At 37.6% G+C, this 72,082-nt stretch overlaps 3 protein-coding genes and 1 long non-coding RNA gene across 5 annotated transcripts; 2 read left to right on the top strand and 2 right to left on the bottom strand.

The window, feature by feature from the left end:
• Positions 1 to 25,831: 25,831 nt before the first annotated feature.
• LOC145037571 (inosine-5'-monophosphate dehydrogenase 2-like) lies at positions 25,832 to 29,265 on the top strand. The gene is made up of 4 exons (XM_078986257.1): positions 25,832 to 26,944; positions 28,418 to 28,597; positions 28,707 to 28,964; positions 29,085 to 29,265. Exons 1-4 carry the CDS (start codon positions 25,943 to 25,945, stop codon positions 29,154 to 29,156), a joined length of 1,512 nt encoding a protein of 503 aa, XP_078842383.1. The 5' UTR covers positions 25,832 to 25,942; the 3' UTR covers positions 29,157 to 29,265.
• A 3,974-nt stretch (positions 29,266 to 33,239) lies between these two features.
• Positions 33,240 to 38,783, bottom strand: FRS3 (FAR1-related sequence 3). Its single transcript, XM_078986255.1, has 6 exons — positions 38,511 to 38,783; positions 35,323 to 37,279; positions 35,078 to 35,167; positions 34,167 to 34,316; positions 33,732 to 33,848; positions 33,240 to 33,632 (listed from the first exon to the last, which is right to left on the bottom strand). Exons 2-6 carry the CDS (start codon positions 37,213 to 37,215, stop codon positions 33,588 to 33,590), a joined length of 2,295 nt encoding a protein of 764 aa, XP_078842381.1. The 5' UTR covers positions 37,216 to 37,279; positions 38,511 to 38,783; the 3' UTR covers positions 33,240 to 33,587.
• Positions 38,784 to 51,710: 12,927 nt separating this feature from the next.
• LOC145037569 (uncharacterized) lies at positions 51,711 to 54,626 on the bottom strand. Of its 2 annotated transcripts, XR_013678911.1 has the most exons (6): positions 54,291 to 54,626; positions 54,002 to 54,202; positions 52,665 to 52,745; positions 52,499 to 52,561; positions 52,241 to 52,392; positions 51,711 to 51,939 (listed from the first exon to the last, which is right to left on the bottom strand). It is a non-coding gene; the product is annotated as an uncharacterized LOC145037569 (long non-coding RNA). The 2 variants fall into 2 exon arrangements; XR_013678910.1 differs by lacking the exon at positions 52,241 to 52,392.
• A 2,324-nt stretch (positions 54,627 to 56,950) lies between these two features.
• LOC145036220 (uncharacterized) lies at positions 56,951 to 60,401 on the top strand. The gene is made up of 4 exons (XM_078984682.1): positions 56,951 to 57,484; positions 57,629 to 57,834; positions 57,907 to 59,942; positions 60,094 to 60,401. Exons 1-4 carry the CDS (start codon positions 56,951 to 56,953, stop codon positions 60,372 to 60,374), a joined length of 3,057 nt encoding a protein of 1,018 aa, XP_078840808.1. The 3' UTR covers positions 60,375 to 60,401.
• Positions 60,402 to 72,082: the final 11,681 nt, after the last annotated feature.

Here is a 72,082-nt window from a genome sequence, read left to right as displayed (position 1 = left end):
TAGCTCGTTGGACCCTCTAGTACAGTCTAGCTTGTTGGACCCTTCGGCCTGGTCTGATCGATGACCCTCTGGCCTTATGAGTCGTTGGACCGTCTGGTCCACTCTATATATCACATAGCATACATATAACGCATTTCACATAATCACAAACATAAACACACACATAAGACCCTCCGGTCTGCACATAGATACCACTATAGGTAGTGTTTAGTGAGAAGACTCACCTGACAAGCAAAAAGTAAAGACCTCGCTCCCGAATCTCGAACTAGCCTCCACCTAATCACAAGGGATGAATATTTCTAAGTGATACTCTAATCACCACTCTAAATACCGACAGCTATTATTCCTCTCTTAAACTCTTTGAAGTGGATAAAAGACCATTTTACCCCTCCATGCCCTCTACTACTCATGTTGACCAAATCCCCAAAGTCAACAGAAGTTAAACTCGAGTTAACAATCCATGTTTGACCCGACTCGCCGAGTACACTCCTACGACTCGTCGAGTCCACTTATTTTCCTTAGAAGTCTCGTGACAGTCCAGCTCAGCTCGTCGAGTTGACCCCCAACTCGTCGAGCTATCACATGATTCAGTTCTTCGGGACAAACCCCAACCAACTCGTCGAGTCGGCTCATTGACTTGGCGAGTTCATTCAGACAAAATGTTCATTCAGGAGATTTCAATCAGATATATCACTCCAAACAATAGATCTCTCATCCCAAGGCTCAATGATCACGTAAAGCTTTGATCTTTACGTTCATACTCGAGGTTATTGCTCCAAAATGCTAATATATGCCTTTCATGAAGGATTTAGATCATCAAGCCTCATTTGAACGACTAAAGTTGGGACATCTAGACTCTAAGGACCTTAGGAGGTCCAGATCTGAGGTTTCCAACCTCAAACCATGTCTCATTCAACTCATAGATTCAAAAGCATGGAAGCAAAGCCCTAAAACTCCCAAAATGAGATCTAGTACAAGGAATGAGCAAGATGAGTACTTTGTACCTTATTCTAGCAACTGAAAAACTCAATACCACATATCCACTGCCTTCCTTTGTTCCCCATCATGAAGCTCTTCATCCTTCTTTATAGAAATGCACCAAGATTGCCCAAAATGATCACACACTCACTTTACCACGGTTAGAACGATTTAAGGGTTTCTCTAAGGATCTCAAGGGAAAGTGTGGACGTAAATGAAGGCCATAAGGGACTTTAAATAGGTCACAAACCCGGACAATTAGGGTTTCTCTGCATAGTACCTACTCGGCGAGTCCCTCCTCTGACTCGTCGAGTCCACTCATTAAATCCACGCGATCAACACGACTCGACTTGGCGAGTTGGTCCCTCAGCTCTTCGAATCCCTCCTTCAATCTCAAGATTAACATACACAATAATGTCCCTGAAAATCCAGATGTTACAATTCTCCCCCACTTGAATTAGATTTTGCCCTCGAAATCGCTCCTCAATATCAAATGGATCTAATCCAATAACCGAACAGTACCATTGAAAGGATCAAATATCACACATCTATCTTCCTCTCTGGGCACCTGAATCCAAACAAGAGCTCCTCCATGGAAAAGGACAGACCCATTTGTCACTACGCTACCCCTTCTGACTCTCAAGAATCTAGGAACTCTAGTAGCCTGACACACAGCCAAACCGCCCTCTCAAGATATCACCACGTTATTCTCTCCTCGAATAACAAACCCCGATAACTCACCGTCCCTATGATTCTTTAGTGGGGACCGATAAAACAAGTCCAGATCATATACCAAGGAATGAAAATGATCACATCACATCAGGGACCCATCCACTATACTACAACCACAACCCTTCTGAACAGCGAACCCTCAGCACCCTGACCTCAGGCACGAAAAATGATCATGCTTGTTCAGAAGCGTTCCCCGACATCTAACAACATAAACTTAAGTTCCCTTCTCAATATCTCTTTCAAGTCTGAGCACTAAGTCATATCCCGACCCAGCAGTTGAACCTCCAAAGATTACCCATTGCATGTACCAAAACGTCTCACTGACTTCCTTATCAATACAACTATCGCGGTCCAGTGTGACACACAAGCCCCGAAGTTCACTTTACCTCAAGCGAATACGGAATTCGTCTCACCCTCGACCTTTGTCATCTACTACTCATTAGTTCCATGCGCCTTGCGAGTATTCTCATACCCACGAAACTGACCTGCTCCGGTTAAATAAATCAGATGAAGATCAAAATCCCTCAAAATGAGACCTATCTACAAAACCGAAATCTCATCTCGCCTACTCAACACACGAACGAATCCATACTCAAGCTCGAGAGTCTGATTCAACAACAGGCTTGGAACCACTCAATTCCAATCTGGTACTCAACTCATGACCCAAGATTTATGAATTTAAGCACGCGCCTTCTCCCCAATTCCTTTTGATTACGACAATCTCCACTCAACTTGGGATATATCAGTTCCCAACTACGGAGACCCCCGTCTCGCTCTTGGTTTGGCAATTAGTCTCCCTAAGACTCAAATGGTAAGGCTACCCAAGCCTAAGAACTCCCATGCGCCATACTCTGACTTAGAGAATACCACAGCTCCTCGTAACCTCACAACACCCATTCGTTGACTAGTGAGTACTACGGATCCCCGTAGCATCACAACACCATCTCGCTGACTAGTGAGTACTAAGACTCCCTGTAGCATCACAACACCCTCTCACTGATAGGTGAGTACTGCGGCTCCCCGTAGCATCACAACAGCCTCTCTCTAACTAGTGAATACTACAGCTCCTCGTAGCATCACATCACCCTCTCGTTGACTAGTAAGTACTACGGCTCCCCATAGCATCACATCACCCTCTTGCTAACTAGTGAGTACTACGGCTCCCCGTAGCATCACAACACCCTCTCTATGACTAGTGAGTACTACGGCTCCCCGTAGCATCACATCACCCTCTCGCTGACTAGTGAGTACTACGGCTCCTCGTAGCATCACAACACCCTGACTAGTGAGTATTACAGATCCCCGTAGCATCACAACATCCTCTCACTGACTAGTGAGTACTACGACTCCCTGTAGCATCATAACGCCCTCTCTCTCTCTCTCTGACTAGTGAGTACTACGGCTCCCCGTAGCATCACAACACCCTATCATACCAACTCATGGACGTTGTAGCTCCCTATAGCCTTACAGTACTTTCTCTTACCATCCCACAGTCTCATCCTCTAGTTGACCCCACTCACTACATCTATTAACCCATGCTCCATGACCCAACATAGATAGATGCACACACCATCCAAAAGTAAGTGGTGCTACTCCTGACGGCAATCGTCATGACCAAACTCCTTTTCTCACTGCAATTCTCATTCTTAAATAATCTCTTTTGACATCAATCAGTCGAAGAGCTCCCGCTATAACCATAGACACTTTCTACACTACTTGCCATCTCTTAACTCAAAACTCAAAATAATCTGGAATTAAGGACATCATAACCGGGTACCTCAGTACACTATCACAAAATCTCATGATGTTTTACCTAAACCACAAATCTCATACCTATGGCACCATACACGGAGACCACATTGCTCTTTCAGAATCTTACAACCCATCTTCCTCTCGCACCATTCGAATCTCAGAGTATTCAATCTCCCAATTGAAAACACAGAGGCATCATCAATGGCTCAGAACATGATGTCGAACATCCGAAACTCCCCCTCTACTGATCATTACTCACACAGAGCTACTCATATCGACCATGAAATTGGTTGACGAATCAACGGTTGCCCTTCAGGGGTATAGAATACAATCTATACCTTCACTTGAAAATCTCGGCTATTACATCCTCAATCTAGCGACCCAATCGCACTCGAACTAGACATAATTCTTCCATAACACACCATCCCTACTCATCCCTGAGTCTTGCGACTCCAGCTGGTATCTCACCAAAAATCCCTCAAAATAAAACTCATTCATCATTGCCCTCAGGCCCCATACTCTTTCACATATGTTCTCAGCCCAGAAAATCACCACAGAATAATCGATGAAACCAGAAGCACTAACTACCACATGTCGTGGCACTCAAACCATGACATCACCTCTCGATCTGCTACTTATCACGGTACTCGAACCATCACCTCTCGATCTGTTACTTATCATGGTACCCGAACCATGACATCACCTCTCGATCTGCTACTTAGATCCTTCAGAATACTCCCTGCATCGAGTATGGGTCCTCTGCTTTTAGTAGTACAGGCTCATACTACTTGCCACATCTACCCATACTCTCTACACGGACCATCCCAAATTCCCTAAGTAGCTGCTCAACCTCCTCAATCACCAATCCCAACATGCGAGCTCGCTCCCCAACGAAATGCTCTACTCTGACAGCGTACTTATCTGACTAAGGTCACTTCCTAGGCTCTTCCTAGGTTCTCACACTTCTCCGCCATCAGCTATTGAGAAACTCCTTATGATGCCAGTCATCCACCTCCTGAATATCGTCAAATTCACTTGGTAGCTGACTCCCATCATCAGAAATTTCACAAATCACAAAACAAGCAACATTTGGGCATCAAATAAACATGTAAAACCAACTCTAGGTGATAACTCCACTTGCTCTACTCATACTCAAAATATATCACCAAACTCTGCAACTCTACCCCTCGAGGGTATCTGACTACTCTCTTGATAGGCTCCACAAATTCTCATCTAGGTATCTCTCCTAGATTACTCCTCTACTCAAATCCCTCTCTAAAGGATTCATGTTGGATACTCTCACTCAGCACCTACTCGAAATCGCATCACAGATAGCAGCACTCCTAGGCTAAGGCATCACAAATCAGGCCACTCTAGTCCTAAATATGTATACCTAGCCTACTCTAGCATGCATAATATCTCATAACACATAACGTAAAGGTATTTTGGGCAATCACCGTTCGGGCTCTGGCTGATTGTACACACTACTCTTTTTCGTTTTCCCTTAGAAACTCTCGTTTGCTTTAGAAAAATCATTTCTTTGAAAACTTTTCTCAAATCCCCCATTTGAGTCCAGATTTACCCGAAGGTGCATCCGAATCCCTCAAACCAAGGCTCTGATACCAACTTGTAACGTCGTAAATTTTCAAACAAAATTTTCATTTAAAAATCGCATACTCATTATTTTATTTTGTCACACAACAACTATTACATCTACCCATGTTTTACCCAACACATTTTGTAGATATAAAATACATATAAAGTTTAAATCATTTAAAACATGTATAAAATTGTTCATCCAACATAGATAGCAAGTATACAGATAATATGCACACACAACACGTAATTTATATAAAATACTTCATATCTATGTGTAAGCTGAAAGTAACTATGCACTCACTTGAAAAGGTGGTGATTCCGAACTCAGATAGCGCTTCGCTTCTTAAAAATAATTTCATTCGACGAAACCTAGTATTATTATCACTAGAATTTAGTCTATTATTCGCCGAGACAAATTAATAGTCTAGCTATTATTACTATTATATAAGCATTAAACAATACTTATATAACCCATAATAATAGCCCAAATACTTATTATAAGTTCCTAATAACATTAATATAATTAAATAAAAGTTGTATTAAAAATAGCGTAGGCGTAGCTCACTTACAACGGGTTTTATAGAAAACCGGGCTTTACTTGGAGCAGCGTTCCTGAGCCGAAAATCTCTTCTTCTCGGAGACATCGAGCACTTCAGGGCTTCCGCCTCGTGCTAGGGAGGTTCCCTAGGCTTTTCGGGGGGTTTCGGGGCTAGAGAGAGGTTCTAGAGAGAGAGTAAAAAGAAGAAAGAATGGGAAAGGTATGAAGAAAATGAGGGTGGGAGAGGTTCTATTTATAGGGTGAAAATGGTTGAACTTGGTGCCACATGTCACCATCTAGTGGCAAGACTTGGGGAGAAAGCAATGACCAAGATTGTGTCACATCACCCGTTTTCGCACAACACACTTTCGACTTCTAAAATTCGTAACTTTCACATAAGAGATCTGTTTTTGATGTTCTTTATATCCATGTGTAGGTAAAAATAAGATCTACAACTTTCATTTTGACTATGTCGGCTAATTCTCGACCGATCTTAAATTTAACTGTACGAGAAGATTATAATGTTAAATGTCCGTGTAAAATTCATAACTTCTACATACGGATTCTGTTTTCGTCTGTATTTTTACCGTTGAGTTCCTATTAATGAGATCTTCAATTCTCATTTAGGTTGTGTAGGCCAGAAACCGCTCGATCTAAAATTCAAGTTTCGGATCGTGCACTGCTAAGCCAAATCTTAGAAAATTCATAACTTCCTCATACGAAGTTAGATTTGGGCGTTCTTTTTTGTATGTTCACGGTTTAACATATACTACAACTTTTTTTTAGATAAATAAGGTTAAAAAGTCCTCTATCGTTAATTCACTATTTATGTTTCCCGGTGTCCTGTCGGTTTTTTCATAAAATTTCGACAGACCATAACTTCTTCGTTATAACTCGGATTTCGCCATTCTTTATATCCCTGGAATCCTTGTTTTGACCACTACAACTTTATGTAACGATATAGGGCTTATCTCACACGTTAATTTTAACGCTTATTTTTATTCTTTATTTTTTACACATTTATAAATAAGTAATAAGCATATAAATTCACATAATATTCAAATAATTCATCTTTATTACTTCAAAAAGAGTTACAATAGTTGACCTAGACTATTACATCATCTAAAATGCTTAGCCCCGAAACACGGCCGTTACAATTCTCTCCCCCTTAGGATGATTTTGTCCCGGAATCATGCATCAACAAACAAATGTGGATAGTGACTCATCATGTCGCTCTCTGTTTCCCAGGTGAGATTCGGCCCATTCGAATGTTTCCATTGGACTAGCACTAAATCGACCATCTTGCGTTGTAACTTCTTAGTCTTACGGTTAACAATCTCCTCGGGCTCTTCGATTAGCCTCTTATTCTCATCCATTCTTAACTCTGAGATTGGAATTATGTCGGGAGCTTCTCCCGTGAATTTCCTCAAACAACACACATCGAAGGTGTTATGAATACCATATAGTTCTTCGAGTCATTCCAGCTTGTAAGCTTGGTTCCCAATCTTCTGAAGAACTTTGAATGGTCCAATAAACCTTGGACTCAACTTCCCTCATTTCCCGAATCTTATAAGTCCCTTCCACAATGAGACTATAAGCAAAACCGAATCCCCAACTTTGAAGGTCATCGATCGTCTTTTCTTGTCAACATAGCTCTTCTGACGATCCTGAGCTACTAACATCCTTTCCCTAATTATCTTTAGTTTCTCAACTGTCTCATGGACTATCTCGGGGCCCATAAAATGCTTCTCTCCGGCCTCAAGCCAACAAGACGGCATACGACACTTCTATCCATCAGGGGCGGATGCAGGATCTCTCGGTAGGGGGTGCACGGGAAAGTTAGGGGTTGCACGATAGTAGAAAAAATAAAAAATTTCAAAATTTTCAAAAAAATTTCCACTACGGCCGGAAAAGTTAGGGGTTGCCGGTGCCACCGGTGACACACCCTAAATCCGCCCTTACTGTCCATACAAGGCTTGATAGGGTGCCATCTTGATGCTCGAGTGGAATCTATTGTTGTAGGAAAACTCTACCAAAGGTAAGTGCTCATCCCAGTTACCTTGGAACTCAAGGGTACATGCTCTCAGCATATCTTCAAGCATTTGAATCGTTCTTTCGCTCTGACCATCAGTCTGCGGATGGTAAGTTGTACTCAAACACAATTTCGTACCCAATTCCTCTTGTAGGCTCCTCCAAAACCTTGATGTGAAATGGCTATCACAATCAGATACAATCATTAGAGGAACACCGTGAAGTCTTATTATTTCCTTCATGTAAGCGTTTGTGAGCTTATATACCACTTCTCGTTGGCTGCTATGAAGTGTTCACTCTTAGTGAAACGATCCACGACCACCCAAATCATATCGTGTCTGTTCTTCGTCCTGGGCAGTTTAGTCACAAAAGTCATGGTGATGTCTTCCCATTTACCCATAGGTATAGGTAAAGGTTCTAAATTCCATACGGTTTATGATGTTGTGCCTTAACTCTTGCACATGTCACACATTCGTCCACATACTTCACAACATCGAGTTTCATCGTCGGCCACCAGTAGTAGGGTTTTAGGTCCCTATACATTTTAGTACTACCGGGATGAATTGAGTACATGGACTTGTGCGCTTCTTCCATCAGAAGTTCTCTTATTCCTCCCATCTTAGGTACCCAAATCCGATCTTGGAATACCTTCAGTCCTTGACAGTTTGTACCGAAGACTAACGTCTTGCCCAATCGTTCTTCCTTTCGGTCATTCTTCTTTGAAGCTTCTTCTTGGGCTTTCCTGATACTTTCCACAATTGTCGAGACAACTTTCATTCTTAACGCTCTTGTCCTTTTCCTTTCAAGATTGACTTTTCTAATGAGAGCATCAGCAACAACATTTGCTTTACCGGGGTGGTAAAGTATCTCACAGTCATAGTCCTTGAGTAATTCTAGCCAACATCGTTGCCTTATATTCAATTCTTTCTGATTAAAGAGATACTGGAGAGTCTTATGATCCGTGAAAAGCTTGCACTTCATGCCATATAGGTAATGCCTCCATATCTTTAGAGCAAAAACTAATGCTGCCAACTCCAAATCGTGAATAGGGTAGTTCTTTTCATGCTCCTTCAATTGTCGAGACACGTATGCTATCACCTTTTCTCTTTGGGTTAGAACACACCCTAACCCGACTCCTAACTCATCGCTATACACGGCGAAATCTTCAACTCCATCGGGTAGAGTAAGAATTGGTGTTTCACATAATTTCTTCTTTAGCTTCTCGAATGCTTCTTCGTGATTCTCACACCACATATACGTAACTCCTTTATGGGTCAAAGCTGTCAATGGAGCAGCTATCGAAGAAAAGCCTTGGATAAACCTTCGGTAGTATCCAACTAATCCTAGAAAGCTTCAAATCTTTGTGGGACTCTTTGGATGTTCCCACTTCATTACAGCTTCAATTTTTGTTGGGTCAACCATTATTCCCTCCTGGTTAACTACGTGACCCAAGAATTGGACTTCTCGGATCCAAAAATACACTTGGAGAATTTTGCATACAACTTCTCCTTCTTCATCACTTCTAATACTTCTTGTAGATGCTTGCCATGCTCCTCCTGGCTTTTCGAGTAGATGAGAATGCCGTTTATGAACACTATCACGGATTTATCGAGGAATGGTTTACAAACCCTATTCATCAAATCTATGAATGCTGATGGAGCATTTGTTAGTCCAAATAACATAACCAAGAAATCGCAGTGTCCATATCTAGTTCTGAATGCAGTCTTCTCGATATCTTGCTCTCTCACCTTCAGTTGATGATATCCTGACCTAAGATCGATCTTTGAGAAATAGCTCGAACCTTGCTGCTGATCGAATAGGTCATTAATCCTTGGCAATGGATACTTGTTCTTCACCGTTGCCTTATTCAGCTCTCGGTAGTCTATGCACATTCTTATGCTTTCGTTCTTATTTTTCACGAATAACACCGGAGCTCCCCAGGGTGATGAACTAGGTCGAATGAAACCGATGTCCAACAGCTCCTAAAGTTGCATCATAAGCTCCTTCATCTCCGTCGGTGCTAATCGGTAAGGTGCCTTCGCTATTGGTGTCGTCCCTGGTAACAAGTCTATTCGAAATTATACTTGTCTATCAGGTGGTAATCCAGGAAGATCTTCGGGAAAGACTTACGGATAATCACACACAACCGATATATTTATGCACCTCTTTCTTTTCGTTCTTAGCATCAATTATGAATGCCAAGTATGATGCGCATCCCTTGGAAAAACATTTTCTGGCTTTCATCAGGGAAATGATTCCAGAATTTACTCGACATTTGTCCCCGCACACCATAAATGACTCTTTTCCAGGTGGGTTTACTCTTACTATCTTCTTTCGGCATTGAATCTTAGCATCGTTGGCGCTAAGCCAATCCATACCCAAAACGATGTTGAAACCATTTAATTCTATGGGTAATAGCTCTTCGTGGAATTCGTTTCCGTTTAAGTCGATGATGATGTTCCTAATACGATCACTAACAGGTACGAACTTGCCACTAACAACTTCCACAACTAAGGCATTATCAAGTTTTTCTACAGGCAATGCTAATTTCCCACCAAATTTATGCGACACAAAGGATTAGTTGGCTCCGGAATCAAATAGTATATTGGCAGGAAACCATTTACAAGAAAGGTACTTGAAGCGACATCTGTTGCCTCCTTTGCAGCCTCGAGCGTCATCTGGAAGGCTCTCACCCTGCGGATTTGGTGGAATGTTGGGCCTTCCCGCGTCTTTCTTCTTTGGGTAATCCTTAGCAATATGCCCTTCTTCACGACACTCATAGCACTCCCTCTTGTTGATGGTGCACTCATTGGAATAGTGCCCCGTTTTCCCACACTTGTAGCAGGTTACTTCTTCGTTACATTTTCCATAGTGCTTCTTCTTGCACTTCTCGCACCATTTTGCTTCGTTCCCTCCTCTTTCGAACTTCTTGGAACTGAACTTGCTCTTCTTTTTGTTAGGTTTAGCAGACCCTTCAAATTTTCTCTTATCGCCAACCTCAACCTTGTTGGCAGCTCTTCCCTTAATCATATCCTCCATAGACTTGGCAGCCCAGATGGTTGCCTTCAGAGTTGGTGCATGGCACACTAGCACCGCGTACTCCCATGGGAGTCCCTTAGCATACTTGTCGATCTTTGTCAGCTCATCTGGGACAAGACGCAAGGCAAACTCCATCTTCTCTGTGAAGGTGTTCGTGTACTCATTGATTGACATATTTCCCATTTTCAGGGTCAAGAATTGGTTCTCTAGCTCGAGCACGTTTTGAGTTGAGCAGTACTTTCATTTGAACTATACTAAAAACTCTACCCCTGTCAGTTGCAGGGGCTCATTGGGGCTCAGAGTCTTCCCCAGGGTATTCCACCAATGCACAACGCCTCCACGGCACTGTCGTACATCAAATGTGGTTTGTAGTTTGCTTGTGCAACCACACGTCATGAAAGCTAATACATCACCGAGATCCAATCCATGACTCCGATTGGATCTTCCTTTCCAGTGAAAGTCGATGGCTTGCAAGTCAGAAAATCCTTGTACTTGCATCCATTTCTCTTGACTACATCATCTTGGCCGTTTCTCCTATTAACTGGCGGATCAAATTGGCCCACTAACCTACTGTAGTTTCCTTCTTCCGATTGTTCGGGAATCAGCTCCTATTGCACAATGGGCACGGTAGCTTCGTCCATATTATCTTGCATCATTCGCCTCATTTCTTCCCTTTGTTCAGCTAACATAGCCCAAATCATGGCTTGTACTCCAGCCATGGTGATTGGCTCATGTGCAACTTCTACTACGACTGGTATTTGCTGTATCACTGGGGTTGATCTCGGTTCCCATTTGCATTTACGTTTCCGCTACGGGTCCTCGCCATCTTGATCTATACACCGAACAAGGTGAATTTAGATCTTTATTTAGGACTAACGTTCAGATCATCCTTATCACTTCGAAACATTTACATGTTAGTTCTAATATCATAGTCGTATGTTTAGAATCCTAAACACATCAGATTTCCGGATCCAGTCGGTAACAAACCATAGATCCGAACAAATAACAGCATACCAGGCACGCAACATTTAGCACGTAAAAGCATTTTAGGCATAATTCCTAAAATAAACTAGTGCTCAGATCTCACAATCATTGCTTAGCAATAGAAGTTTAAGTTTAGAAATCCTACAAATTCCTAGTTCGTTTAAACTAATGCTCTGATACCAACTATGACATCCCCATTTTCACGGCCAGAAAAGACCGATTTTGTTTATGCTTTGTTTGAAAATTAGAGTAACATTTTAAATAAAAGTGTTGTGGAATTTGTCCCAAAACAAAATATGATAAAGATTTATCAAAAGCATTTCCATAAAAATGTATTTCATTAAAAAGACTCAGGATGTCATGTTCGATACAAATCATAATCATAAACAATACAACATAGGCCTTACTACATTATTTCGTATTTACAGGCCTAAAATCCCTTAATCTCTCATCCCAAGACATCACATCTATGCTCATGCGCCACTACCTGTAATACAAGAAACTGAGTGGGTCAGGCTTGGGAGCCTGGTGAGCACATATGGTTTTCAACCCACAATAAATAAGTTTATTAATTTCATCAATCAACAATAACCTGATTACCTATTCCCGTTATCCTCTCATTACGTCCCTAAACATCTATCATAAGGGACCTAGCCTAAGGATCATCATCAGGATGGACACTACTGCTAAGGCGATTCCTCAGCATTAAATGTCCTTAAGGCAACCATGTGGGGAATGGAGCACACCTGGTGAGCACACAGTTCAAATAAACACCTACAGGTTGCGAGCCTGCTAGCGTTCCGTTGGACTGTCTAGAATAGTCTGTGGTCGTCATCTATACTCCACTAGATGACTGGATCATCAATAACATCTATAACGACGCCTCTCATTATTTTATTTTGTCACACAACAACTATTACATCTACCCATGTTTTACCCAACACATTTTGTAGATATAAAATACATATACAGTTTAAATCATTTAAAACATGTATAAAATTGTTCATACAACATAGATAGCAAGTATACAGATAATATGCACACACATCACATAATTTATATAAAATACTTCATATCTATGTGTAAGCTGAAAATAACTATGCACTCACTTGAAAAGGTGGTGATTCCGAACTCAAATAGCGCTTCGCTTCTTAAAAATAATTTCATTCGACGAAACCTAGTATTATTATCACTAGAGTTTAGTCTATTATTCGCCGAGACTAATTAATAGTCTAGCTATTATTACTATTATATAAGCGTTAAACAATACTTATATAAACCATAATAATAGCCCAAATACTTATTATAAGTTCCTAATAACGTTACTATAATTAAATAAAAGTTATATTAAAAATAGCGTAGGCGTAGCTCACTTACAATGGGTTTTATAGAAAACCGGGCTTTGCTTGGAGAAGCGTTACCAAGCCGAAAAGCTCTTCTTCTCAGAGCCGTCGAGCACTTCGGGGCTTCCGCCTCGTGCTAGGGAGGTTCCCTAGGCTTTTCGGGGGGTTTCGGGGCTAGAGAGAGGTTCTAGAGAGAGAGAGAGAGAGTAAAGAGAAGAAAGAATGAGAAAGGTGTGAAGAAAATGAGGTTGGGATAGGTTCTATCTATAGGGTGAAAATGGCTGAACTTGGTGCCACATGTCACCATCTAGTGGCAAGACTTGGGGAGAAAGCAATGGCCAAAATTGTGCCACATCACCCGTTTTCGCACAACACACTTCCGACTTCTAAAATTCGTAACTTTCACATACGACCTCCGGTTTTGATGTTCTTTATATCCACGCGTAGGTAAAAATAAGATCTACAACTTTCATTTTGACTCCGTCGGCTAATTCTCAACCGATCTTAAATTTAACTGTACGAGAAGATTATACTATTAAATGTTCGTGTAAAAGTCATAACTTCTACATACAGATTCTGTTTTCGTCTGTATTTTTACCATTGAGTTCCTATTAATGAGATCTTCAATTCTCATTTAGGTCGCGTAGGCCAAAAACCACTCGATCTAAAATTCGAGTTTCGGATCGTGCACTGTTAAGCCAAATCTTAGAAAATTCATAACTTCCTCATACGAAGTCAGATTGGACATTATTTTTTTGTATGTTCATGGTTTAATATATACTACAACTTTTTTTTAGATAAATAAGGTTAAAAAGTCCCCTATTGTTAATTCACTATTTACGTTTCCCGGTGTCGTGCCGGTTTTGCCGTAAAACTTCGACGGGCCATAACTTCTTTGTTATAACTCGGATTTCGGCTTTATATCCCCGGAATCCTTGTTTTGACCCCTACAGCTTTATGTAACAACATAGGGCTTATCTCACACTTTAATTTCGATGCTTATTTTTATTCTTTATTTATTACACATTTATAAATAAGTAATAAGCATATAAATTCACATAATATTCAAATAATTCTTCTTTATTACTTCAAAAAGAGTTAAAATAGTTGACCTAGACTATTACATCATCTAAAATGCTTAGCCCCGAAACGCGGGCGTTACAGTTATGCACATTAGGGTTTACATGGTGTAACCCTACATACCATACAATCATATAAACACGTATTGAAACTGTAAGCACGAAGCTTAGTGAGCTCCCCCAAACTACCACATACCATACAATCATATAAACACATATTGGGCCTTGCCCACTGCATCGTACCGATGTCCGAAAACTGCATCGGACCGAAGTCCGGAACTAACCAGGGCCTTGCCCTCTGCATCGGACCGAAGTCTGGAACTGTCTGGGACCTTGTCCCCTGCATCGAACCGAAGTCCGAAACTAACTGCATCAGATCAAAATCTAGAATCGACTTGGACCTTGTCCCCTGTATCGGACCGAAGTCTGGAAACTGATCGAGCATAACATAGCGTAGCATAAACATATCAACTAGCATAAACACATATACTGCATACTGCATCGGACCGAAGTCCGGAACACTTAACACAAAACATGCTTGAATCACAAAGACATCAAGCAATCTAACTACTGCATCGGACCAAGGTCCGGAATTACTGCTAACTAAACGGGCCGACATTGTGGTCGTAGACCCGTTCCTATTGGAAGGAAAACTCACCTCGAAAGTTGGCTGCTGAAACTCTACTTGGGAACTGTCTGCTGCTGCTCCGGTCTCTCCCGGCTAAAATTCCCATAAACACACTCAATCAGCTACTGATAACTATACTAAGGGTAAAATCACTATTTTACCCCTGGTCAAAGTTAACCTCCTAGTCAAAGTCAAGATATAGTTGGCCCGACTCGTTGAGTTGGGCCGCCAACTCGTCGAGTCCCTACTCTTATTTCTCATTCCTGCCCGCTAATACTCTTCGAGTTTGGCATAGACTCGACGAGTTCCTCCTCGATACTAATAAACAGTCTATCTTCATTTGACTCGCCGAGTTGTATGAACAACTCGTCGAGTTCTCCTTCATCATAAGAGCATTCTAGCCTGTGACTCACCGAGTAGTATGAACAACTCGTCGAGTTTGTTCTTGAGGCAAGAAGATTTCCCTGGACTCGCCGAGTCAGGGCATTAACTCGCCGAGTCCCTCTATTGTTTAGTCTGACTTCCGACTCACTCAGTCCACCTCCAACTCACTGGTTCCAATCGGCATAACCCAAAAGGGGAAAATCAGGAACTCGTGACTCGACTTACCGATTCTAAAGAACAACTCGCCGAGTCGCTTCCATGCAAACACTATACAATCGATTCTGGTCAATTCCATTGCATTCAACTTATAGATCTGGGTTCCTAAGGCTTGTTTCACACGTAAAGTTTCCAACTTTATGTGTGTATATGCATCAATGAAGGTTTAAAGGCTCTAAAGGGACCAAAAGTGTAGATCTAGGGCTTTTATGCACGAATGGTCCCATAAAGGCAGTAGGTCTAAGCTTTTAGAGCTCAGACATGGGTATATCTGATGGCTATTCATCACCACATGTTCTCTATACTACTACCAAGCCAAAAATGGCAAAACAAGCCAAATAAGAGATCTAATTGAAGAAGGACAAATGTTTGAGCTTGATACCTCAAAGAAGACTGTAATGCAACAAGGAAATCGGATCTACTCTGCTCCCCCTTGATTCCTCCTCTTCTCTTCTCTTCTTCTAGCTTTAAATGCAACAACAACTTGCAGAATATGAGAAATCACACCAAAAGTGATAAGGAACAGCTAGGGTTTTAGTATGGAACTCTCTGTGGGTGACGGAGGCTGATTAGTGCACAAAAAGTTGTTTAAATAAGGTGCATAGCCTTAACTTTAGGGTTTCATCCAGACTAGCGGACTCGCCGAGTAGCCGGCTCCAAACACGTGCTTATCCCGTCTCTACTCGACGAGTCGGGCTACTGACTCGTCGAGTTCCTCTTGAAAACTTGACAAATTAGATATTTAAATACATACCAAAATTGGGGCGTTACAACTCTCCCCCACTTGTCTCATACTTCATCCTCGAAGTCTGTTGCTGCTGAATCTGGGAACAGATCTGGGTAATGCTCCCTCATCTCCTCCTCTGCCTCCCATGTCCACTCATACCCCTTTCGGTTCTGCCACTGCACCTTCACCAACAGAACCACCTTGTTCATCAAGGTCTTTGTCTTCTGATCCACGATCGCTACGGGTCTCTCAACATAATTCAGGCTGCTATCAACCTAAATATCCTCCATGGGTACTACTGCTATCTCGTCCACCAAACACTTCCTCAACTAAGAAACATGGAAAGTGTTGTGCATCTGGCTAATCTCTGCCGGAAGATCTAACCGATACGCAACCCGACCTACTCTAGCCAAAACTCGAAAAGGGACAATGAACCTGGGGCCTAACTTGCCCCTCTTCCGGAACCTAATAACACCCTTCCAGGGTGACACCTTCAGGAGGACCGTATCGCCCACCTGGAACTCCAAGTCTGAACGCCTCCTGTCGGCGCAACTCTTCTGTCGACTCTACACAGTCTCCAGTCTACTCCGAACCTGCTGAATCAACTCTATCATCTTGAGCACCACTTCGGTGCTCCCGATGACTCGCTGACCGACCTTGCCCAGCAAATCGGGGTCCTGCACTTCCTCCCATAGAGCATCTTGAAGGGAGGGCGGTCAATACCCGCATGGTAACTGTTGTTATATAAGAATTCCGCTAACGGAAGATACGTATCCCAACTGCCACCGAAATCTAAGACACATACCTGGAGCATGTCCTCGAGAATCTGAATCGTCCTCTCGCTCTGCCCGTCCGTCTGAGGGAGGAAAGCGGTGCTGAAATGGAGACGAGTACCCATCTCGTCGTGGAACCGCTTCCATAATCTGCAAGTAAAACGGACGTCTCGGTCTGACACTACCGATATAGGCACTCCATGTCGTGCCACAACCTCTCGCACATAAATATTGGCTAGCTTCTCAACCGATATGCTCTCCTGGATCGGTATAAAATGAGCACTCTTCGTCAATCGATCCACAATAACCCAAATCGAATCCACTCCATGTGCGGTCCTGGGAAGCTTAGTGATAAAATCCATGGTGATATCCTCCTATTTCCACACTGGAATATCTAACGGCTGCATCTTGTCGTGGGGCCTCTGGTTCTTTGCCTTGACCTTCCTACAGGTCAGGCTCCACATACCAGGCGACATCCCGCTTCATGCAGGGCCACCAATAATCGGGTCGAAGATCTCTATACATCTTCGTCGCCCCTGGGTGGATGGAAAATCGAGACTTATAGGCCTCGTCCATCTACACCTGTCATACTCCGCCCCGGTACGGTACCCAAACTCTCCCATGAAGGGTCAACAATCCCCGACTTTCATAATCAAAAGAAGCTACTCGGCCCACGATCCTCTCACACTTCTGCCTCTCCTCCTTGAGGCCCTTAACCTGTGCCTCCCTGATCCATTCCAACAACGGAGTAATCACTGTCATCCTCAAGCATATATCCCTGATCGGGACCACTGCCGTCTTGCGGCTCAAGGCATCGGCCACTACGTTGGCCTTCCCCAGATGATAAAGGATCTCACAATCATAATCCTTCACCACATCTAACCACCGATGATGCCTCATGTTAAGATTCGGTTGGTCCATGAGGTATCTCAGACTCTTGTGATCCGTGTAGATGGTACAACGGACCCCATAGAGGTATTGTCTCCAAATCTTGAGGTCGAACACCATTACCCCCAACTCTAAATCGTGCGTCAGATAGTTAGCCTCGTGAGGCTTCAACTATCTGGAGGCGTAAGCTATCACACGCCCCCGCTGCATCAACACTGCCCCCATACTGAGATCGAGTAGGGGTGCAAACGAGCCAAGCCGAGCCCGGGCCTATTCAGGCTCGGCTCGGGCTTGTTTATGTTATACAAGGCTCGAGCTCGAGCTCAGCTCGATTCAAGCTTTCTTTTACTGAGCTCGGCTCGAGCTCGTAAAGAATTATACAAGCCCGGCTCGGCTTGTTTGTCGTTTGATGTGCCTAAATAAGCTTAAGCTCGACTAAAGCTCGTTAAGAAGCTCGTTTACTAATACCCGAAATCCATAATTTCCCAAATATGTTTTTATTTTAATATATGAAAATAATAATAAATTATATTATATAAAGGCTCATTTAGGCTCGCGAGCCTAATCGAGCTTAGTGACATAGGCTCGAGCTCGAGCTCGTTTAATAAACGAGCTTAATATTAGGCTCGAGCTTGGCTCGGGATCGTTTAAAACTGGTTTCGAGTCGAGCTTTTAACGAGCCGATCCCAAGTAGCTCGCGAGTAGCTCGGCTCATTTGCACCCCTAAGATCGAGGCATCATAATAGACTACAAAATCATCCACTCCCTCTGGCAGGGTAAGAATCGGTGCCTCGTACAATCGCTGTCTAAGGGTCTCAAATGCCGCCTACTGCTCAGGCTCCCAACGAATCGACTTCTTGGTCAGTCGGGTGAGTGGTACTGCTATTTTGGAGAAATCCTGGATGAATCTCCTGTAGTACCCTGCCAAGCCTAGGAAGCTCCGAATCTCTGATGGAGACTTCGGGACCTCCCACTGCATCACGTCATCTATCTTGGTCAGATCTACCAGTATACCCTTCTGGTTGATGAGGTGCCCAAAGAACTGCGCCTCGTGCAACCAGAACTCGCACTTGGAAAACTTTGCAAAAAGTTTCTCCCTTCTCAAGATCTCTAGCACCTCCCTCAGGTGCTCCTCGTCCTGCTACTGAGTCTTGGAATAAACCAAGATGTCATCGATGAATACAATCACATACCAATCCAACATCAGCTTGCACACGCGGTTCATGAGGTCCATGAATGCGACTGGAGCGTTGGTGAGCCCAAACGGCATCACCACAAACTCATAATGACCATAACGGGTCCTAAAAGCCGTCTTCTGAACATCCTCACCCCTGACCCGCATCTGATGATACCCGGAGCGCATATCAATCTTGGAAAACCAAGATGATCCCTGAAGCTGATCGAACAAGTCATCTATCCTCGAGAGTGGGTAACGGTTCTTCACCATTACCTTGTTTAATTCCCGGTAATCTATGCACATACGGTGCGACCCATCATTCTTCTTCACAAACAGGATAGGGCTCCCCATGGCGAACTACTCGCTCTGATGAAACCCTTGTCTAACAGCTCCTGTAGCTATGCAGACAACTCATGCATCTCTAGAGGAGCCAACCGATACGTTGCCTTGGCTATCGGAGCCGCACCAGGAACCAGGTCAATCCTGAACTCAACCTGTCTCTCCAGAGGTATCCCAGGCAATTCCTCTGGGAACACGTCCGGGTACTCTCGCACCACTGCTGCATCATCTACTGTCAACGTACCCTTATCCTGGGTATCCATCACATATGCAATATAACCTGCGCAACCCTGCTGGAAGTAGCGCCTCACTCTCACTGCTGAACAAAGAATCAGTCCGTGTTGTGGCCTCTCTCCCTGAATCACTAACTCTCCTCCGCTGGGAGTGCGAAGCCTCACTAGCTGCAACTCGCAATCAATCACCGCCCTATTAGGGCTCAGCCAATCCATGCCTACTATGACCTTGTTCCCTCGCAAAGGAATAGGGACTAGGTCCACCGAAAACTGCTCATCGAATAACTGCAGCGATCATGCCTTATGCACCCTCGCGTCCTTGACGGTCCTATCATCGACTATCTCCACCTCGAGTCGACAATCCAGCTCCTCCGGAGCTCTGCTAAACCTCTTGCTAAGCGCAAGAGAAACAAACGATCGGGTAGCCCCTGAATCAAACAAGATTGTAGCTGATATGTCATTCACTAAGAACGACCCTATATATAGAAACACATAACTATAAGAACAATCAACAATCAACAATACTAAAGATATGAAAGGAAATACATACCCATCACCACATCAGGAGTCGCTCGCGCCTTCTCTGCTGTCATCTGAAAAGCTATACTCTTCGCCACTGGCGCCTCACTTTGGCCCTGACGGCTGTCTGTAGTCCTCAATGTTGCAGGGGTAGGTGCTACCACCTTCCCTGCTGCTACTATCAAACTCGGATACTGGGACTTTTTATGTCCCCTCTAATTGCAATGGAAGCAAATTAGATCTGATGCTGCAGTGGTGGTGGTAGAAGTTGTACAATCTCTGCTCATATGCCCAGTCCGACCACACTTGTAGCAACCGGAACCCCCTGCCTTGCACGCCCCATCGTGCAATCTCCCATATTTTCCACTCCCTGCCTTAAACGTCATAAACACTGATATATCTCGAGGGATCATTACTAATACAAGTTTTCTGGTCTCATCTCAGCCTTCCTTGATTCAAGTACGGATCCTCTGCTTCCAGTAGTATGGGCCCCTACTACCTTCCACATCTATACGTACCTTCCTCAAGAACTGCTTCGACTCCACCAAGCCACTACTACTGCTACTAATCTCGACGACTCTCATCCTAGGCTTGCCCTAGGGGAAATCTCTTAGTCAACAAAACCAGTCCTCAGTTGTTGAAGGCCTCCTTGTAATGCCAATTAGTCATCACCTGAATACCATCACATGAGACGAGGCTCAGATAATCCTCCGAGTAAAAGACTCATCCCCACAACGGTTGGACTCAAACAAGAGCTGCACAGTAGGGCCAAATCCAGCTCTCTGAGATTATTCAACCCTGATCTCATGTGACGTGTCGTATTCACCTAATAGCTAACTCCCATCGCTCAGAGTCCCACAAAGTACAAAGCAAGCAACATTCGGACACAGGAAACTAATCAAACAACTTTATTCTCATAACAAGAAATTGTACTAGCATACAAGGCTAAGTTCGTACTATCATGCATAACCTAAACAAGCTATCCTACTGCTGTCTACTCAATACTAGCATGCAGTTCTCATAAAGCTGAAACACATATAGCAGGCACATAAGGCATCCTCCTAGATCCTTAGTCCTATTCTAGCATGTTGTTCTACTGAAACTAAAACTGATAATCATAACATAAACTTGTATGGGTAATTTGGGAGTACTTACTTGAGCTCAGCTGATCGCATGCACCACACTCTTTTTCTTGTTTTCAAAACTCTTTTCTTTTTAAGTCTCTTTCTCAAAAATTCTTTTGAAAATATTTTTCTTTCGAAATCTTTTTACTATTTCCTTAGTTTGAGTTCAGTCACACCCGTAAGTGTGCCTGAATCCCTCAAACCAAGGCTCTGATACCAACTTGAAACGTCCCAAAATACGACCCAAAATTTTTTGTTTAAATAATACTAAAACCATAACATCGAATGTCATACAATAACAATCATGCGTCAATATCTCAAAACCATAATAAAGTGTCGTGATAAAAAATGTATCAAATTGTGTCAAGTCATATCTAAGAAAACTAAACCAACTCCCAGGATAAAACGGAAGTTGTGGTGTGTGCGATACCATCATCCCGGGCTCTTCCCTTTACTTGCGGAAGTATCTAAAACCAAAACTGAAACTGTAAGCACGAAGCTTAGTGAGCTGCCCAAACTACCACATACCATACAATCATATAAACATATATTGGGCCTTGCCCACTGCATCGGACCGAAGTCTGGAAACTGCATCGGACCAACGTCTGGATCTAACCAGGGCCTTGCCCTCTGCATCAGACCGAAGTCCGGAAACTGCATCGGACCGAAGTCCGAAACTGTCTGGGACCTTGTCCCCTGCATCGAACCGAAGTCCGAAACTAACTGCATCAGATCAAAATCCAGAATCGACTGGGACCTTGTCCCCTGCATCGGACCGAAGTCTGAAAACTTATCGAGCATAACATAGCGTAGCATAAACATATCAACTAGCATAAGCACATATATTGCATACTGCATCGGACCGAAGTCCAGAACACTTAACACAAAACATGCTTGAATCACAAAGACATCAAGCAATCTAACTACTGCATTGGACCAAGGTCCGGAACTACTGCTAACTAAACGGGCCGACATTGTGGTCGTAGACTCGTTCCTACTGGAAGGAAAACTCACCTCAAAAGCTGGCTGCTGAAACTCTACTCGAGAACTGTCTACTGCTGCTCCGGTCTCTCCCGGCTACAATTCTCATAAATACACTCAATCAGCTACTGATAACTATACTGAGGGTAAAATGACTATTTTACCCCCTGTTCAAAGTCAACCTCCTGGTCAAAGTTAACATATAGTTGGCCCGACTCGTCAAGTTGGGCCGCCAACTTGTCGAGTCCCTACTTTGATTTCTCATTCCTGCCCGCTAATACTCGTCGAGTTTGGCATAGACTCAACGAGTTCCTCCTCGATACTAATAAACAGTTTATCTTCATCTGACTCACCGAGTTGTATGAACAACTCGTCAAGTTCTCCTTCATCATAAGAGCATTCTAGCTTGCGACTCACCGAGTAGTATAAACAACTCATCGAGTTTGTTCTTGAGGCAAGAAGATTGCCCTGGACTCGCCGAGTCAGGGCATTGACTCGCTGAGTTCCTCCATTGTTGAGTCTGACTTCCGACTCACTCAGTCCACCTCCAACTCACTGGTTCCAATCGACATAACTCAAAAAGGGGAAAATCAGGAACTCGTGACTCGACTTGCCGATTCTAAAGAACAACTCGCCGAGTCGCTTCCATGCAAACACTATACAATCGATTTTGGTCAATTCCATTGCATTCAACTTATAGATATGGGTTCCTAAGGCTTGTTTCACACGTAAAGTTTCCAACTTTACGTGTGTATATGCATCAATGAAGGTTTAAAGGCTCTAAAGGGACCAAAAGTGTAGATCTAGGGCTTTTATGCACGAATGGTCCCATAAAGACAGTAGATCTAAGCTTTTAGAGCTCAGACATGGGTATATCTGATGGCTATTCATCACCACATGTTCTCTATACTACTACCAAGCCAAAAATGGCAAAACAAGCCAAACAAGAGATCTAATTGAAGAAGGACAAAGGTTTGAGCTTGATACCTCAAAGAAGACTGTAATGCAACAAGGAAATCGGATCTACTATGCTCCCCCTTGATTCCTCCTCTTCTATTCTCTTCTTATAGCTTTAAATGCACCAACAACTTGCACAATATGAGAAATCACACCAAAAATGATAAGGAACGGCTAGGGTTTTAGTATGGAACTCTCTGTGGGTGAGGGAGGCTGATTAGTGCACAAAAAGTTGTTTAAATAAGGTGCAAACCCTTAGCTTTAAGGTTTCATCCAGACTAGCGGACTCGCTGAGTCCAAGCATATGGACTCGCCGAGTAGCCGGCTCCAAACACGTGCTTATCCCCTCTACTCGACGAGTCGGGCTACTGACTCGTCGAGTTCCTCTTGAAAACTTGAAAATTTAGATATTTAAATACATACCAGAATTGGGGCGTTACAACAGAAGCTCTTGGACGAATAGCAACAGATCAAGCAACATCTTCTCGTTCCTTGCTTGAAATCCTTTTCTTCTCTTCCAAAGATGCATCAAAATACTCAATATTAGCTCAACACTCTCTCTATTAGCTCAAAGGGCGATTAGGGTTTCTCTCAGTGATGGTAAGCAACTGGTGAGCCGCAAATGAGGCTATAAGTGTCCTTAAATAGGCCCCAAATCCATGGATTTAGTGTTTCACCTCACAACGTCTACTCGGCGAGTCGACTCTCTGACTCGTCGAGTAAATCATTAATCCCAAGTAGGCGAACGCGACTCTACTTGACGAGTTACAACACTAACTCGTCGAGTTGCTCAATAGTCCTCATAAATAAATAAATAATATGCCTGGGAGTCCGAGTGTTACAAATTTAGTGTATGTTTTTGATGATTAAGTTTTTCTCCCTTTAAGTTTTATTTGGTACAAACTTTTAAGGCTTAACAACAATTTATATACAAGTGATGACTATCATGTTTCAGTTGTTTACTCTTGTTTGGTGGATACTTCTAGAGCGCTTTTCCTTTGGAGCCTTAAGCATCAATTCATCAACTTCTATCTCCCATGAGAATCAAAGAATTCAAAGGTTGCAATATTTTTCTTTATATGCTTGATCTAATCTTTCCATAATTGCATAATGATCTTTGGTGGGTTAAAACAGTTTTAAGTTTATTTTAATTATAAAGCTTCCATTGTTGTTCTTAGTGTTTTTTTATAAAACAATTTTAAATAAAACTCAACAATTGGTATCAGATCCATTTTTGTAAAGCTTGGTTAAATTAATAAATTATTTGGTATAATCTTTGTTTTTGGAAAATATGAATGTTTTTTTGTAAGAAAAGTACATACATATTTTCTATGACATATTTATAATCGTTATTTTATGTGACAAAAGTTTACATGTATATTTTGCCACCATAGTTTTCTTACAAAAACAAAGTATTATTTTATATAATTTTGAGTGTATGTGTGTGTGTGAGGGGGAGGGGGGTATGTATGTTTGTGTATGTGCGTGTATGATGCACATAAACTAGTCATGAACCTCTTGTTATATCGTTATTTGTTGAATTGTTAAAATGATTTTAATATTTATTTATTCATATGATACGTAATAATTAAATAGATAATTTTCATTTTATTTATTTTTGTAAATAACATATTGTTTTAGAAATAATTTAATTATTTTATAAATTTTAAGTGATTAATTAATAAGAAGATAGATAAAATAAAATAATGTAATAAAAATAATTATAAACTGATTATATAAACTAAAGTAATTAAGTATATAAAATAATAATTAATATTAATAATACTTATTTATAATAATGTTAGACCTAACATATATTATAATTCAAAGGACGGGTTAAAAGTGTTAAAATCATAACTTAAAATAAAAATGAAATTGTTTTGAGAGTGATTTATGTCATTATGGAAAACGTTGAGGGAGAAAAGTCTAAAATTCGAAATTGAGCTTTCTTGTTGCTGTGTGATTGTTCCTTGTTGCTTAAAGGCTTTTTAGTAGGAATGACAACGGGGCAGATTTGGGATGGGTTTTGGTAATCCCGTCTCCGTCCCCGGATATGAAATTCGATCTCGTCACCGATCCGATTTCCAACGGGTATCTGTTTACCAAACATTATCGGATCTGCGAGTATCCCAACGGGGTAACAGGGATCCCCGTTTAACACTCAAATTAAGAATAATTTTGATACAATGAGAATACAAAAACATTAGAGTTAGTGATGCAAACATAAATTCATATCCAAAATAATTTTGATTATTACAAAACTATTAAGAACAGATGTATTTGTTCTGATACATAAGTGGTTACTAGCGGCAATAAAACAATAGAGGCATTATCATTCATAAATCATAATATCACTATTACTCTAGATACTATGATTAAAAAAAATATCAAACACCAGCACTACAAATAAACAAGAAGCTATCTCAAGAAATTATATTTAAATCATTCACATAAAAGATGATAGCTCAAGGAAATTAATATATATATATATATATATATATATATATATATATATATATATATATATATATATATATATATATATATATATATATATATAATCATATGAATGGTTTCAGGTAACGGGTTTTGGTTTCGGTTTCGGATATTTTGTTTACCATTCCCGTAACCAAACCTTCGAAAATTTTCTAAAAACATACCAATCCCGATCCCAACCCCGATTAACCGATCCCAAACCCAACCCTAATCTGTCGGTTTTCGAATTGCACCATCGGTTCGGTTTCTTTTGTCCCTACTTTTTAGCGCTTATATATATGTCACGCCAAAAAGAAGCCCTAGTTCTATAAATTGATAAAATCTGGTTCCATACGGTAGCTACTAGCCAACTAACCTTCAAAACCCATCTGTATTTCGTCTATTGGTTTATATCTAAAACCCTAACAACGCCACCGCAGGCAACCATGACCACCGCGGGAGATATGGAGGATGGCTTTCCGGCAACCAGGCTCTTCAACCAAGGATATTCTTACACCTACGATGACGTTATCTTCCTCCCTCACTATATCGACTTCCCATCCGACTCCGTTCAGCTAAACACGAAACTCTCTCGTAACATAAACCTCTCTGTACCATGTGTTGCTTCTCCGATGGACACCGTCACCGAAGCATCCATGGCTGTTTCTATGGCGGCTTTAGGTGGTATAGGAATCATCCACTCCAATAACACCGCTTCTGAGCAGTCATCCTTAATCCGCTCCGCCAAATCCCACCGTATCCCTTTCGCATCATCCGATATCCCGTTTTTGTCACCGGATGATTCCATTTCATCTGGTTCTGTTTTCGATTCCTCCCCTTGCGTTTTTATTACCACAAACGGATCCAAAAGTGATAAGAAGCTGTTAGGCGTTGTTGATAAGTTAACTTGGGAGGGTTTAGCTGATAAGGAAGCTAGGATTTCAAGTTATATGCAGAAGAACGTGGTAACGTTGCCGAATACGTATAAGTTCGAAGATGTTGCTGGGTATTTAGCTACGAAGGAGATGGATTTTGTGCCTTTGGTGAGCGGCGAAGGGGAGGTGATAGATGTGGTGAGTAAGTGGGATGTAGAGAGGATTAAAGGGTTCCCAAAGTCGGGCCTTCCTTCTGTTGGAGAAAATGGGGAGTTTTTGGTCGGAGCTTCCATTGGGACGAGGGAGAGTGATAAACAGAGATTAGAACATCTTGTTAAAGCTGGTGCTAATGTGATTGTGATCGATAGTTCACAAGGAAACTCGATTTATCAGATTGAGATGATTAAGTATGCTAAAAAGATGTTTCCTGAGTTGGATTTGATTGGTGGAAATGTGGTTACGATGAATCAAGCCCAGAACTTGATTCAGGCTGGAGTTGATGGGTTGAGAGTTGGAATGGGGTCTGGTTCGATTTGTACTACTCAAGAAGTTTGTGCTGTTGGCAGGGGACAGGTAATGTTTGAAAACTATCAGCTTAAATTTGATGCTTTTATTGTTTTTCTTCACCTTTCACTTGTAATTTGCTCATCCAAACTGGTATATTTTGGGCTAAATGCCTAAATGGAAGAATTAGCCACATACTTCTGTTTATTTGTTTATTATAGCATCAACAACATTGTACTTCGATTGTTTTTCCTTGTTAAGGCATTGTACTCTGTATAGTCTACCTCATTATAGCACTAAATTTGATTTGTATTTGAATGACATTGCTATAATTGGGTAGATTATCAAAGTGCAATTCTATAATACAACGAAATGAAAGTGTTCTATAAGACAAATAGAAGAAAGGAAATGAAAGGGTGCTATAAGACAAATAAAGGAAAGGACGTTGCTATTTCCTGATTAACACTATTTGTTGCAACAAGAACTAAATCATAAGTCACAATAAAAGATGGACTATTTTGTACTTACAACTTAAATATAGAGTTATCACTGATTTTATGTAACAAACTATTCAAATGGTCTTCAAGTTGCAATTACAATTTACAAGTTAGATATTTAGACTTTTGGTTCAAGTGGGGACCAAGTTTTAAACTTTGCTACAAATTTGGTCCATTTTCTTTTTACAAATCTGCCCCGAACTTTTTTTTTTTTTTATTTATTTATTTTTTTATTTATTTTTTTTTTTTTACAATATCTTTTAAATTATTAAAAGTTTTTGCACAAACTTTTTTTAGACTTTTTACAACCTTGTTTAAACTTCTTTTACAACTTTTGTACAAATTGTTTCAGAACCTTTATAAAAAAAAATTGCAGCTTTTTATACAACCTTTTTAAATGCTTTTAACACTTTTTAAAGTTATTTTATACCATTTTTAAACTTATTTTTACAACATTTTTAACTTTTTTACTAACCCTTTTAAACTAATTTAAAATCCTTTTTATACAACCTAGGAATGTTGAAAAATTATAAGTAAAAAAGTTCAAAAGGTTTGAAGCTTATAAAAAACATATGTTGTAAAAAACTTTTTGAATCTTTTTCTAAAACCTCTAAAAAGAAATCATCCTTTTTAAACATTTTTACGTCTGTTTCAAATGTCTGAAACCTTTTTCTTACGTTTCCAACCTTCCTATGCTGTAAAAAAGTTTGAAAAGGCTTGTAAAAAATTATGTAAAAAGTTGTACAAAGTGTAAAAACATTTGTAAAAGATTTTGTGCAAAAAGTCTTTAATTTTAAAAAGCTGTAAAAAAAAAAAAATTTGGACAAATTTGTAAAAAACAAATCAGACCAAATTTGTAACAAAGTTTACAACTTGGGCCAAAAGTGTAAAATAGTGCATTTGAGATGCCATTGAAGTACAAAGCAATTTTCACTGGCATAATAATTTGGGTCGAAATTTTAAAGTACAATGCCTTAATAAGAAAATAATTAAAAGTAATAGTGACAAATGAATGAAAGTAGGTTGCTATTTCTATTTATTGCAGGCAACTGCAGTGTACAAGGTATCATCAGTTGCTGCAAAAAGTGGTATCCCAGTGATTGCTGATGGTGGGATTTCAAATTCTGGACACATAGTCAAAGCTTTGACTTTAGGAGCATCAACTGTCATGATGGGGAGCTTTTTAGCAGGAAGTACTGAAGCTCCTGGAGCTTATACAAATCAGGTAGGTTAAGTTAACTTTCAATTTTAAATTTATTAAGCAAAAAGAAAACACCCATATATATAACTTACCAGATTAAGTCCTTTTTTTTTTTCTCGTTTTGGTCAACCAGGGTGGTCAACGGGTCAAAAAATACCGAGGAATGGGATCTCTAGAAGCAATGACAAAAGGAAGTGACGCACGTTACCTTGGTGACACTGCCAAAATGAAGATTGCTCAAGGGGTTGTTGGAGCAGTTGCAGATAAAGGTTCTGTGTTAAAGTTTATTCCTTACACCATGCAAGCAGTGAAACAAGGTTTCCAAGATCTTGGTGCTTCTTCATTGCAATCAGCTCATGATTTGTTGAGGTCTGGAGTCCTAAGGCTTGAGGTATACCAAAACCTTTTTCCAATTATCGTTTTTTTACCCTAAATAATCGAAAGCGGACGATTTTCGTCCCAAAAACAAATTTGGTCATTAACTGTATTTATGTTTTTGACTTTTGTTTAGGTGCGAACAGGGGCAGCACAGGTGGAAGGTGGAGTTCATGGTCTTGTGTCTTATGAAAAGAAATCCTTCTGATCACATTCATGTCTGTATAACGATTAATTAATATGCATTGTTAAGTTATCCAGTGCACAAGCTCTGTTGTATTATGGTTGCAATTGACTTGATTTGGGTTGCTTGCTTACATCTGATTCTCAAACATATGAAGTTTGTGTCAAAATTTGCTTTATTGCATAAGGTGATGAGAATGCTAATATATAAGCTTAGTTCACCAACCTCGTTTGTTCTATCTACACTTGAATTTTTTTTTTTTTTGATCGTTAAGTTTACGTATATAATCAGAATCAACTTATTTGTATTCTTTTGAACAAGACGAGATTGTTATCAAGTGAAAACGAGCGTGGAGTTGTCCTGTGAAAATACAAATTTCTAGGAACTAGAGAATGTGATGTGAGAAATTTCTGAATGTAGAAAACGAACATGTAAACAAGTCGAAAAACACTTTATAAAAACATATATTTAGAATCTAGTACTGAAGTTAGCATAAAGGTATAAAAGTTTAAATTCCTTCACAACGATGCCTTTTTGAAATCTTGAGCTTCACATCGTCGTCCAAAATCCTAACACTGTCGATAAATTAGTAGGCATAGGGAATCAATTCCCTCCCACACATGACCACTTGTTGCCATGCTTTCTTCACAAGCTCACTTGATACAAAATATGCTCACAAACCAGACATAAAAGTAGTTTGCCACTATACCTCCAACGATCCAAATTAGCTAGTGTATACAACCTATGGAATCCAACTTTCCATCCAAAAATATTAATTTTAATCGGAGTTCCCTCATCCGGTCAATTTGACCACAACCCACAACCGAATTCCTGTCATTTGAATAGAGGGAATAAGAAACAAAAACCCGAATAAGATAAAGTTAAAGCTAGTAATGGGTTTGGTTTGGGCTTAATCCATTTGAGGTTGGATCTGAGTTATTTCCGAAATAGGTTGAAAATCTCAAGCATCCAAACATATTTAATTAAATGTTTTTGATATTTTCAACACACCCAACACAATTTGTTAAATAAATGAGTTAACATTGAGTCTGTTAATTTTTTCCATTTCAACCTTTTAACAAAATGGATTGAACTTGTTTAACTCATTTAAAATCCAAATGTAAACAATATAAAAAAATTACTACAATAAATTACAAACTCTAATTTTTATGTCAAAAATACAATCACCCATATAAATAAATTGTTTAAATAACATTGGAAAATTTTAATATCTAAGTAGCTTAGATTCTACTTCCACCACCTTAAACTTACATTTTACCGATTCCAGTTAGGGGTGCGATAAAAAAAACGAAAACGAATAACTGAATCGAACCAAATGATGTTTGGTTTATTTGGTTAACCAAATGAGAATATCTTCTTTGGTTTGGTTTTGGATAAATTTTCATTATTTTAGTTAAACTGAAAAAAAAAACCGATTAAGCTTTTTAATTAATATATATTTTTATAGTTTATGTCTATAAATTAACATTTTGTATTTTAATTAATAGATCAATTAATAAAAAAATATTTTCTTTAATCATTATGTAATTATTAACCATTATAAATCTATAATTGTTTATATATTATATTAAAAAGCAATAACTAATTAACCAAATGTCAATTAACCGTCGATGATTTTATCTTTTTCATATACGACTCAAGTTATATTAACCGGTCTCTACAACTTGTATACCTAAAATGAAATTTCAAGACAACATAGTGAAAAATTATATACAATATGTTATGTATTAGTGTATTTTTTTTCACTTGGTAAAATTTTGGAATGTTTTTTTTTTTTCTTTTAGTTTAATATTTTTATATATACGAAATTTTATTCGATTTAACTGGTAAATCGAACCAAATAAAGCATAACCGAATTAACCACAACCGATTAAACGAAACATTATTTGATTTGGTCATGGTTAGTTTCAAGATGTATAAAAAAAAAAAAAAAAAAACTGAACCAATTAAACCAAAAAGTAGGGTTTAAGAAGAAACTAAAAGTTTTGAGTAATCTATTTTTTTTAACAAACATATTTTTTACATATCTATATCTATTTTTACATATTTGTGTATTTTTTAAAGTTTTTATATGTATATATTTGTATATTTTTATGTATTTTAAATGTATAAACATATTTTTTTTACTTATTTATATGTATTTTTAATCATTTTACATATTTTTTTATGTATTTTTATGTGTTATTTTTTATGTATTATGTATTTATAGGTATTTTTACGTATTTATGTATTTTTAAGCTTTTTATATAGATGCTTATGTATTATAAATGTATAAATATATTTTTTATATATTTATATCTATTTTTAAATATTTTACATATTTTTTATGTATTTTTATGTATTATGTATTTATGTATTTTTTGAAGTTTTTTATATAAATGTTTTTGTATATTTATGTATTTTAAATGTATAAACATATTGTTTTAGGTATTTATTTGTATTTTTTAAAGTATTTTACATATTTTTTATGTGTTTTTTTATGTATTATGTATTTTTGCGTATTTATGTATTTTTTTTAGTTTTCTTATATAGATGTTTATATATTTTTATGTATTATAAATGTTTAATCGTATTATTTTTTACGTGTTTATTTATTTTTTACTTCAAGTCGTCTTCACCATTTCATCTAATTTGCACAACTTTTTCATATATGTTTAGATGATTTTACTATATACCCATATACTTTAAGCTTTTCCCATTTGATGTTTAATTTCAAGATAAACTAATGGGAAAAGCTTAAAAAATGTAAGTATGTAGGAAAACCATCTAGACATATTCGAAGAAGTTGTATGATTGGATGAAATGGTGAAGACGACTTGAAGCAAAAAAATACATAAATATATAAAAAAAATACAATTATATATTTAAAATACATAAACATCTATATAAAAACTTTTTAAAAAAATACATAAATACATAAAAATACATATAAATACGTAACACATAAAAAAACTCATCAAAATACATAAAAATATTTAAAATACTTAAAAATACATATAAATATGTAAAAAAATACGTTTATACATTTATAATACATAAACATCTATATAAAAAAGCTTAAAAAATACAAAATACGTAAAAATACATAATACATAAAAAATAATACATAAAAATATGTAAAATGGTTAAAAATACATATAAATAAGTAAAAAATACGTTTATACATTTAAAATACATAAAAATACGTAAATATATACATATAAAAACTTGAAAAAAAATACACAAATACGTAAAAATAGATATAGATATGTAAAAAAATATGTTTATAAATTATATAAAAATTTTGACGAAATCTTTAAAAAAGTCTCATTATTTTCGAGAAAATAACAATTTAGCCTCATGACCTGCTGAACAAGTCAAAAAGGACTAAAATGAATAAATGAATCGGTTTCTTGGGCTTTTCAATTCAAAAGATGAAAAATTCAGGACTTTTTTGTTCAAAAAATAAAATTTAGAACTTAATTAAAATTTTGTCAAAATATTTGGATTTTTACGGAGATATCCCAATCTTATATCCACGGATCCACATTTTCAAGAGAATTTGGTGATTCCTTGAATCTTCTCCATCCATTCCATGATGCTTCCAATTCCACACCCAAAAGCCATGTGATAGTATGTAGAGATGTAGACACCAACCGATTTTTATGAGTTTTTAAACCATATAATCTCAGGCTACTAGCAAGAGAACTCGTTCCAAGTCATTTATTCTCAAATAAACTATTCGCTCGTTTTTACCATATAATTACCCATAGGCCATATCAGATTATCTCGTGCCAAACCATTTATGGCTTTAAGCACTTTAACCCAAAAATAGTATAAAATCTTGTATGTAACATATGACTAAGAGCATTTAGCTAACTGAAAAACTTCCAATGCCATTTAGCTAAAAGAGCACGATTCATCACATATAAACTATCAATCCCCAACCACCCTACATCTTTTGAAGCAACAACGTTTTTTGATTTCTCCTCAACTCCGGATGGATTTGAAGACAGGTGTCTAACTCAAGCTGAAGACCGACAAAAATAATCAAACAAATTTATTTTTTAATTTTACTAATAATCAAACAAATATCTTTCAACCCCATTGAAAAGCTAACAAACATGAACATATTACTATTATCAACAACTCCTCTAAAGAGCGTTATATCATCAAAAAGTATATACAATAAATCACAGCATCAATGGACGAAAATTCACCTAACAACCTACAACACTTTTTCTTCTATCTCTCAATGCTTTTAGTATCTAGTAACAAAAGACCATGAAAATTAAAAACTAATTTACCTCTAAAAACAAAAAAGACCACCAATTAACTAACACATTCCACAGTTTGCAAGAACTTTAGTTGATGGTCATTAATACTTGCAAAACTGTGAAGAAATAGTGGCTCAATTGTTGATGTTTATAGAACAGAAGAAAAAAATAGTTGGTTCTATTTTCTTGGTTTCTTTGATGGAATCTCTGATGCTGATTCAGCCTGAAAAATATATTCATGTTTGATTCCATTAGAATATTCTCGTCAATAGTAAATGCAAAAACAGAACATAATTTTAAAATGAAGGAACATAAAGCTTACTGCATTTGAGAGCTGCTCACGGATATAAGCCATTGATCTCAACATGGCACCTAATGTGTCCCTAGACACCTGAAACTTCACCTCAGATTCTCCTGTACTAGTATCCGTATCTTGAAGCTGGAAACACATAATAACAACAGATAAATATGTCAAATTTCTAAATCTTCATGTTATATATGGATAAATGCAAGAAATAACAACCTACTTCCATTCATATGTTTGACTAGCATTTCTTTCTTTGTACTTCCTGTTTTCTTGTTATTAAAGCATTGCATTGAAAAATCTACTACTCAATTATGGCACTGAAAATTACTTTGTATGTGGATAACTGAGTGGATTTTTCAAAGTTTAATGTGTGTTGTAATAGGAAGATATGAAAGTAGGCTGCTTAATTAACAGATAAATGGAAACAAAACAAAACATTATTTTTCATACCTTCAAATTAATAACAGCAACCCTATTAGCAGGAGCAGATAGCTGTTCATTGATGTAAGCCATTGACCTCAACATTGGCTCTAGTGTAACTGTTGAAAGCTGAAACTTAACCTCCGATTCACTTGCGGGTGTCCTTCTATAATCTTGCAACTGCAAATAACAAAACCTTAAAATATCAGAAATAATCAGTTAAACAAAGGAAAGCACCATGGATTCTATTCATGTTACAAGAGAGAAGACCGGACAAGCTTTTCTAAGGCTATTCTCAATCATGAGGATGAAGAGGGCATTTTTGTCTTTTTGCGCAGATGAGCATGTCTCTGTCCCACCTTGTTCCATATTTTTTGGATTGACATCAGAAATGCATCTTATATCCGTGTTTTAATTGTTCTCTACTTCTTTTAACTTGTCTAAATACACAAATACTGTTAATAAAGTCACTTAAGATCCTGGTAGGGGTAGTTTAGTCTTTTCTATTTTCAATTAATAGGAATCAATTGGGTATCATAATAAATCACCTCTAAGAAATGCAAATAGATAGTCTCTTTTGATTCCCCTGTTATCTATAAATTATTCTGATTTGGGAGATTTTACAAAAAAAATGCACAGATTTTAGTCTTTTGCTGCTCTACCTCTTATAAATAGGGTCTACATAACACACACACACACATTATTTGTATGGATATGGATATATTTGCATGTATATATACACACATACACGCATATATGTAAGTATGTATGCTTCTATGCATTTATAAGTTTAGACATATAGACATATACATGAGCACATGTATATCATCAGTATATGTATGTATGTACGTGTGTATACATACATACATATATATATATATATATATATATATATATATATATATATATATATATATATATATATATATATATGAGCATACCTTCAGGTTTATGACAGCTACTCTGCTTGCTGGAGGCAAAGTTCTATTTTCCATTAACCATGTCATCGACTTAAGACAAGGAAGAATCACCTGTGAGTCACAAAATACACTAAATAAGCAAAAAAAAAAAAAAAAAACCTAAAGTTTCAACCGGTTAAATACAACTTTCTTGCATAGATTGGGAAAAAGATGAAACAATCATATATCCCAAAAAGAAAAATATCATACAATAAAACATATCATACCATGTTGTCATGATGTGCATCATCACGCCTTAAGGAAACTGGAGCCATACGCGGGAGATTTAAATCCGTAACAGGTTGACCCAAAAGACCACCATCATTAAGATTAAACCTTCTTGTCACTTCATCTTGTCTTGGCCACAACAAAGGTGTCATATCCGATGTAGAATTCATTTTCCTGTTATCATAACCAATCACACTCACCTGTGAATTCGCCGGAGCAAAACTCGCCACATTTGTCTTGGCGGCAGCCACCTTCCTCCCGCCATCTCTCAGGGCGGCAACCGCCACCGTAAAAGTATCCGGAGCAACCGCCCCTTCCTCAGCAAATTTCACAGCTTCCCGCAACAAAAAATTGTAACGAACACCTAACGACTCGTTCCCATTTCCTGATTCTTGCAACAAATTCCCACTTTTCGCATTCCGTGTCCACCTTTTCATAATGTAATGTGATGGAAACGTGAGCACATTTGTCACTGTAAAAACAGTCAAAATATGTCTACAAAGAATCCCGGAATACTCGAACATCTGACAACTGCAATTCGCGCGTAACTCGCTCACGTTAAACGAAACAAGATACGATTTCTGATCATCTTCGAATTTCGCAACACGAAAAGTACTCACATCACCATTTCCATCGATCCGATTTGCAGTATATACAAATGTTTCGACTAATTCCTCTTGAAACTTTGAAAATATTGTTTTCGTGTATAAATTCGCAGCTTGTTTCTCCATAGGTGATGGGGTTCTCAACACCGGGGTGGTGGAAATCGTGTCGAAATCGGCTTCGATTTCCTTCTCGAATGAATTCTCTAAAGCTCTTTCATATTGTCTGAAGAACATGGGAACCGTTGTGTGTTCGTTTACATATCCATCAAAAAACGAGGTTTCGAAAACGTTATTGAACGCGAAAAATGTGTCGCGAAAATAAGCCGGGACCCATTGGTGTCGAACGGAATATAATAATTGAAGCCAATCGTTTCTTCTAAGATCGTATCTATCGAGGATGAAATCCCACGCGGATTCAAACTCCGTGATTGTTTCGGTCATGTTTATACAGTTATACAGCTCGATTTGAAAATTCGGATGAATATGACAAACATGAGCTAATCTTTCGTGACCTTCTCTTAACACATGCCATTTGTTAATACAATGACGGGTTCCCGGGAAAACTTGTGAAACCGCATCTTGGATCGATTTCTCGGGGTCGGTGATTAGGGAAACCGGGGCCCGGTCATTCATGGCTGCAAGAAAGGTCTTGAAAAGCCATGTGAATGTACATTCGGATTCATCTAGAAGCAATGCACAACCGAAGAGAATCGTTTGACCATGGTGGTTGACCCCGGTAAAAGGAGCAAATGGGACTTTGTATTGTTTGACTCTATACATTGTGTCTAGTGTAACTGCATCACCGAAATGGGAATAAGCAGTTCTTGACCTTGCATCCGCCCAAAATATATTTCCCATACGGTTATCTTCATCGAGCTGTATCGCGTAGTAAAAACCCGGGTTTTCGGCTTGGATTTTTCGGAAGTAATCGAGTAGGTTTTGGGCGTCTCGACCTAGTGAACGTTTGCTAGTTGTGTAACGAGCGGAATTGGTGATGGAATCCGGAATCTTTGATTCCGGGGTTCGAGAACTGCGGGATGTTTCGGGGGGAATCCGGTTTCCGTCCACGGATAGGTACATGACACCGCTAGGAACACTACGTTTTCTTGGTCGTGAGGTGCGGGAATCCCGGGATTTATCGTGTGGTGTGGGAATCCCGGGTGGGTCTGGGTCGGGTCCATTATTGAAATCGTTATATTGGTCAAAGGCAACACCATGTTGTCCCATTCTATCCTCTTCCACCCTCATCACTACAACATCCGTGCCAAAATTCCAATCTTGAAACATAAAAGATTCCCATTTGCTAGTAGTTTGGTTTTGATCATTGTAACAAGTAATATAGAGGAATTTCCTGAAAATAAGATGGGTTAAATACAAACCAAATATCATCTTATCATGATGATTAAATTACTAGAGGAATTTCTGCGAAATATGATTTCAATATGATGAATTTAGCATCAAAATAGCAATCATGTTTACAATGAATGGACTGAGATGAAAAGTTTAACAAAGTTATGGAGGTTTTGCTAAGTTGTTTCATTATGACATTTTAGGGTTTGCTGTCACAAAAGGCATTGCTTTGTTTGCTCTTATGATGGTCTTTCTGATCTTATTTGTATTCTAAGATTCACTTTAAGGGGAATTTAGTATAGCATTGACACATTAGACAGAGGATTAGTATATAAAGAAGTTTGCCCATTGATAATATTACAGGAATCATATCATTAAATGAGTGGACCCTTTTGTAAGTAACAAAGAAAACGTTATCACCTACTTTCAGTTTCATTTCATTATCATGTTCTTCTATTCAACTTTATGAAAGTCACCCTCTGTTAAAAGCCTAGTCTTTATCACAAAGAGAACCAAAACCTACAACAGGATCCAAAAGACTCTTAAACCTTGATGATATACAATTATACATAATTATGTATGTGTGCATACAAGTGTAAACACAGATTAAAAAAGATTGCAGATATGCCATCATTCATAGTGCAAAAGGATTATTTTCCAACCATTTCTGCTACTTACTATCCAGGAACCAACTATGATAGGCCCTAGGGGGATATTCCATGATTCTGAGGTTAAATGTATAAAGCACCAACTCGAAATATCGTAAGTAAGAGAAGAAGATTCAAAAACATATCTAAGCTGAAGTTTAATCCTTCTTAATTTTTAATTAATTATTTGCAATGTTCAATTTCACTTGCAGACTACAAATTAACTTCTGAGTGTCATATGAGCTGAATCACTCTATAATTTCAAACTTGACAAGATTAATTGACTCTGAACAGAAAATTCTGACGTCTTTAATTAATTATAATTATATGAAGAATATGCAGGAACATTAAACAATTGAGTTGGAAAAAAAAAAAAAAAAGTAAGACTACTTTTCACCATCCATTTTTTGGTATCATATTCTTCGATCAAATGTTACCATTCTATATCAAATTGATCGTCAAATTATGCATAAATTTCGTCAGATTATACAGTTTCCTTCAAATATATGCAAGTCGGAACATATAATCTATAAACAAATACAGGAATATGCGTATATATGTGTGTATGTATATATGCATATGTACCTTTGCTTGACCGGAAGGTAAAGGCTAAAAGATGATCGCCGTCGTCGTTAGGGTTTCGTTTTCTCGTTTCACCGGCGAGAGAGGTTGCGGAGAGGAAGGAGGAGAGAGTGAGTTAGGTGGCGCACAGATTTGGGATGACAATAGTGGACGCGCTGTGGTGATCGTTGGATTAAGATCTAACGGTTGTTACGATTTAAGGAAGAATGCCCTGTAAATCTGATGGGCAGAGTCAGCGGTTCGGACCCAGTCCCGCGAAGCACTGGAGCATAAATACTGGATGGACATAATGTGGACGTCTACATGGGACCATTAGCCTTGATATGATTGTATCATTTATCCAGAGTCTAAAATTACTTCTTTGCCCTTATATAAATACTAGTAATATCAGATTATTATTTTTTTAGAAAAATGTCCTAAAACCGATAAAAATATTTTTTTTAATTTATGAATTCAAAATATTAAGATTTTCGACAAAGTAATCTTATTATTTCTTTTATTATTATTTTATTAAATATATAAATAAATATGTTATTTTATAAATTCATTATTATTAATATTATTAAATAAATAATATAGAAATACATTTTAAAAATTGAATCAAACAAGCATTGATACGTTCTTACCCAATAAAAGATCGGTAATTTGAACATTATAGTGGAGTATTACCTGTAAATATATGCGGTGGTAGTGGTGGAGCTAGATAGAGTGTTGGGGGTACAATTGTACCCGAAATAAAATTTATATATTAGTATCTATATGTAAGTAAGTTTAACTACCTTGCACCCCCAACTCGAAACATTAAATCTTGCTGTCCGTTTTTTTTTTCTTCTCATTAATCAAAGTGATTGTTGTCAAGAGTTTAAAGACAATAACAAGATCGGTATTCTACCATCCATTCGAAAACTTTTGTTAAAAATTACAGCTTCAAGAGGTTTCATGTTTTTATGTAGATTTTGATTGTTCAAATGTTATTTTAAATTTCGATTATCTTTGTACCCCGTATTAAAATTTGGGATGAGCAGTTTGTCCTAAATCCCGATCCCGTACCGGAACCGGTACCGAACCGTACCGAATTTAAAAATACGGGACAGTACTTGGTACTCCAAATACATGAAATTCGGGAATTGGTATCACAGGTACCGGTACTAGTACCGAGTACCGGTACCATTCCCGGTACCGGTACCGGTGATGTTAATTCGGTTTGGTACTCGGGATTAACTTTCGATCAAATTCGGTATTCGGGAAATCGGGAACGGGACGGGTCGGTACCGGTTCCTTCCCACACTCATCCCTAATTAAAATTTCTGGTCCCGCCACTAAATATATGTGCCAATGACGAACTTAGAACCCAACGAGTCTCGGTTGTTTGCTTTAGATCGTTTCTAATCACCAATTTTTCTTTTATTTATTATTATTATTTATTTTTTTTTGCAAAACTATACCTAGTAGACAATTCTTGCAGTGTTCAAAAAATTTGTCGCCCCAGTTATGAAAACAGGTTTGTCCCATTTAGGACTTGTTCATGTCGGTAAGGAAGGTTGGAGCCTCTAAATATAATTTTTTTACAACTTCATACTATTAATATGCAACTATCATACATTGTAAACGTAGTACATTAGCAAAGTAAAAACTTGAAAATGAGTTGGTGAAAACAAATATGTGTCCACTTGTGTATGATCGGATCAAGATTTTTAATAATTTGTAGATTGGTAAATGGAGATTCAAAGTTAAAGGACAAGTGTCTTCATTATCTTTATTACAATCATTTTTAGTAAAGTTGTTTGTTTAGTTTTGAGTTAATTAAATAGTTAAGTTAATGTGAACTTGCAAAATCAGATATAACCCTTATTTTATTTATTGTTTTAGATTAATTTTTAGTAGTTATTTTATTAGCTAAATATTGTTCCATGTGATTGATATGCGACTTACTTTTCAATGTTATAGATTGATTAGGTACACTGCCTATAGGTGTACCAGTAGATAAGTTTTGTTAGGTTATAAATTTAAAACCGATAGGTATATTTTTGCACATCAAGTTTTTGGCGTCATTGCTATGTAACAACTTATTTCAGTTGTTAATTTAATGGTTTTAGGTTAATCGATCCTTTTTTGGGATAACAACCAAAACAAGCTAAGTTTATGCATTTAAATAATTTTTTTCTGTTCTTACAGTGTTCACGTCGTGAACAGGACCTGTCACGACGTGAGAAGAGTCATTTTTCAAATTTTCATTTATTTGCTTTTTAGTTTGTTTTTACGCTTTTGTTTTGGTTTGTTTCGGTGATATATGACAAAGGGATCAAATTCTAAGATTGTGCTCCTACTTGACGATCTAGAATCCAAGTTCCACAAGAAGAGGATAAAAAGGTCAACGAATCAAGTAGCAATTAAGGGTTTTGAAAGCTTTGACAAGACTCCATATAAGAAGGGCATTGGTTACGAGGAAGGAACCGAGGACGATTCAGAAGACGAATTCAAAATCGAGGTAGAAGAGATGGCGGGTGTTACAAGAACGACGATGGAAGAATACAAGAAGCAGATGCGTGATGACAACGGATCGAGCCTTGTTCCACCAAAAATTTCAACAATGACGAACTTTGAGCTCAAGGGACATATTCTCTCGATGCTCAAGGATATTCCATTTTCTTGAAGACTCCTTCAAAAACATTGATGAAGTGTTAGACATTGCCAACTACTTCCATGTGCCAAATGTTTCAAGAGATGTGGTGCTACTCAGGATGCTTCTGGTGACATTTACAGGTGATGCAAAAGTATGGTTGAAGTCACTTGCACCGGGAACGATTAGAACTTGGACTAGCCTTTGCAATGCTTTCAATGAGCAATTCATCCCCCCTCGAAGATAGCTAAGCTTAAAAAGAAGATATCTAAGCTTCAAAACGATGGCGAGTCTTTACACAAAGCATGGGATATGTACAAAGGAAAGCTAAGGAAAGGCCCACAACACGATTTCAATGTTCAACAAGAAGTTTCTATTTTCTACGATAGGATAAATGTGACTACGAGCAACTCCTTGATTTCCAAGGACCAATGACGAAGGAAGATTTGGCTACAATCAAGACATTAATTGAAGAATTCACTACAAATTGTGTATCCGATTGTAACATCCCAAATTTTGAGTCCAAAATTTTCATTATTCTTTAACTGATTATAAAGACATTCATAAGAAAATTACGTAAAAATATATCATTTCGTGAATCAATATATCATGTCTGAAAACCCAAATCATAAAATAGTAACATGTCAGAGTACAATCCCAGAATATCTCAAGTGCGGAAAACCAATGCGTGTGTATATGATGTGCTGCTACCACGCCAGTTCCTTCCCCTTCACTGAAGAGTTACCTGAAACCAAAACTATAAACTGTAAGCAAGAAGCTTAGTGAGTTCCCCCATCGTACCGCATACCATACAATCATATAACATACATACTGTCGGGCATTCTAGGGTGCCCGACCTACCCGGTACGGCCATTTTGAGGTGTCGACCTACCCATGTTAAGTCATTATGGGGTGCTGACTTACCCGTGTCAAGCCATTCTGGGGTGCTGACCTACCCATCGGTCCTAACAACCGACCCTCAGGGACTATTCCACCCCTACTGCTACTATCACATATATCATAACATAAACATAACATCAGACATATCCTGGGTGTCTGAACTACCCTTCGGTCCTAACAACCGAACATGGGGACTATTCCCCTCCTACTACCACTATCGCATATAACATATCATGCCAACATATAAACATATCATCACATACTGTCAGACATATCTGGGGTGCCTAACCTACCCTTCGGTCCTAATAACCGAACTCTACTACTATCACATATGACATATCATGCCAGCATATAACAGATCAGGTAGTAGCAAACCTAGATGATATCACAAAGACGATCATCTAATATACAACTCCTACTGGTGGGTCGGGATTGTGGCCGTAGACCCACCGCTACTGGAAGGTAACTCACCTCGCAAGGTTGACTGCTGAAAAGTTGATCTGTAGATGTCTGACTGTTGCTCCGGCAGTCCTCTGGCTATAAATCTGTAAATTACTTAATCAGACACTGATAACTACTCTTGGGGTAAAATGACTATTTTACCCCTGACCAATTCAAACTCAAAGTCATTTTCCAGTTGACCCGACTCGCCGAGTTGGGTCACCAACTTGTCGAGTCCCTATCCTTTCATCTAGCCTTCTTCACGCCTCAACTCATCGAGCTTGGCCACGACTCGACGAGTTCTCCTTCTAAAATAACTCCGAATGAGCCTTCTTCTGACTCGTCGAGTTGTATGAACAACTCGTCGAGTTCATTACCATTCTATGAACAAGTCCTGCCCTTGACTCGCCGAGTTGTATGAACAACTCGTCGAGTTCATCTTCAAACGTTGGGAGATTGCCATGGAATCGCCGAGTCTACTCATACACTCGTCGAGTCCCATGGTTCTCGGGTCCTTTTTCGCGTCTAAACATCCACGGGACTCCCCTCCCTAACAACTGGTCCATTCGCAAAATGGATTCGGCGGTCATTACGCCTCGACTTGCCGAGTCCCAAGAACAAATTGGCGAGTCCATCCTTGACCAATACTATACAATCGATTTAAATGGGTCTTAACACATCAAAACCATATATCTGGCCTCCTAATGTCCATTTTATACGTAAAGTTCCAAACTTGGTGCACATGCATGGGGTTTTTGGTTCAAAAATCCATAAAAGGTGTTCTACAATGTGCATGGGGCTCTCATGGCCACAAAATTGGCACCTTCATGCCATGAGACCCCTCCAATGACTCCGATATGAAAGTAGAACTCCATGAATCCCATCACAAATCTGGAAATGGCTTAGAAAGCCCTAAATGCACCCAAAATCTAAGCCCTAAAGATGAACAGCCAAAAGAAAGACCAAAACAGGGGGCATTTACCTTGATTGAGCTGAAAATGGAATAAGATCTCTAGATCTACAAGCCCCAACTCGAATTCCCAAGCTTCCTCCTTCCTTCCAAGCCTCACAACCACCCAAAAGCACCAAAAATGACCTTCGATCACTCAAAGCGGTTAGCATTTCGATTAGAGGTGTTCTGGGAGCATATGGGAAAATGGAGGCTGCAATAAGACGTTTAAATAAGGTGCAAACCCTCAGATTTAGGGTTTCCCTCAAATAGCACTTACTCTCCGAGTCGGTCTCCCGACTTGTCGAGTAGGTCACTTAAAATACTTGCGGATCGTGACCCTACTCGATAAGTGGGGCTAGCAACTCGTTGAGTCCCAGAGGAAATATAGAATTCTTAAATTAAATGCGCACCGGGAATCAGGTGTTACACCGATTATGAAGAATGGCATTTGGAAGAAAAAAATTCAGAGTCTCAGACTCAGCCAATTCATTCCAACAGTGAAACAAAAGGCACTCACATTAGTGAGACCCAAGATCAAACAACAATCCATGTTGGTGATGAGGTGCAACAAACAGCCTCAAAAAAGCAATGTTGAAAAAGATCCAAGAAAAGTACTCCATGAAGAAGGTACATATGAAGAAGTTCCAGGAAACAACAAGAATAGTGGAGGTTCTAAACGTTGGACTTGTAACTACTATAAAGGAAAATATATCAGCTCTTATACTCGAATCCATGTTCACTTTTTTGGACCTCCTGTGTAGAAAACAACTGAGATCAAAAGGTGTCCGGTTCTTGTTAAAATTAACCCGTATTATGACATTCTAGATAATAGGGTGAAAGAAGCGGAAAAGAATGGTGTTGCTGCCAAATCATTGAAGAATTCATTGCTCTTAAAGAACTCAGCTTCAAAAAGAAGGATTGAAGATGCATTTAAGATGCTCGAGAGAGAGAGAGAGGAGGTTGACATGAAGATACTTCGAGGATTGTGTGCTAATGGAATTCTGTTTAATGTGTTACGAAACCCACAATTCCTTGAAATGATTCAAGCTATTAAGAAAGCACCGGAAGGTTAAAAGCCACCTTCATATGAAAAAGCTAGAACATCGTTGCTTAATCAATGTGTGAGAGAAGTGGGTAAAGATGTAACATCTGGTTTACCAAGTACATTGTTTTAATTATTAAATTTAAGGATTTTGGAGGGACTCGACGAGTTGTTGCCTCAACTCGTCGAGTAGGGTCACGACTTGGGGATGTGGATAATGAATGGACTCGACGAGTTGGAGAGATGACTTGCCGAGTCAGCGTTGTTGGCAGAAACCCTAATTCTATCAGACATGGGCCTATTTAAAGGCACTTAAGGTCTCCTATTGCGGCTACCCTTCAGAGGAGAGAACCCTAAATGATTCCTGAGTGCTTTGGGCAAGAAAGAGAGTCATGTTGAGCTTCTTGGTGGGTGTCTTGCAAGAAAGAGGAAGGTTTCAAGCCAAAGGGGCCAGAGGAGGTTGTAGATCCACGATTTGCAACCAAGGAGCATCAGTTGGAGGTATCAATTTGGACCCCTTTCTTCCATATTTGAGTAGATCTTTCTTTTGTAGATTAGGGCCTGTATTACCTTCTTGGTGGGGTTTTGAATGCATCAAACCCCTCTTATGAGCTGATAGCATAGATCTAGACCTTGGAGGGTCCAGAAAGTCCGAAAGTGGGAAGCCATGGTGGAGCAATGATTGGGCTTTGAAGCTAGGAACCATTAATGGAGTTTTTATGGTTTATAATGCAAAATACACCATGCATGGACATCAAGATCGGACCTTTATGCGACTTTTGGGTAGTAGGATGTGAGATCTATGAGTTAGAGCTATAGATCTGACCTCAGGTGGCTGAGTGAGTAATCCAATGGAGCCGACTCATCGAGTCCATGGGATGACTTGACAAGTTGTAGCGGTGTGACCCAGTAGTCTTGGCCAGTGTTGACTCATCAAGTTGGGAGTCAACTCAGTGAGCTGAGCAGACCCTAGGAAGATCATGGAAAATTCGAGGGGACTCGGCAAGTCACAGGTGTGCACTCGGTGAGTCAAGTCAACATGGAATGTTGACCCAGGTTGACTTCTGTTGACTTCATGAGTGGACCAGTAAGGGGCAGGTGGGGCCAAGGAGGGGTAAAATGGTCTTTCACCCATCCTGAGGGTCAAAAGAGGAAAAGAGGATTTAAAGTGTAAAGAGTAACAAGGTAGATAATGATTGAGATGCTTGTCTTATGTATTAGGCAGAGGCTAGCCCAAGATTTCCGAGTGCTTGTCGGTTACCTGCTAACCGAGGTGAGTCTTCTCACTATACGTTACCTAGAGTGGTATTTATGTGTGACCGGAAGGTCTTATGAGCTTACTTGAGTTATGCATCTTGTCTATGTGATATTATGCTATGAGTTATTTAGACCGGACTGAAAGGTCCAACGATTTATGAGGCCGGATGTAACGACCCAATTTTCACGTCCAAAAATTTCTTTTTTAAAACATTACTTTAGAAAATGTTAATAAATAAAAACATTGTTTGACCAAACTACATCACAACATAAACCATGTTCAAAAGTCAAGTCATACAACCAATCGAAACATCAGAGTATAAATCCCAAGGAAATCTAGTAAATGCGGAAACCAATGTGTGTGCATGATGTGCAGCTACCGAGCCAGCTCCTTCCCCTTCGATGAAGAGGTACCTGAAACCAAAACTGTAAACTGTAAGCACAAAGCTTAGTGAGTTCCCCCATCGTACCACATACCATACAATATATATCATACATACTGCCAGACTATTCTGGGGTGCCTGACTACCCGGTACGGCCATTTCGGGGTGCCGACTACCCGTGCGGCCATTTTGGGGTGTCGTCTTACCCGTGTAAAGCCATTCTGGGGTGCTAACCTACCCATGTCAAGCTATTCTGGGGTGCTGACTACCCTTCGGTCCTAACAACCGAACTCGGGGACTAGTCCCTTCCTACTACCTCTATCGCATATAACATAACAAGCCAGCATGCAAACATATCATCACATACTGTCAGACGTATCTGGGGTGTCTGACTACCCTTTGGTCCTACCAACCGAACTCTACTACTATCACATACAACATATCATGCTAGCACATAACATATCAGGTAGTAGAAAACCTAGATGATATCACAAAGACAATCATCTATCATACATCTCCTACTGGTGGGCCGACATTGTGGCCTTAGACCCACCGCTACTAGAAGGTAACTCACCTCGAAGTAGCTTCTGATCTTCGTGGGAATAGTCTGACTGCTGCTGCTGTTCCGGAAATCCTCCGGTTGTATTCCCACCAAACCCTTAGTCAAAAACTGCTAACTGACCTTTGGGTAAAATGACCATTTTACCCCTAATCATGCCCTAAGTCAAAGTCAGAGTTAACTTCCAGTTGACCCGACTCGCCGAGTTGACTCGCCAACTCGCTGAGTCCATGTCCAAACGACTGTCCTGAATTCTGTTTCTACTCATCGAGTTAGGCGTCGACTCGATGAGTTCTCCTTCCAAACTGATGTTCAAGTCCTTCATCCTACTCGCCGAGTTGTATGAACAACTCGCCGAGTTCATCTTCATCCGATGAACAAGTTATACAGTGACTCGCCGAGTTGTATGAACAACTCGCCGAGTCTGATCTTGATCTAAGGAGATTGCCTTGAACTCGCCGAGTCTGGGCATTGACTCGCCGAGTTCCACTATGGGTGAGTTCTGGCTTCCAACTCACCGAGTCCCTCCTGGACTCACCACCTGACTCGACGTAACAAAAAGGGGACAAACTCGGAGACTCGCGATTGGACTCGCCGAGTCAGATGAGCGACTCGCCGAGTGCGCTCCATGCAAGAGCTAAAAATGCAATTTTGCTCGAATCCAATCCATGTCATTCGTAGATCTGGGCTCCTAGGACATGAATAACAGGTAAAGTTTCCAACTTTACGTGTAAATATCCATCTATGGGGTTTTTAGGGTTCAAAATGCACCAAAAGAGTAGATCTAAGGTTTATATGCAATATGGGCTCATAAAGGTAGTGGATCTGAGCTCCTGGAGCTCAACTATGCTTGGATCTAGAGACTAATCAACTTATTTCGAAATATTATGCACATACAAGCTTGGGGAATGGCTCAAGAATATCTTAAATGAAGCCTTAAGCATAGAAATAGGGGAAAATGGGATATACCTCAATGGAACTGCTGAGAGAACACAATGGTGCTTGGATGGCTTCCCTTCTTCTGGATCTACTTCCCTTTTTCTTCAAAACCTTCAAGAGCACACAACAAATGCTTCAAATCTTCAAAGAACAAGCTTAAACGAGGGTTGGGAGCTCTGGGGGGTGAATGGGGGTTGGCCTGGGGCGGATGTGTTGTTTAAATAGGGTGCAAACCCCTGAAACTTAGGGTTTCATCCAACAGCGGTGACTCGCCGAGTCGCCAACTTAAACGTGTCCCGGGTCCCGTCCCTACTCGGCGAGTAGGACCTATGACTCGCCGAGTCCAAGGCTTAAAAAGGAAAAATACTCAATTAAGATTTACGTACCAGGAACTAGGTGCTACACCAGAAGGCTCAACCAGATCGAACCATCCAACGATATATGAGGCCGGAAGGCTCAACCAGACCGGACCATAGGGTCCAACGAGCTAGACCGGACCTAAGGGTCCAACGAGCTGCAGGACCGGAAGGTCATCATGGGTAGGACCGGAAGGTCTACCAGAGTTGTGGAGCCGGAAGGTCCACTGAGACACATCGACCAGAAGGTCTCGTAGAGCCATAGCCTCAAGTGGCTAGTTATATGTATGTGGTATTTTGAGGAACTCACTAAGCTTCGTGCTTACCGTGTTATGTGTTATGTGTTTCAGGTTTCTCAGGATCGCGGGGCGGCACCGACTTGATTGTATACACCAGAGAAAGAGTTATGTTTTGAGGATCCTAGATTATTAATTAATCAAACATGGAGTTGTGTATTGTAAATTAAACAAATGAGATTTTATACAATATGTTATGAAAAGTATGCGACTTTAAAAAGAAAAAAATGTGTGTTTGAAAATTTCCGTCGTTACAAAAGAACTTGATCTGGTGAAAGACACGTGGTTAACACAAGGAGTATCTGTTATCTCGGATGGTTGGTCGAATGTAAAAAGTGAACCACTTATAAATGCTATTGCACAAAATTCACGAGGTGCAACTTTTATGTATGATGACGCCTTTTCGAGGATTGAGAAGATGGAGGTGGAGATTGCTAAGTTTCTTCGACAAGCAATTGATGAGATTGGTCCAAGTAGTGTTATTCAAGTTGTAACCGATAACGCAGCGAATAGCAAGGCGGTTGTACGGGAAATACAGAAGGAATATAAACATATTTTCTGGTCCCCTTGTTGTGTACATTCTTTAAATTTGATTTTTAAAGACATGGCGAAGCAATTTGAATGGTTGTCCTATACATATAATAGAGGTAAGGGTATTGTCATGTTTTTTTAAACCACACACATGCCTTAGCTTTCTTTATAGACAACTTGAAATTGCAATTTTTGAAGGTTGCACAAACATGATTTGCATCGCATTACATATTGTTGAAAAGACTAACCGAGTGTACGGAAGCACTTGCTACTACTATTGTCGTAAACTCGTGGCGGGAATGGGTCAACAAGGCGGATGAGCACACTCGGGTACTTGTTAATAAAGGGGCAGATATAATTAAAGATGAAGATTTTTAGGATGATATTGCTCACATTTTGGTTGTCACTAAATCTATCATTTACATGGTAAACTTTTGTGATGGTGAAGGCCTGAAAATGGCAGAAACATATGAACGAATGGACAATATGATGGGTTAAATCAAAGAGGCTATGACTATGAGGGACAATAAAGTCTCAATGTATTACACCAAAGTTGAATAAATTGTGCTCGAAAGGTGGGACAAGATGACTATCCCCCTCCATTGTTTAGGATTTGTTTTAAATCCTAACTATTATGACAAGCATTATCTTGCAAAGTTGGCACCAGGAGGCATGAAAAGAAATCCTCCCAATGAAGAAAGAGAAGTTATTGTTGGTGTTTTGAAAGCATTTGATTTTTGTTTTGGAGAGTGTAGAAGAAGAGAAACAATTGAGAGAGCAATTTGCAACCTTTCACACAAAGAAAGGAATCTATTCATTGTCCGGGACGCAAGCCGATGTGGTGACTATGGACGCGATTGATTCGTGGGCAACATATGGAGCGGAGACTCCGGATCTGGCGGACATGGCAAAATGAGTCCTCTCGTAGCCGATTAGTAGCTCTCCGGCGGAGAGGAATTAGAGTACATACTCTCATATACATAGCATCAAAAGGAATCGTTTAAATGGACCAAGAGCGGATAAACTCGTGTATATTCACTCTAATATTAGACTTTTGTCCTGGTTTTCAGAATCTTACAAAGACGGGCCTAACAAAAAATGGGACATCAATCCGGAAAGTGATCACATTAAATATTCAAGTGCTCGTCTAGAGGAAATGGTGTGGGAGAACCTTGATGATGAAGATGTGGAGAATGAAAGAGGAAAAAGGCTACGGATAAACTAGTTTATGGTATTTTAATATTTATGTTATTAAGTATTATGATGAAGTAATTGTGGTATTTTTTTTGTTCTTGTTTTGATAATTGGTACTTTTGTTATTCAATATTTCATGTTTGAACTTTGAAGTGTTAAATTGTTAAGTAATAGTATACATATTTTATGAAATGTCTTAGAATTAGGAACATTGTACCGGACTATACAATACACTGTATCGGTTCGTACCGAAATGAGCTTCCCCCCACCCCCGGGTACCTGATACACTATATGTCACAAACCCCGTACCGTACCGTACCTCGTTCTCCGTACCATACTGCGTTTCTGGTAACTATGATTTATATAAAACTTGTGACAAAAAATGGCAGAAATTAGATGATTTTTTTAGTTGCTTAATATTTAGGTCTAGAGATTTTACAGGTGGGATTTGGACAATTCCAGAGAGGACTAATAACAGATATAGTTTAGAATATGGGCCTATTAAATCGGTTGAGTTAAAGATGGATGGAAGCCTTCTTGCCATTGGTTCAAATGTTGTTAATAATTTCACAACATCGTTGTTGCATAGAGCATATGCAACCCACTTTCTTTCTTTCTTTTTATTTACTTATTTATTTTATTTTTCAAAAATAAACGTCATTTATAGTGGCTGCTTTTGGAATTTGTCAAATGGACTATGGGTAATAGCTAAAACTTTCAACATAATGCACATCTTGCAATCAAAGTCCGAGGCGAAAGTTTTAATTTCATTTCTATTTTTTTTAAATAAGGCTTATGATCTCAATTTTTATTTCTGTTTTATCTTTATTGATGTTTTACATTCTTGAAATCCAAATGCCTGAGCAAAAGCACATGAAAGAAGTTAATGGTGGTATGTTTAGGAAAAAAATTAATTTCGGGGCTAAAAAATCAAAAGATGTATATATGGAATACGAGAATTATGAAAATGGAGTTGTGAAAATGTGAGTTGTTTCCTAGATAAAAAGATGGAAATTGAAGAAATTGTTATTTTGTTGCATATGTTGTAAAGGTGCAAGAGTTGAGTTGTAATTTTGATAACCAAAACTTCTACTTTGTTTGTCTTTCAATTCGATATCTAATGTCATTGCTTAATGAAAGTAGGGTGCCATAATAAATGAATATATGAAAGTATGTTGCTATGTCTTTGGTTAACATACTCCATTTCTACAATCAAATGAAATATATAATGTTCTAAAAAACTCTTGTATCTCTAAACATAAAACAACAAGCACTACAAGAAAATTCCAATTTAGCTACGGAAAAATTTCATAGCAAAAAGCTGAAATTCCGTAGCTAAAGTTGAATAACTACGGAATTTGCTACGCAATATATCAATTAGACTCCGTAGCTTTATTTCTTGTAGCAAAATGTTTAGCTACGGAATTATAATTCCGTAGCAATTTTGCTATGATAGTTTCAACATCTATTTCGTTGCAATTTTAGTTTTATTGCAAATTCCGTAGCTATTTTTCATAGCAAATTCAATAGATTTTTGTTCCATAGCAAAGTTCGTAGCCATCTGTTCCGTAGCAAATTTCATAGTCATTTGTTCCATAGCGAATTCCGTAGTAATCTGTTTCGTACCAAATTCCGTAATCGTTTGTTCCATAACAATTTTCCGTAGTTGTTTGTTCATCAACAACATGTCCCGTAGCAATGAATTCCAAAGCAAATTCAATACGATAAAAATATTCAACAAAATCCAAAATTTTCAATTATAATATTCATAAAAATATATAAAAATGTAGTAAATATGAATTTAATAGTTACATCAATTTTACAAATATATCATCAAAAATTCTTCTACAAGGGTATCTAACCATCAAAACTGAATATTAATTACAAATACAGTCAACAGTTTAAATTTGAACCGCGGTGTACACACAAATAGCCACATATGCTCGACCAAAATGGCAAAACCTGCAAAATGAATATATGCTCTAAAGTTGAAAATATCATAAAAATGAAATTTACAAAATCAACTTGATTAAATTTCAATCTTTTGTATGAAATCCATTTTGTTTTACTTTGACAGTTTTCCTAGTAGATTGTAAATCTACCGACTTTTTAATTTGTGATATTTTCCTCCGGTATCACAACTAAGTCAATATGATACCTTGGATATGTTTTCTGGATCTAAGGAAAGTATATTAAAATATATTCTAGTCAATACATTAAGTCAAAATAAATGATCATTTAATGATGAAATCACAAACATTACTTGATGTAGATAGCTAACTCGAAGTGCCTGAGTGTTGTTTCTTTTTAGTAGTGGTGTAATACCAATGTTATCCGGATGATGTTGTGATACCAGGGGTCACTTAGACATTCAATCAATGGAAATATAGCCTCAATTATACAAGAATTTTGTACCTTGACAAAAATTGATACTTTTTGTTACTAAGCAGGTCATTTAAACGGTCCATTAATGTCTTTTGCAGGGTCTAAAGTATAATATGAGTAGTAGTATGTAAATTACCAGATGCAGCTTGTGCTTTTCCTGTACTTGAACATATCTCAATATAGACTCCAATGCAAGGACCTGTGAAGAAACTTTCATCAACTTAATTTCTTTTCAATGATGAGGGTGAGGAGGGATTTATGTCTTTTTCACAAACGAGAATAAGGAAGTATGTGTTGCTTACTTGTTTGGAACAATCATTAAATGAAATGTGATCTCATTGCAAAGTTGTTGGTAAGTAGAATCTCCTAATTCAGTAAAGCCCCTATCAACCAATGATACATTATAAAAGTTATCAACATAAACATTATAATAATTTATATATCAAAATACAAGTACTCCACTATGTATTCATCAAAGTTCAAAGATAGGCAGAAAAAGTGCATTTCACACAAGATGTTAATAGACTAACAAGATTGACATAAGAAAGTTAAAGATGATACATAGTCATCTAACAAAGATATGCACAAATCCTACAACCTTGCTTATAAAAAATAATAATAAAACTTATTCATTAAAAAGCATGTTTGCAAACTCAAGAAAACCATAAGCAACTCACTTCAAACACTATTTTAAAATCAATGGCAAGTATCACTTTATCTCAGATGTTAGAGATGGACATTATTCCATAAAGATAACCAAAATTGGGTTGAGTGAACATCATTTGTTTACTTTATCTTCATGGTGGAATACTTGCCATCTCGGGGCATTATGGTCTTTCGCCTCTTTTTACACTTTAATTCTCTATTTTATTTTATTCATTTCCTTTTGTGTATTGATTGCCATCAATAGACCTAACAATTTAGTTGAAAATAAAAGCATAAGACTTGATTGATGATTTGTGGAAAATGTAAACGGTTATTATCTACTTGCTCAAATTTGACACATTTTTAATGTATTTCTTTTGGTAACTATGTATTACAATATTAGTATATAAAAGAAATCGTATGTCTTTCAATCCTAAAACTTGTGTGAAGTGATTAGTGCAAAGCTAAGATTTGCGCTAGAAAAACAAATAAAACAAATCAAAAAATGAATTGAAAAGAGAGAATATCATCTAGACCTTGACAGAACTATGATCAAGTTGAACTCGTGTACAAAAATTAGAATAGTTTAAGCAAGATCATTAAAATTCATAACTCGTGTACAAAACATAAAAAAGGACTATAAAGAAATACTAGATCACATTAATCCATAACTCTCTTTATATAGTACTTGTACATGAGTATAAAACCTATGAAGGTTAATGATGTAACTTGAAGTAAATTAACTTAATTAATCTATGATGCTCAGACAGTAAAGTTGCATCAATAATTCATTATTTATCTAGTCAAAATCCACAATTCGCATTAAATGCAATCAAATTCACTAATAAAAACTTGAATCCAGCTGCGTGTGTGGATTGGTAGAATTAACATAACATTAACTCGCCTCAAATTCAATGGATAGATCAACAGATCCTTTAGGTCATTGGATGATAGAAGGAGAAAATGGAGGAAACATAAAAGAGAAGAATGTTACCTGGTAGGGAGGAAGATGATCGAGAAAAATCTACCGATTGATGGAGCAAGCGCCAAATGACAGATCAAAAAAGAGTGAGAGAAGCTCCCTATAGAGTGAAGTTCGGTCGATAATGGCGTTAGTTGAGACTGGGGAAAACCGCAGAATGACGAATGAGGAAATAGGGCAAAATAATGAGCAAAAGTCCCGCCTATGATTAACCTATACATACATAGATGCAATATAAACACAGGTTAACTGCAACATCCTATGAGAATTAATCAAATAGATAAGTAGATGGATGGCAAACCTGTAGTATCCTTCTTGTTTGAAATCCCGACTGCAGTCAAAGATCTGGAGATTTTTTAGCAAATTCTTTTGTATTGAGCATTCTGAACCAATGGGAAAGTAGTTTATGATAGAAGATTAGAAAGAAAACCACTTGAAATCGGATTGTTATATAAATGGAGGATTAAAGAGATTGCTTGTTAGCATCAGCGACCAGCGTAATTGGGAGGTTGAGGACGGCGACAAGTTGAGAGATGGAGAGATGTGATCGGCGGAAGGTTAAATGTTTGATTTGGGGAGGAAGTATAATTTGGTCATGTGATTTTACCAATTTGCGCTAAGAATTCATTTGCTTACATATCACGTAGCCGCTTCTAAAGAGGAAATATATAAGCCCAACTTCGTTTATTTTTTTGGTGAATTTCATTATTTTTTTGTTTTTTGAATTAAGTCGTACTAAAGACATGTTTACTTACAAAATCTAATGCTTCATTAGAAATTTCAATTAAATACAATCTGGTATGTATGTTATAAAAGGTGACTTTGCAAGACAAGGGGAGCATAAATTTGATAAATATATACAACTTTTTTAAGTTATTTATTCATTTATTTAATTCTTTTTATAGGGTTATTTTCAAGCTATGATTTCCTGCATTGAAGAACTTTTACCTTCATTGAATGTTAAAATGAAGAATCCGGATGTATTAATAAGTTTAGGTTGAGAAAATGCATGATTCAAATGTATGTTGTTTTATTGTTCAATAAAATATTATAATAAAAAATCATATTTATATTTATATTTCTTTACAAATAAAACAATGAACATTTTTTTCTTATTATTTACATGTTCAAATAGAAAGCGTAGGTGAAAGCGGGATGGGTGGTGGTTATGGTAAATGTGGGGTGTGTTTTCTATTTTTATAAATTAAAAGAAAAAAGAATTACAAATATTTAAAAAAAAACATTAAGGATAATGGTAAATAGCTAAGAAGTTTCATTATGTAGCAAAGTGGCTACATAATCTAGTTTCGTAGAAATTTTTGTAACAAAAAAGCTATGGATTTTTCCACTGTAGCAAAATAGTTATGTAAATCAGTTTTGTATCAAATTTATGTAGCATAATAGCAATGGAATTTCATTACGTAACAAAATAGTTATGGATATCGTTTCCATAACTAAATTCCATAGCAAAATAGTTATGGAAAATCATTTTGTAGCAAAATTGCTACGAAATTTAGTTTCATAGTAATTTTCGTAGTAAAATATCTATGAAATTTCACTTTGTAGAAAAATTGCTACGAAATTCTATTCCATAACTAAATTTCGTAGCAAAATAGCTACGAAATTTAGTTTCGTAGTAATTTCCGTAACATAATAGCTATGACATTTCACTTCGTAGCACAATAGCTACGTAATTCAATTCTATAACTAAATTTCGTAACAAAATAACTACGCAATATCATTTTGTAGCAAAATAGCTACGGAATTTAGTTTCGTAGTAATTTTCGTAGCAAAATAGCTATATATTTTAATTTCGTAGCAAATTCGATAGTAAACTAATTACCGATTACAATTCCGTAACAATTTTCCGTAATTAGTTCTAACTTTGCAACGGAATTTTATTTCGTACAAATTTCCGTAACAAAAAATTTACGGAAAATCATTTTGTAGTATATTTCGTAGCAAAATAGCTACAAAATATGATTTTGTAGCATTTTTCCGTAGCTAAATTGAAATTTTCTTGTAGTGAAGTAAAGGCCTCCTAATGGCTATTATCTTACCCACACACACATAATTAAAAAAAAAAAAAAAAGCAAAAACCATTCGGACTCATACAAAGCATGGACACTTATACTAGTTTTTATTAATAATCAACTAAAATGTGGTTAAATTACTTAATTTCCAAAAAATAATTATGTGTATGTATAATAAAGTAGTTGGTTTTTCACCTTTTATTTAATTATCTTCATTTTTAGTTGGTTTTAGTATAAGACATAGTTTAGATATTCATTAAAAAAAAAAGACATTATTATGCTAAATCATCTTTTTTCCTCCCATTCACACGTTCAAGGAATACCATTACCATTGACCCATTAACAAATCGTCCACTAAAAAACATACCACTGACCCATTAACATAGTCATCCACTAAAAAGCATTGATTGCATAAGCATAAAACACACACTAAGCCCTTTTGTCCCTGTTCCATTAATATTTATTTAATGTAATTTTTTCAGTCCTAAGTTTTCGATTTATGAAGTTAAATTCTGTTTTTTTTCTTTATATTAATCTGGTCTGTAATTGGAAATAATAGTAGAATCTTGACTTGTTTGATTTCAGAATCAACTACACACAATTTCACTTCTATTTCCATGATCGACATATGATATCATTGTCTTTTTGCTAAGTGACCTTTTAATTTCTTTATCAACTTTCAGTTATTTTCTAAAATTTCTATGAGAAATACCACTCAAAGTAAAATACACTTCTTGTGGGAAAATATGACATAGAGTCATTGACTTCTAGAAGAAGACACATCATGTCGAAAAATATGACATTGCTCAAATTTTCCTTTTCCAATAAGGCAAAACGAAAAGTAAGGGAAATTGGTAGCTCAAGTATAAATCAGTATACACACAAACCATCATTTTTCAAAACACAACACAACAAATTAAGCAAAATAATGCCATCTTCAAACTTGTTACTCTACTCTCTAACTCTACTAATCATTACACTCTTCCCCAAACCAACTATTACTTATGCTTCTTTGGAGGAAGCCAATGCTCTTCTCAAATGGAAAGAAAGCCTCGAAATCCCAAACAACTCCTTGCTCTCTTCATGGCTTCCTCTCCCTATGAAATCCAATGCATCAGTTCCATGCACTTCTTGGTTTGGTGTAGTTTGCAATACTGATTGGAGCATTCATGGGCTGAACCTCAGTTCATCTGGCTTGAAAGGTACACTCCACCAATTTCCATTCTCTTTGCTACACAATCTTACGTATTTTGATCTTGCTATGAACAACTTCTTTGGCCCCATCCCACCAGAAATCAGACTCCTGTCCAAACTTGTCTACCTTTATTTTTCAGAGAATAAGTTTTCTGGAGTAATCCCATCTGAAATAGGAAACTTGCACCAGTTAACCATCTTTTACCTAGACTCAAACAATATATCTGGCTCAATTCCTTCATCATTGGGTGATTTGATATCTTTGAAAGTTCTTTATTTTGACCAAAATCAACTCTCTGGTCCCATTCCTATCGAACTTGAGAATTTGAAGCATCTCGTTGATCTTGAGTTGAGCAACAATCAACTTAGTGGTTCAATTCCTTCGTCATTGGGTAATATGACATCTTTGAAGTTCCTTTATCTTTTTCAAAATCAACTATCTGGTCTCATTCCTATTGAACTTAAGAACTTGAAGTCTCTTGCTGAACTTTCCATAAGCTACAATAAACTTAGTGGTTGTATTCCCACATCTCTAGCAAACCTAAGTAACCTACAACTTTTGTACCTAAGTAAAAATAAATTATCTGGACCCATTCCTATTGAACTTGGGAATTTGAAGTCTCTCACCGACCTTCAGATGAGCTACAATAAACTTAGTGGTTCTATTCCTTTATCTCTAACAAACCTGAGTAACCTACAGGTATTGTGCCTAAGTCAGAATAAATTATCTGGTCCCATTTTTATCCAACTTGGGAATTTGACTTCTCTCATTGATCTTCAGTTGAGCAACAATCAAATTAGTGGTTATATTCCTTCATCACTAGGAAACCTGAGCAACCTACAGACTCTGTACCTTAATGAGAATAAATTATTCGGCCCCATTCCTACTGAACTTGGGAATTTAAAATCTCTCACTGATCTTGCGGTGTACATCAACCAACTTAGTGGTTCTATTCCTTCATCACTAGCAAACCTGAGTAACATTGAGAGTCTGCACCTCCATGGCAACAATTTATCTGGCCCCATTCCTTATGAACTCGGGAATTTGAAGTCTCTCACTCATCTTCAGATGGGCAACAATCAACTTAGTGGTTCTATTCCTTCCTCACTAGGAAACCTAAGCAACGTACATATTTTGTTGCTCCATGAGAATATATTATCTGGTCCCATTCCTACCGAACTTGGGAATTTGAATTGTGTCTCTGCTCTTGCTGTGTCGTCGAATCAACTTAGTGGTTCTATTCCTTCATCACTAGCAAACCTGAGCAATCTACAGATTTTGCACCTCGATGAGAATATGTTATCAGGTTCCATTCCAAATGAGGTTGGAAAATTGAAGTCTCTCACTACTCTTGAGGTGGGCAACAATCACCTTAGTGGTACTATTCCCCCTGAGTTTGGAAATTCAACTCAACTACAAAGGCTTGCTCTATTTTCAAATCATTTGGTTGGTGAGATCCCAAAGGAGTTTGGGAAGATGAAAAGTATGTTGTATATGTACTTGTGTGATAACCAACTCTCAGGTAATATACCTCCGGAGCTCGGATCATTCAATGAACTACTTGAACTCGATCTATCCACAAATAGATTGAATGGGTTTATACCAAGTAGTATTGGTCAGTGGTCACACATTTATGAACTAAATCTTAGTAATAACAAGATCGGTGGAAAAATTCCATCTGAGATTGGTAAATTAGGTCAACTTATAGAACTTGATTTATCTCATAATTTGCTCACGGGGGAGATACCATCTGAAGTTCAAAGTTTGAAAAATTTGCAGAATATGGATATGTCTCACAATAGACTTTGTGGGTCTATTCCTAATGCTTTTACAAGCTTACCTAACGGGATTGATATCAATCTATCCTACAATGAACTCACAGGTCGAGTTCCCCCTTGTTCCAACTTCTTGAATGCGTCCATAAAAGGAAATCCAGGTTTGTGTGGAAATGTTACAGGAATAAAAGCTTGTGCAAGTCATATTATTAAGAAGAAAGAGGATCCGTTTAAGCATAAGCTCATCCTTGTAATTATGTTGCCTCTTAGTTGTGCAATATTACTTGGTTTATTCATGTGTGGCTTCATTGCTTATCAAAAACAAAAGAAAAAGTCTCCACAAAAACCATTGGAAGAAGAAAGTGATGATTATTTCTCCATTACAAGTTTTGACGGAAAAGTAGCGTATGATGATATCTTGAAAGCAACAAACGATTTTAATGAAGCATATTGTATTGGGACCGGAGGATATGGAATTGTTTACAAAGCCGAGCTACAACCTAACAATGTGGTAGCTGTCAAGAAACTCCACTCATCATCTGAGAATGTTGATCATAATGGATTCTTTAATGAGATACGTGCATTAACAAACATAAGGCATCGAAATATAGTGAAACTCTATGGATATTGCTCCCATGCCCGCCACTCATTTTTGATTTACGAATACCTTGAAAAGGGAAGCCTTGGATCAATCTTAAGAAGCGATATCTTAGCAAAAGAATTGGATTGGTTGAAAAGGGTCAATATTGTAAAGGCTGTAGCTAATGGTTTGGCTTATATGCACCACGATTGCTCACCTCCTATAATTCATAGAGACATATCCATAGCCAACATCCTTCTTGATTCTGATTATGAGGCACATATTTCTGATTTTGGCACGTCCAAGCTTTTAAAGATAGACTCATCCAATTGGACCGCAATTGCAGGCACCTATGGTTATATTGCACCAGGTAATATCATTTTGTGATGTTAGCTCTACATTTTCTTAAGTTTCATGTTATATATATGAATAAGTATTTGTACATATATGTATCTATGTTACAATCTTGTGGGGTTGATATAGCTTTTTTTTGTTTTTATTTGATGTTTTTTTGGATGTAGAGCTTGCTTATACGATGGTGGCAACCGAGAAATGCGATGTGTATAGCTTTGGCATCGTTTCACTAGAAGTGATCATGGGAAAGCATCCTGGTGAACTACCAACATTGTCTACTGATTATCTGGTGTTAGCAAATGTTGGAGATAGTCGTATTCCACTTCCTTCACCACAAGTTGAGAAACAAGTTAATTTAGTACTCAATCTCTCAAGATCATGTTTGAACTCAAATCCACAAGAAAGGCCAACAATGCATCAAGTTTCAAATCTGTTGATGAAGACCTGATATTAGTGTACTTTCAATGTTAATTATTGCTTTTGTCATGTTCCCTATATTCATCGTGATGAATATATTTAAATGCCTTTTTGTTATGAAACTTCTCATATGTTTTCTTAAATCATTATGTAGTAGAGAAACAAATAAGTCACTGAAGATTGGTATCCTTTTAGAAGCTTCATCTATGTAAAATCAAGTATTAGTCATCGACAAATCTGTCGCTGAACACTGGTAAATTAGTTATATACAAGTTTTCCCATCTCTTGGATTTCCAATAAATGTAAAAAGTAGCAAAAATAACATTGGTAAATTAGTTATATACAATAAATTGTTTTCTTTAATTTTCGTCAAATAGATGAAGATTGAGATACACACACCAATAGAACTTTAAACAATATAATGGGTACTCATACAGGTATCAGTTGGTGCTGGGTGTCAAACGGTTGATTTTTATAGTAAGAGATATGGAATTAGTTACCCTGACTTAATTTCAAGAAAAACTGTTAAAACAATTTAACTTTAAAACTAAATTACTAAAAAAATGGTCTATTTTTTAAATTTACTTTGGCCATCGAATCCAGGTTAAATTTGGCGGTTGTTTTTTCATCCTTCTTCTAGTCTCATACATTGCCATAATACTTTTACCTTCCACCAAGCTCCATACAATAAAACTCAAATTCAATAGGGTGCCAAAGATTTTAGGCAAGTCTGTAACACAATTTTTTTGGTTTTGATGATATATATCCCCTACACCGCCCAACTCATTCATATGTAAAAACATGTATTGAACGTCATAGCAACTTTTAACAGCCTGGAACATTTACACACCATAACTTACTAATTAGTTCAAATAGAAATATATGATTTTAATTATTAGTACTCACTTCACTTCACTTTGAAAGACTAGAATTCCAACTTGTTACTATTCATGTCAGAAATAGTATCCAACGTCATGATGATAATATTTCTAAGATAAAACTGCAAAGAAGGTTTTTATTGTCAGTTAAAAATTGTCACTTTGGTCCAAAAAGATTTGGACTAATACCAGAGATCTAAAATCTTAATTTTGTTGTGGTTATGGTCCAAAGCTTTATAAAAGTTTTACTCATATCTATTTGTTTTTTCTTTTTCTTTACTTTACTATTATTTAATTATAATAAAACAAAATATAAACCTATTACCTAATAACCCACCCAATCCCCGCTGGAAACCACCACATAACCAGAAACCGCCGCCCACTGCTAGGGCTCCGCCACCTTTTCACCGGAACATCCCAACCACCACCAACGGTGAAGATCTGAACTAAAGACATCGGATCTACAACGTCGCCGGCGTCCAGATATGCCTCTGTGTCGTTTGGCTTTCCAGCGCCACCGTCGAATCCTTGACCATCTTTGTGTTAGCACCGCCGAATCCTTAACCGTCGACTCCTTGAAGAAGCCATCGTGCATATCTATATGTCGCCGCCTCTCATTCCCCGATGATCCTAGTGTCGCCACTCTTGTACTCCAACATTTAAAGCCACCACCATCGTCTGGAAACCCGAAACTAGTGTCGTCGATCTTGTACCCCTGAGATTTTTCGGCAAAAACCTCGGATTTGAAAACGGATATAGGGAAATCTCTTATCTAAAAAGTTTTTCAGATCTAGATTTGTCTTCTCCGGTAGTGAGGTTATGGTGGTTTTGACATGTGGTGGCATTCATATCTCAACAAATCTACAAAGAAGGTACCAAAATGGGTGGCATCGGCGAAGTCGGCGCCAGAAAACAAGGGTTTTCGTATCAGAGGTTTTCAAGGTAATGGTAGTGTTTATATATCCCGGCATAAAGCCGGCGGCAGTGGTGGTCTTTATATTTTCCGACGGTGGTATTATTATTTTGAGTATTTGAGTGTGTTTAATCTAGGGAGATATAAACGGGGGAGGTAACACCATTATTTTTCTTTTTATTTTTAGTTATTGAAATATAGGAAAATAGAAAATGAAATTAATGAATGAAAAACTCGTCATTTCAGAAAAATTCAAAACAAATAAGACCAAACTTGCAACAAAATAAAAAGTTTGAACATTTGGTGCTGGTTTAAACATTTTTAAACCAAAGTGACAATTTACAGCTAACCATAGGACTATTTTTGCAGTTTTTGTCTACTTCTAATAATTAGGACCCAATTGAGCAATTAAATGACAAATAGAAATTAGGATAAATTAGTTAATTAATTTGTCATCTTATGATAAATTAATTAGAAACTAATTTGGAATTAATTAGAAATTAAACAATTGCATGGACTAGGTGTTAATTAATTAAAATGTTTAATTAATTGGAACAATGTAAGGAGAAATTTCAGCAAAAAGGAGTAGCTTTGACACCAAGTTACTAGATAACTATAAATAGGGAGCTAAGGATCAAACCCTAGTAACCTATTCCTTGCTCCCAAATCTCCACGTCGTCAATAGTTGGCTTTCTTATTTCGATTTGCACTATATATGTGACATATATCAACCCCTTTATTAAGATCATTTCGCACCTTTGCCAAAGAAATCATGAGGATCGATTTACAACGTCGTTCACCCCATACGATAGTTTGATAAACGATGGGTACCACAATTTTCTTATTACATATTATCTTAGCATTATATGTAGTCAACCGGACAATACTCGTAATGACATCAAATTCTATGGTAATGATTAGTTTGAGATCTACAATGAAGATGTTCTCATCAATCCCGAGTTGATACCCATAAAATTTCTCTCTAACTAGTACAAGGTTTCCATCAGCTAATTTCACTGCAATGCTTTCACTCATTCGGGTTAGAGTTGTAGTTAACCGAGTAGCAAGTGCAACCGAGGCAAAGGAAAAAAAATCTACATCCAAATCAAACAACACACAAACTGGGAGCAAATTTAAAGTAAAGATATTTGATAGAACGTCTGGTTTCTTATTGACTTCTTCCCTTGTCATTTGAAATGCCCGACCTTTAGCTTTGTCGAATTTATTCTTATCATCCCGAGAGATCCCTCAGTCAATCTGTGGTGCACCTTTTTGAATTTCTTCCATAGCTTTCGGACAATTCGAATGAATATGACCACTCTCCCCACAACCATTACAGGTAAGGTTCTAATCCTTCTCATGGAAATCTCTCACCAAATGATATGGTTTTCTGCATTTACAACATGAAAACAGTGAAGTCAAAATTTCACAATTTCCAATATGTTTCTTTTGGAACTTCTCGCACCAGTTTCCTTCACTCCTTTTTGCATCGGGTCGGGTTTGAGATCCCTAAAATTAAGACTTTCTTGTACTCCCTCCTTTTTTCTTTCCCACATTCGCTTCGGTGATTCATTACTTCTTTCTTTTCCCTTGTCTAATTCTTGTAACTTTAATTCACTTTCCCATTTTTGACCCACTTCCACCACTTGTCGATAGATGGCAAATGGAATTGTTTGAAGGAATTCTTGTATTTAGCTTTTCTGACCCCACATGTATCAATCGATCTTTCTTATTTCTGCATCGACCTGATGTTTAGCAAATCTAGCCTTCTCGTTAAACTCAATAATATATAGTTGAACCGACCTTGATCTTTCCGGGTGGATATATTCATCTTCTAATTCTTTCATGGAAATGGTGGAGCAATATTCCTCCTCGAAACTTAACTTTAAATTGTTCCCAAGTCAACATGCAGGTTAATTGCGTTCCCAAAGTATCAATAACCATTTCCCATCAATAGTAGGTTTCCCCCGTAATCAAATTCGTTGCGTATTCTACCTTATCTTCTTCTACATATTTACTAGTTCTGAACATTTTCTATGTGTAGGTTAACCAATTCATGGCCACAATCGGATCAGTTAGCCCCAAGAACTTTGTGGATTTACAATCGAGAAAGGCTTTATAAGTACACATGTATTATTTTCCGAGGTGGTATCCCTAACAACTTTCTCCCCTCGCCCATTATCTATATTTTCTCATTGTCCTTCTATAATTGGAACAATCGGAAGTCAATCATGAATCACTTTTGTATCCACCTCAACTGTAGGTGAAACAATTGTTGGGAGCATTTCCTTAATAGCTTTTGTCACCTCTTTGACAATTAATTGTTGAAGGAACCTATTTGTGATATCTCCATTTTCACGGCACGAAATGTAACACCTGAAATCAGAAAGGTCAAGAAAAGAAAGGAAAACCATAAGTTAAAGAGGGTCAAATCATCGAGTCCAGGGAGGAACTCGACGAGTCGGAGCGGGATCCGGATGTAAAGTAAGTGACCGACTCGGCAAGTCGGTAAGTGGACTCGGCGAGTCTGGTCTGGGTTGGGAAACCCTAATTCCGAAACTCGGTACCCTATTTAAGCACCTTATTCTCTTCCCTAGGGCTCATTTGCAGCCCCTATAGTCTAGAACCCCAAACCCTAGCCACCATAACCATTTTGGAGCAAGATCTGCGCTTGGTGAAGTAATTTGAAGCTTGGAAGAGAAGAGATTCATAGTGGTGCAAGAGGAGGCCTTGGATCTAGAGTTGGTGGAACTTTTTAGAGCATTTGGAGGTAATGAATCGTTATCCATGGCTTTCTCCTTTCTAGATCCATCTTTCATGGAGTTTTAAGGTTTCTTTGAGAGTATGTGATGAGAATTTGGTGCACAAGTTAGATATGGGGTTGAAACTCTAGATCTGAGCTCTATTTGGATCAAAAATGCAGAAAGCCCTGTTAGTTGCTATGCAAAAGCCTTTCCCCAAGAGTTAAGTCCCTTTCTAGCTTGGTTTTGGTATTATGAGTCATGAAGCACGTAAAGGTAGCAACTTTATGTTGCTAATGGACTCTAGGAACCCAGATCTATTATTTGGAGCAAAGGAGTAGCTCTATGACTCGAGATTATGAGAATGTGCGTAAGGACTCGGCGAGTCTGGGAGATAACTCGGCAAGTCGGGCTAGATATCAGACTTAGAGTCGCATAGGAACTCGATGAGTCACATGGGTGGACTCAGCGAGTTGGATGAAGATAGGCAGGAACTCGACGAGTTGGAAGAACAACTCAGCGAGTCTATTGAAGATTGCCTTGGACTCGGCGAGTCTATTCTTGGACTCGGCAAGTCTGGTCGCAGAACCTCAAACCTTTTCTGGTTAAGCCTCGAATCAGTGAGTCAGGAGGTGACTCGGTGAGTTGAGCAGGATGGGACTCAGAGATCGTTGAACTCGACGAGTCTTGGGATGACTCGGCGAGTTGAGTTGCATTATGAGAGTTTCAGAATATAAGGACTCGACGAGTCAACGGGCTGATTCGGCGAGTAAAGTCAGTTTGGAGGGTTGACTTTGACCAGGACTTTGACTTTGGCAATAGTTGACTTAGTTGACTTTTGGAGGACTGTCAGATTAAGTGTTATATTGATATTGGTAGCTCGGAGAGCTAGAGGAGCAGCGCCTCAGAGGGTTGTCGGTTAGCAGCCAGAGGGTTATCATCAGAGGTCAGCAGATTAGGTGAGTTTCCTTCCAGTAGGAACGGGTCTAAGGCTACAATGCCGACCCGTTTAGCTAGTAGTAGTTTCCGGACTTTGGTCCGATGCAGTAGTTAGTATGTTTGATGCCTTCGTGGCTCAGACAGGATTTATGTGTTATGTGTTCCGGGCTACGGCCCGATGCAGTATGCAGTATATGTGTTCATGCTAGTTGATATGTTTATGTTATGCTATGTTCAGTCAGTTTCCGGACTTCGGTCCGATGCAGGGGGCAAGGCCCCAGTTAGTCCGGACTTTGGTCCGATGCGAGGGATAAGATCCCAGTCAGTTTCCGGACTTCGTTCTGATGCAGGGGGCAAGGCCCCAGTTAGTCCGGACTTCGGTCCGATGCAGGGGACAAGGTCCCAGTCAGTTTCGGACTTCTGTCCGATGCAGGGGCAAGGCCCCAGTTAGTCCGGACCTCGGTCCGATGCAGTGGGCAAGGCCCAGTATGTGCTTTATATGTTATTGTATGGTAAGTGGTAGTTTGGGGGAGCTCACTAAGCTTCGTGCTTACGGTTTCAGTTTTTGGTTTCAAGTACTCAGTTTTCAAAAGAGGAGCTCGGAGAGGTTGCAGTGCACACACCATAGTCAGCTAGCCTGGGAATGTTTTACTCTAATAATAAGATTATGTATCGAGTTAATGCTCGGAAATTATGTTATGACTTATGATACGGTTTCTATAAAAATGGTTTTAGTAATGTTCTAAAATAAATTTTTAGTCATGATTTTTGGGTCGTTACATGAAACACCTTTTCTTTATGTTTATTTTAAAACAAAGTATTCTTTATAAATGTGGAATTTGTCCCATAAAAATATTTTCAAAGAAGCGTTTTTCATTGATTATTAAAACATTGGGATGTTATAATTGATATAAGAAACGTAAGCATAAACATAGTCATTATCTGCCTTATAACATCTTAGTATATTAATGGCCTACATCTCCTCGAAACTCTCATTGTATCCAAACATCACTACCCACGTACCTTTATACTGCTACCTGTGATACATAGAAAATGAGTGGGTCATGTTGAGAAGCCTGGTGAGTATATAGGGTTTTCAACCCACAGTAATATAATTAATTTTTTTAATTATATATTTCACATCAAACATTTAACCCAATTACACATCTCTGTTTTTTCTTATGTATTCATCTCTAAGGACCTATCTTAAGGATCACCGCGTAGACAGTACTGCTTCGGGGAATCCTCTGCAATATATGTCAATAAGGAAGAGAGTACATCACATGAACATGTATTTCATCACTTACAAGTTGCGAACCTGTTAGTATTCCACTAGACTGTCTAGAATAGTTCGTGGTCATCTTCTATAGTATGTTAGATGACTAAGGGGGTGTTTGGGATTTCATCTAAAAACTCCTTTTTAACTTATTGACTTTTTGAAAAGTTAATAAGCTAAAAAAAGTGTTTGGATAATTAATAAGGACTTTTAAAATGACTTTTGGTTTAACCTTTGAAAATGAGTTTTGAAGAAGTTACAATTTGTGACTTCTTGAAATGACTTATGACTTATTAGAATAAAAAACAAGCAAAAGTCAATAAGTTAGCCAAACACTTTTTAACTTATTGATTTATTGACTTTTGCCACTAAAAATCTAATCAAACACTTTTTTAAAAACTACTTTTCCCACATTCATAAGTCAATAAGTCATTTTGGATAAAAGTCCTTTTAAACTTCAGAATGAAATCCCAAACACCCTCTAAATCGCAACATCGCTAGTAAAGTCGTGGCCTCTTCTCATCATTTTTCATCTCTCATCACCCATCTCTATCCAATATATTATAAGTATGAAAATACATATATGGTTTAAATAATAATCATCTCATATTGTTTCATCTAACCCAGAATATCTTAATCACAGATAATGAGCACATATAGCATTTAATTATCTAAATACTTATTATCTATGTGTAAGATGAAAGTAACTATGTATTCACTTGTTTAAAGTAAGGATGAGATTTAGAACCGGAACGGTTCGGAACCGAAACTATTTTTTCTATATTATAAGTATCGGGAACAGGACTGCCGGTTCCGGTCCCGGTTTTCCGGTTATTTTTCAAACTAGAACCGGTTGAAATTTTGTAGATGATATGTTATCTTTCGGAGCTAGAAAATGATTCAATATTTAATCAATTATGACTTTTTACATTCTAAATTGAATCAAAAACACTAAATTACATGATGAAAAAAGAATCAAGTAATTCCGACTTCACATGAGTGAGTTATGCGCATTTTAAAAGCAGGACAAATTCCAAAAAAAATATTGAAACAAAAAATACGCAACATTTATATGCTGTCTTTCGGGGTCTATAGTTGATTCAATATCTAACCAAAATATATGTTTGTACAATATAAAATGAAGTACAAACACCAAATTACATGATAGGAAAAAAAAAAGTAATTCCGACGTCATATGAATGAGTTATGCATATTTAAAAAAAAAAACAAAATGAATTCAAAAAAAACAAAAAAGTGTTGAAATAGAAAAAACGCAGCATGGATATTCTTTCTTTTGGGGCATGTGTCTGATCAATATCTAACCAAAATATATGTTTGTATAGTCAAAAATGAATTACAAACTCCAAATTACATGTTGGAAAAAAAAATCAACTAATTCTGACTTCATATGAGTGAGTTATGCGCATTTTAAAAAACGGGAAAAATATCAAACCGGGACCAGTTTTCATAAAAATAGAGAACTGGTAACCAGACCTTATTACCAATTCCGGTTCCGGTTCAGTTCCGGTCCGGTTTCGATTCCGGTTCCAGCGGTTCTAATGCCCATCCCTAGTTAAAAGTGGATGACTGTGATTTGGGCAACACTTCGCCTAACACCTTAGCTTTTCCTTTGATATGACCCATGTAATTAAATCACTAAGTCTTAGTCTTATATTCCTAGTGACTAATGATAGGCTAGATTCCTCAATAATCATATTGTCTGCATCAAGATCTATCAAGTAAGGAATAACCAGGTAAGATCATACCATAGGTAGGGTCATTTTAGTATACAAAGTATACTGTTTGGAAATCTCACTTTAAACACCTCACTGAATCTAGCCTAGATATCACCCTTATAAGTAGATCAATCAATATTATGACTTGGGATCACTGATAAATCTTATTTATAAATTCATAACAACGACTGTGAATACAAATATAAGTTACACCTAAAGGATAATAAGTGTAGCTTAACTTACATAGATTTTTGACAAAAAGTCTGAAGAGTTCGCAGGCACAACTTCGACTTCAATACTTCAAATTGATGGACTCTTCGATGACTCAGAGCTCCTCCACAATATCCTAATTTCAAAGAATTTTTGGAATCAAGAAGTAGAATTTTCAAAGAAAGAGTTCTTAAAGTGTAAAGGAATGAATAGGGGTTGCAACCTATTTGTAGAGCTCCTCCATAAACGTGACACGTAGCTTTCTCCGACTAGTCCACGTATGCGCCTTCTAGAAGCGCGTGTCACACACGCATGCCAATTTCTAATTTTTCAAAAATTCATATATTTCTCATACGAGCTTCGTTTTCGACGTTCTTTATATCCACACATAACTATCGACGAGTAATACAACTTTCATTTAAACTTCGTCGGCTAATTCTCATTTATTTTTAATTTTATATTTTTAAATGGCTCAGACTGTTAAAACTCGTATAAAAATCATAACTCTTTCATACGAATTTCGTTCTCTACTGACTATATATCGACGGAATCTTCATACAAAGTTATATTTTGACGTTCTTTATGTTGAAATCACACAAGATATTTTTCCCAACATCTTCATTTCTTATATCAATTTAGGACAAAGAAACAGAAGGTTTTCATGTACTTACAACTGAAACCTCACTACAAAACCCTAATCTACTCTCACTCAATCACACTCAACCCTAATCTAAACAGATCAAACGATAAGAAACATCCGATCATAGATTTATCAACAAACGATTGAGAGATTACAATAACTTGTTAACATACACAAGAACAGAGAGAAGTAGATATACAAACAAAGAAAGTCCGAACAAAGTAAACTGGAGAATACCCTAACTCTCTCAAGCTAAAGAAGACAATCTGCTCAATATCTCCACTCTCTCTCTTCTTTTATATCTCAGTAACACAAACGGATCAACCCAAATATATTTGACCCATATCAGAAGATCCGCGCATTATTCCTGCATTTACAGTCTAAACCACAAACAATACTTTAAGCACAAAAAATCCCTTTAAGAATACAAATAAATATAAGATTGAATTATAAGATTGAATTATTTCATTATTTTCAACATTCCCCCTCAATCGAAATATTTATTTGTTTTTCTTAAAAACATCAATGAGACCCATTTTTTAGATAAAAAAATCATGTTGTTTGATATTCAAAGATTTTGTAAGAATATCTGCATTCTGTTCAGAAGAAAGAATTTTAATCGGTTTTATAACTCCATTTGAAATTTTTTCTCTAACAAAATGCAAATCAATTTCAAAATGTTTAGTTCTTTCATGGAACACTGGATTAAGAGCTAACTTAATTGTTGAATCATTATCACAAAATACAGAAACTGGAATAAAATTCTTAACTCCTAATTCAAAAAAGATTTTCAAAATCCAAATTATTTCACAAGTAATAGACCCAAGAGCTCTATATTCAGCTTCAGTAGAAGATCTAGAAACAGTAGACTGTTTCTTACTCTTCCATGAAATCAAACAGTTATTAAAATATACCAAGTAACCTGTCACAGATTTTCTTGTAGTTAAACATTTTGCCCAGTCTGCATCAACAAATCCACTCAATACAAAATTATCAGATTTAGTTATTGCAACTCCTTTTCCAGGACTTTCTTTTAAATATCTTAACAATCTTAAGGCTACTTTCAAATGAGATTTTCTAGGTTTGTGCATAAATTGACTTAGCACTTGAACCCCATAAGTAATATTTGGCCTTATAACAGTAAGATATATAAGTTTCCCAATCAGCTTTTGAAATTCAGTTTTATTGTCTAACAACTCATTGGTTTTATCATTATTTTCTGCATTTATCATAAAATTTGATTCTAAAGGAGTGCTAACTGGTTTACAACCAAGCAAACCATATTCATGCAAAAGCTCTAAACAATACTTTCTTTGATTTAAACATAAACCATTATCAATATTAACTAATTCAATACCTAGAAAATACTTTAGAACTCCAAGATCTTTAATCAAAAATTGAGTTTTCATAAATTCTTTAACCTTTTTCAATTCAGTTTCACAGCTACCAGTTAATATAATATCATCAACATATACAAGTAAAACAGTTATTGAGTTTTCAAACCTTCTAATAAAAAGCGAATAATCACTTATGCTTTGTTGAAAGCAAAACATAAACAAAGAAGCACACAGTTTTTCATTCCATTTTCTAGGGGCTTGCTTTAAGCCATATAATGATTTTGTAAGCTTACAAACCCTAGAATCATTTTCAGAATAATATCTAGGGGGAAGAGACATATACACATCCTCAGATAGATCACCATAAAGAAAAGCATTATTTATATCTAACTGATATAAAGGCCAAGAATTATGCACAGATAAGGAAATAACAATACGAATAGTCACAATTTTTGCAACAGGAGAAAAAGTTTCTTCAAAATCAATCCCTTCTCTTTGATTATACCCCTTAGCCACTAACCGGGCTTTATATCTTTCAACTTCACCATTTGACTTATATTTAATTTTAAAAACCCACTTGCAACCAATTGGTTTCCTATTTTTAGGTAAATTTGTTATTTCCCAAGTGTGATTACGATGAAGAGCTTCCATCTCTTCATTCATGGCCTTAACCCAATTAGGATCAGATAAAGCTTCGTAGTAACTTTTAGGCTCAAAAGACTTATTTAGATTTGAAACAAAACATTTAGCATCAGCATCAAGTAAAGAATAGTTAACAGATCTTTCTATCCCATATTTATATTTTCCTTCTATAACATAATCAGCAAATTTAATTGGCATATGTGATTCACGTCTAGACCTAGATGCACCTATAGACAGCTCTACTGAAGGGGTTGAAGAAATATGACTATTTTCCTCAGACATATCAGAAGATAAAGGAATAGAATCAGCAGAAGAAGGCATATTTACCTCACCACTATGGTTGACTGACTCAACTAAGTCACTGTCATCCAAGTTAGTAGCTGCATTAATACCATCCTCCTGTGACTCCACTCTCAGTTCATCTAAA

This window comes from Lactuca saligna, chromosome 3, assembly GCF_052625555.1.
Source record: "Lactuca saligna cultivar CGN05327 chromosome 3, ASM5262555v1, whole genome shotgun sequence".
Classification (NCBI taxonomy): domain Eukaryota; kingdom Viridiplantae; phylum Streptophyta; class Magnoliopsida; order Asterales; family Asteraceae; genus Lactuca; species Lactuca saligna.
The sequence above is the reverse complement of the archived record's forward strand: the minus strand, read 5'-3'. Positions and strand labels throughout refer to the sequence as shown.

Bases quoted from the DNA above. Each gene is read 5' to 3' on its own strand.
- LOC145037571 (XM_078986257.1), top strand. From the start codon at position 25,943: ATGACCACCGCGGGAGATATGGAGGATGGCTTTCCGGCAACCAGGCTC. The intron at 26,945-28,417 runs GTAATGTTTGAA...TATTTATTGCAG, and splicing joins GTGCTGTTGGCAGGGGACAG to GCAACTGCAGTGTACAAGGT. The intron at 28,965-29,084 runs GTATACCAAAAC...ACTTTTGTTTAG, and splicing joins CTGGAGTCCTAAGGCTTGAG to GTGCGAACAGGGGCAGCACA.
- FRS3 (XM_078986255.1), bottom strand. From the start codon at position 37,215: ATGTTTCAAGATTGGAATTTTGGCACGGATGTTGTAGTGATGAGGGTG. The intron at 34,317-35,077 runs GTATGCTCATAT...TGTTATTTGCAG, and splicing joins TAGCTGTCATAAACCTGAAG to TTGCAAGATTATAGAAGGAC. The intron at 33,849-34,166 runs GTATGAAAAATA...ATGTGTTTCCAG, and splicing joins TTGCTGTTATTAATTTGAAG to CTTCAAGATACGGATACTAG.
- LOC145036220 (XM_078984682.1), top strand. From the start codon at position 56,951: ATGCCATCTTCAAACTTGTTACTCTACTCTCTAACTCTACTAATCATT. The intron at 57,485-57,628 runs GTTCTTTATTTT...ACATCTTTGAAG, and splicing joins GTGATTTGATATCTTTGAAA to TTCCTTTATCTTTTTCAAAA. The intron at 59,943-60,093 runs GTAATATCATTT...TTTTGGATGTAG, and splicing joins CTATGGTTATATTGCACCAG to AGCTTGCTTATACGATGGTG.